Consider the following 69,201-nt stretch of genomic DNA (forward strand, 5'->3'; position numbering starts at 1 on the left):
GTCGCGGAATCCTGTGCATCACCGGAGGACGAAGCACATTGAACTGGAACATTTTGTCCGAGAGAAGGTGGCCATTGGCGAGGTCCGCGTCACGCACGTCCCCAGTGCGCGCCAGATCGCGGACGTGTTCACGAAGGGGCTACCGTCAGCGTTGTTCCTCGACTTTAGAGACAGCCTCTCCGTCACGACCGGCGACGTCGCGACTGCGGGGGGGTGTCAGCAGCACCACATCGCCAACGGCTAGAGCGTGACCGGTGACCCGGCACGCCCGCGTTCTGCGGATCTCCAACGGCCTGCGCACTACGCGCGCTCACGCCTGTCCTGCACGCGCTCACCGCGCACTCGCGTCCGCACCACACGCTCCGCCACTGCATGCGCACTGCGCATCACGGCTGAACGCCGCCTGTAAACCAGGCCCAAGGGCACCTCCTGTACACTATATATTGTACTCATTGCTAATCAATATATCTGGTTCGGTTGCCCTATACAACTCTACACGATCGAGCTGCAGCGCAGCCAGCACTTCTTCTCCACCGACTCCAGGTTCCAGCTTTCTGCCTGTGGACTGCCGGCGAAGAGGTCGATGCGCAGAGGTGGTTCCGAGTGAGACGGCGGCCGCCTGAAGCTCTGGCGCATCTTCCTTGGTCCGGGAAACCAGTCGTCGTCAGTGCCGTAGTAGCGCCCCGTCGACGCGACGACGCAAGCTCCTCATGTCAGTTAGTCAGTAACAGTACGTGCAAAGAGCGTGGGCTCGTGGCGTACGAGCACGTCATATCTACTCTAGCCTTGTAATCAAAGTTTTGAGTAACTTGTTCCTCTCGCGGATGATGGCCACTATTCCTCCACACAAAGACAGACCGAACGGATCAGAGCATGCATGCAGGCTGAGGTGGGGCGAGAGGGGCGACTGCCCCGGGCCCCCAAGGGCACTGTTCGCAGGTACGTATACAGTGGAGTAGTAAGTAGATGTATATACTGCAGGTATTATTAGGATTCGAGCAGTGAAACGTTGCAGCTTCTACGCAGCGTCCTTGAGTTTCCTATCTTCGTGATTCCATCCGCGTGTCCCCTCGATTATCCATTATTTTTCGGCGCGATTGGCGTGATGGACAGAGTGTCATGGTGGCGTGCTGGCAATGTGCTGATGTGCTGGCCTCGGTGGCGTGCTGGCAATGTGCCTCCATCGATCCGTCTCTATATATATATAGTCCGTATCTCAATCTCGCAGAGTCACCGTCGTCAATTCCAACAGATAAGCGTATGACTATAGGCAAAAGCAAGCAGATAAGGTAGAAAGTAGAGGAGCCAATGCAAATGCAAGATAGGCATTCTGTAATCCTCACCAGCTCAAATAATTAGATTAATTTGTATTTCATGTTTTACTTGTGAGTGACAATGAGATCAGTATATTATTGCTTGACCATTATCGAAATCGATCATTTGGATATTGGTGAGATATATATTGGGATTTGAGAGTCCTACACAGTGGTTAGTAATATTTTATGTAGTTGATTTGATACATTTGAAGTTTATCGCTAGCTAGTTACCTTTAAACTACCTATAACTTTTTAAAATTTTTAGAATAATCGTATCACCTAGAGGTTATGATAATGTTACGCTTATGCATCTAGAAGAAGTTATTGGATGAAATCGATATTATTGATATATATCATCAACAACAACTTCATACCTTCAAATATTAGATAAAACTTTTAAGATAATATATAGAAATTATTTGATATAAATATCTTTTATGTATAATATTTATTGTCATCGTCATTGTAGAGGCTCCGATTTTTGTCCGCCCCGGCTCCTGAAAACTCAGCACCGGGGCTGTATGCATCCGATCGAAAAGCACCCGCTTACATTTTTTTTGTTTGCTAATTTGGTCTTCTGTCGCGTTGGGGGTCGCTGCTAATCACACAGCGTCGCGGCCGTGAGGAATCGTCGTCCTCGTCACCATCATCATCAGAAAGGAAACTCGGCCACTTAGCCTACTAGCCAAGGTGATGATAAAAGGAAGCAGCAAATGTGTCGCCAAGCTATTGGGCTGGAATGCTTCGCGGCATTGCATTACAATTGGGCCGAGCCCAGTAACCACTACCGTCGTCAGTCCAGGACAACCAGCTCTGAAGCTTTTGATGATGGGCCAGCCCCGGTATCCGGAGCCCTGCCCACTTTCGACCTGCCCGTCCGACCTGCACATAAACGCCGTTTACGTTGTTGGGCTTTGTGCTAATAGAAAGCAGCAGCGTTGTGGATCCGCATGGGCTGCCCGCTGCCTTCCTAATTAAAGAAGCCTCGTAGCACGGCAGGCAGCAGCAGCGTTAGTTGTTGACACACCAAGCCACGTGGCCCTTGAAAGTCAAAGAGGAGGAACAGCCTTGGCGGCCTTGGGCGTGATCCTGATTCCTGAAGAAACCCATCCGGATCCTACAGCAGCAGCAGCATGGCACTCTAGTATTGCTTGATGCTTGTACATGCGTCTCGCGCCGCCCAGAATATTTGGGCCGCGTTGACCATGACGTGCCCAGAATATCTGGCTGCTGACTTGATGGAAACCAGCCTTGGGCTGGCATCTCGTCCCGGCCCATCCGGTGTGCTGCGTACGCGGGTCCTGGCCAGAAACTCCGGCGGCGCCAACGGTTCCGCAGCCGGCCGGCAGCCCCACCCAGGGCAATAACCGGATGGAGAGTAGAGGATCGCCGTCCTGGCCCCTGGTAGCAACCAAGCTTCCAACACTGATTAAGCATGCTCGTTGTTTTTGCTGCGTTTTCCTTTTCACTTCGTCTGTTTTGCTAACGGGGATTAAACTTCGCGAGTAATGACCAATTCTCAGCCGTCGTCCAACTGGGATACCAGTGTGCGGTTGACGTGGACACGATAAGTAAGTATTGGGATCACTGTCAAGAGAAAATTCCCTCCGGCAGCAAAGCAAAAGAACCATGCGTTTCCTAGAGTAACCACTAGGGTGCTCCAATAGCCAAAGGGAGTAGTATATTCCACATGCAGATACCTTGGACAGGAAGCACTCGAATAACACTATAAGTACAGGGTCGTCAGCAAATATTTTATCCTTGAGGCTCGGGGGACAATACGTCAGCACGCATGCAAATCCCTGCCTGTGCCCTCTAGCACAGGCCAAAGGTCAAGGCGACAGTGACCGAAACGAAATCCAAATAACGCGAAAGACGTTCGGTAAAGCCGCTAAAAAAAAGGATCTCGTAGGCAGGCGGCGTTCAGTGGACGCAGGTGAGCAGCGCCGGCTAGCGTAGCAGTGCGGCGGCGGCAGGCACTAGGCGTGTGGTGAAGTGGCGATTGGCGGCCACATCATCATCCCACCAATCTTTTCTCTGACGCTCGCATGCATGCAGCGAGAATTTCGGTCGCAGATCATCCCTCGATACACTGTCACTGCATGGTTAGCATTAGCAACGCCCTATTATAATGAAACAGCGACGACCAATGCAATCGACCAAGCTAGCATTCCGTTCTTCAGACATGGCTTTCAAAGTCCAACAATGCATACGAGAGGGAAGACGACCAAGGTGCAAACGGGACGCTTTATCCACACAGCCAAGGCTTCGGCCAACAGAGTAGAATTATCATGAGCACCAACCACTGACCAATAAGCATGCACACGGCACGGCGTGAAAAGGTCCCAATGACCCGGCCGGCTTATCAAAATAATACTAAACCCTCATTCTCCTAAAGTTGCCGTTCTCTGTCATGGACCAGCTACAACAACTGCGTCCGATCCATTTTTTCTTTTGTTTCTTAACGTAGAGAGAGAGAGAGAGAGAGAGAGAGAGGAGCAATGGAACGATTCAGGAACGGCCTTTTGCGTGAGCGAGAGGCCACTTATCGAAACGATGAGATGCAGATAGTGGGGTCCTCGGTCCCTTGCTGCCAGGAGACGGGGCCAGGTTGCCACTTCGCAATCACTTTCTCGAGGCCCCGGCCCCCATCTCGTCGTTCTTGTAATAAACATAACATCTGTCTTGTCGAAAAGAATAGCCTCGTTCCTGCGCGATCGAGTCAGTAGGGATCGTACGGTACCGTATTAACAAGTGGATTATCCTCCAGAAACTAACTAACTTCATTATTTGTTAAACGTTTTTATAGATAACATCCGATCCGCGGATATTGAACAAGACCAGAATCTCTTGCTGGCAGGGAAACAAGTTAAACAAGGACGTTTTCCATTAAGCCTACAGGACAAGTGCACAACTACGTCAAAGACTCCATGTTCATGCACCAACAGGCATCAGCGCCAAGGAAGGATCCTTTTTTTCTTCAAGAAAACTGAGCTCGACGATGCCGGCCGGGCCGGTTGTGCACGCCCCCATCCATCCATATTCCATGCCATGGTCCAATCAATCATAAAAACCGGCCGGGTGCAGGGAAAACAATGGAGCAACTTGGAGTCGCCGCACAGGGCATGGCTGCATGAGAACGATGGTGATAAGATAGGCGAAATGGGGGCCAGGGAGCCAGGGTGTCCACTTTGGCAGGGGGCGGCCGGGGTGAAGTATCCAAACATCTTGTCACTTTCAGGGGAGCGTTAGAAACCAATTGTGTCATCAGCATTCGCCGCGCTATCGCGACGACATTGCGCAAGTGCTGTGACAATCGACCGAACAACACCGGAGTAAACAAAGAAATCCATTGCATTATTTGGAGGGCCATTCTACGAAACAAAACATCATCCCATCAAAGCTAACCCTGTCGTGTCAACCAGCAAGATATAAGAGAGCAGTAGCGTTGCGTTGCTGATCCGAACTCTGAAGCGCATCACGGGAGCCCGCACGGCGACATGCACGCCGAGCCATGTTCAAGTTGCTCTCGAGGGTCAAATCAGGATAGGGGGTGTTTGGCAGTCCTCCTCATTATTTTTCACATCTCCGCATCCAAAAACATCTCCTCATCAAAAACGTTGGGTGCCAGAGCTGGATGTGGATAGAAACCCTGCCAAACAGGATCTACGAGAAGCTTCGGCTGCTTCCACCTGGCTCCTGCACCGGAGCCTACTACCAGCAGCGGGTGTACTAGAGCATTCCATTTTTATTTTTATTATTTTGCGCTCCAGCGCGCGTCTCGCCTCGCGGCTTGGATATTTGGGAGGCCGGGCTGACCCCGACGCGTCAAGAATATTGGTTGGTGATTACTGACTAGGTGGCTAGCTTGTCTCGATGTCGTTGCTTGGATGGAGGGGGGGCGTGGCGTCTCATCTCGGCCAACGGCTATGGTTATCCCTCATCCACTGGTGGTACTGCTGCACAAGCAAACCGGATTCCTTCACAACTCCGGCGCCGACGGGTTCAGACTTCAGACTTCAGAGCTCCACGCCGTCGTAGAAAAAGGCTGGAGAGGAGGAGACCGCCTCGGTCCTCCAGGATGGCGATCGAGATGGAAATAACTGACAGATACTAGCTCGTCCCTGTGTGATTCGATTCCATGAGGTAGAAGAAGAGACGCTAGCTGCTGCAAGTTCAGCTGTCGTCCAGGTGGACACTTGGAACGTAACGGAGGAAAAGTGCGGTCGACCTGGAAGCTACTAGGGCCGAGTATACTCGATGGACCGGAATCGTCAGCAAAATATTTTGTCTTGGGAGTTGAGAGGACAATAATGCCATCAGCAAGCAAGGCCAGGCCGTACGAGTGCAGCATAGGCCAAAGGCGCAGCCGACAGTGACCGCAGACTAAATTCTAACGCAAAAGATTTTAGGTAAAGCCACCAAACAATCTAGGAACGTTCAGTGGAAGCAGCATGTAGATGCAGCCGTGTGACCGGCTGGCTAGCGGTGAAGTGGTGCCTTGTGACCGCATCAAAGCAGCTAGCAATCTGTCTGTCTGTCTCTCTCTCTCTCTTTCACAAGGTAGCAGGGGGAGAAATTACCAGCACAGAATCGCTCTGACATGGCCTCTCTCTCTCGTGCCCAATCTCCTCGTCCTAGCCAGCAATCAATCGATCGACCAGAGCTCTCTTTTCCTCGCTCTGCAGCCATAGCTTTCAGAATCCAAGCACGAGGACGACTAAAGGCGCAGACCGGCCGGACGCTTATCCACGGCAAAGATCTCGGCCGGAAAGCGGCGACGTCCGCCGCCCAATAAGCACGGCAGCGGCACGACGTGGAAAAGTCCCCAGGGCCTGGCTTATCAAAACCCTAATGCTCCAAGTTGCCATTCTCTTTCACGGACCGCCAGCTTACCAACTCGATCTGCCCAATTCCTTTTTCTATTGCATGGAGCGTAGAGATGGATGGCCTTTGGGCGAAGGGAGAGGCCACTTATCGAAACGATGAGATGCAGATAGTGGGGTCCCTCTTGGCGCCTGCACGAGAGGAGACGGCCCCAAGATGCCACTTCGCAATCGCTGTCGAGGCCCGGCCGGGCCTCATCTCATGTGCGTGCGAGGGCGAGTGAACCAACAGGATTATTCCAGTCATTAGCAGTACGTTATCCCCCAGAAACCAAGCTACTGTGTATTACTACTCGTTAAGTGTTTCTAGCTGAATCCGCGGATATACTAAACAAAAAAAGAAATCAAAACCTCTCGGCAGGGAGACGAACAGCGATGTTCCCTTGTTTCTTCAGCAACGCTCGTGCGGAAGAAACCAGTGCATGCACCACCAGCTGCGAGGAAGCCAGACTTCTTCAGAGTTCAGAACTCAGTTTTTTTTCCCTTTTTTTGAAGATTCAGTAGGAGCACTGCTATATCATGTATGGAGAAGAAGCATGACAAGTCTTGCGTAGCTGTGATTACATAAATAACTGAATTGACTATTACTCCCAACATTAAACATGGAACTAATTAACTCACAAGTGCCGCAGGGCCATCTCGTCTTTGGTCAGACTTGTTCAGACCTCAGGGAGAAGACTTAACCGAGCACGACTGCACGAGAACGCCGGGCTGGTTGTGCCCGGCCGGCAGATCCGGAGATGGGCCAATCAATCTTGAAACCGACCGGGGCCCACGGAAAACAGCGTAGCGAATTGCGAATGAGAACGATGGGGTGCACTGCAGCCGACGGGATGAGGCAGGAGGAGAGGAGCCAGGTGTCGTGCCGATCCCAACCTGTCCGGTTAGGCCCTGCACCCGGGGTGAAATAATAATACGCAAACATCTTGTCACTTTCAGGGGATCATCATGTTACAAATCATTGTATCAGCATGAATGCTGGCGTTGCGTTTATTAGGGATTAGAGTGGGAACTCGATGGACAATTATGGGGTCAATGCATTAGTCTTTTTCCCCCTTATTTTTCTTGCTTTGAAACCTGAATTAGAAGTGGTTGGTACGAGTGATTCATTTTGGACCCACGTTTCAAGCTGCTCAAGCTTCCAGGTGTCCAGCAGAACTGTTGGCTGGCTGGCTGGCTCGTTGCTGCGCTGGTGAGTGGCTTCGAGGATGAAGAGGAGACGTACATGGGTGCTAATGCAAATCTAGCATCAATTATCATCTGCGTATGAGTGATCGAAAGGACTCGCTGCTAAGAAACCACGGGATCAAGTCCTCTGCCAGTGCAAAGCCCACAGCAAACACAGCTACTTGCATGCAGTGGTGCTTGACCCTGCCTGCTTGCCAAAAGACATGCCACGGCAGCCGTCGCCCCTGTGTGATTCCGTGAGCAGAAGAAATGTTCTCAGTTCAGTGCGGTTGACGTGGAATTGGTGCCGCGACGGCGCCATCGATCTGCAGAAAAAATTCCAGGCAAAAGACCCAATGTTCGTTTAGGGAGGAGAGACAGAGATCATTTCGTTCCAAGATTAACCACTACCCAAGGCAAGGAAAAGTATATACGATGCAGATACCTCGCAAAAGGAGCACTCGATATACATATCCTCCAGGACAGAGTATACCGGATAGAACGCGTCAGCAAGTATTTCAGGTCCCCCAAAATATTTTATTTTCGGAGTTCGGAGGACAATACATCAGCACGCGAACGCCTGCCCGTACGAGTACAGCATAGGCCAAAGGCTTGGACGAAAGTGGCCGCGGATTAAATTCTAATGCAAAAGATTTTAGGTAAAGCCACTAAATAACCTCGCATGGTTCAGTGGGATCAGCCGGTGCAGCCGCATGCAGAACGGCGAGCAGTGCACAGTGCAGGCTCCAGCTCTAGGCATGATGATGACCACTTTTTTTTTGAAAGACGGCAGGAGCACTGCTAAATTATTTGAGAAGGAATTTTAAAAAAATCATTTGAGAAGGAAGCAAGTACAAATTACAAGGTTCATGGTGGCCGCATGAAAACCAGAAATCTCCTGCACAAGCCGGCTGGCAGAGAGAAAAACATACACACCATGTTTTCAAATCATGTGCTATCACCCATATAGAGGCAGATATGTGATAATCTCAGAACTCATGCCTTACTATTCTTCTCCTCCCTCCGTTTTTATTTACGTATCGTTATCTTAAGTTAAAGTTAGCTAATTTTAACCAAATATATAGAAAAATATAGTAACAACTGTAATATCCAACATATGCAAGTATCAGTATATACTTCACGGTGGATTCAATAAAACAAATTTAGTATTGTAAATCTTATTATTTTTCCTATAAATTTGATTAAAATTGGCTAAGTCTTGACTTAGGACAACCTAATACAATACATAAATAAAAATAGAGAAAGTACTGAGCAGCGAGCATTCAACCAGGCGAAAAGAAAAATCTATTCTTCGGCGATGGCTTAAACGTCCAAACGAGGAAAGACCAAAGCAGACCAAACGGGATGCTTATCCACAGCATCGGTTGCAGCCAAAAAGCTAGTAGCCACAACAACCGCGCCAATAAGCGCTGCGCGACGTGAGAGCCCGACGCCCCGGCTTATCAAAATGCCAGGCCCCAGCTCCGTACCCTGGCGCGCCAAGTTGCCGTTCCTTTTCAGGGGACCATCTGCAGCTGCACCGGTTTCTTTTTTCGGCAGATCCCAGCTCCGAGAAGCGGCCCCTGGGCGCCGGAGAAGCCACTTCGCCGGCTTATCGAGAGGCGATGCCGGTGAGACCCAGATAAGCGGGCCACAGGCTACCCACCTTGCGGCGGGCGGCGTCAGGGTGCCACTTCCCCAATCGCTGTCGAATCCCCGTCTCCTGTGAGAGTCGACGAGGATCGGATTAGCGAATGATTATTGATTCATTATCACCAGAAAACTTGATACCATTAGTGTTTGTTAATCGTTTGTTAGTTGGACAGAACGAGAGAGGAACAAGAATTGCAAAGATGATACAAGTACCTGTTTCTTGGCGGGGAGAAGAACAGCGACGCCATTTCCTTGAGCCATACACCAGGTACGTACGCCCAAGTACATGCACCAGCAGCAGCTTGCAGGGAGAAAACGCCGGTCCGGTCGCGAACGTCTGCAAGGTGGACCGATCAATCATAAAAAATGGCAGAAGTGGGCAAGGAAAACAACACGCCAACTTGCCCGGAGCATGAAAACGATGTGGTGTGTCTGTCTGTGGCAGCGTGGCTGATAAGATGAGGCGCAAGAGCCAGGGTGTCCACCTGGCCAGTTAGGCCCTGCACCGGAGCTCGGGGAGGTGACGTATCCAACCATTTTTGTCACTTTCAGAGAAACGTTAGAAGCCATTGTGTCAGCATTCACTGTTATCTCAATGGCATTGCATCAAGCCGAGACTTAAACAAAGTGTTACGGTAAACATAGGACGCTGGACTAAGCAAACCCATTGGGCAGGCATGTACAGAAATATCCCAGCAAACGTAACCCATGTATAGACCAGCAAAATCTTCAGACTGAACCGAACACCTGTACTGGATGGGATTCTGAACTGGATCACAAGGATCATAAAATGCGTGGATGGTAATAGTATAGAACGCACCTACTATATTGACAATAGATGAGATACATTTTCCAGCAGATTACACTTGTCTTCCAGAAATCCCTGGAAAACGTTCACAAAATGCTACAATGCCACTAATTCCCATGGAAACATTGGCAAATCCTAAATTCACTGACATGTACTCCATTTCCTAGTTTCCATCATTTTGAGATGAATTTTCCAAGAATGCCCACAAAGCAAACCTGTCACAGTCTATGGAAAATGACTAAATGCCCTATACAGTTATCCAGGAGCCATTCTGTAGAACAAACAGATTGCTCATGTCGGTGATGCACACATTGAAGCACATCGAGCAGACAACCAATCTTTTGACACAACGAAAATTACAACTAAACAAAAAGATAATACACAAAACATATTGAAACCAAGAGCTAAGTAATGCAGACATGGTCCTTGTGACCTGTAGCATATTCCTAAAATTGTTCCAGATGCTGCAATTGCCAACTACCAGAATGCTTCAATCAATTAAGACTGTTTCCCATCAAAATTAGCAAAACTGTGCTGGACTTGTTGTACAGTAGCCTTATGGTAACAATAGGAAACCTCCGCACCAAATGTCTCCTTGCAAACTAGAGGGTTAGCAGACAACAAAACATCAGCCAAGAGCAGCTAAACAAGAATGGACTACTAGCTACTACAAGAACATCTATCACACACCTTGAACATGTATTCATTGGCACCATGACGAGGGCGGCCTCATGGACACATGCACTTCATGTTCTTCAGGGCCAACACGGAATTTAGGGACAATAATCTCTAGGCCTGTTCCTGTTTCATCACGGTATGCTTCCAAAGTAGCATCTTCAGGTATCCGGGTAGGCAGTGGAATTTCCCGGACAAACTCTCCTGGTGGGCAATGCTCAGGGGCAGGATCCGCCAACTTGAAGGTCCGATCATGCCTTTTCAGGAATGGCATCCGACCAACACTAGTGCATGATACCTTGACAATCCCATTTGTAAGAGTATTCTTCCATGAAACCTTCACCTTCTGAAAATCAGCGAAAGGCAGGCTAATGATGATCAAGTAGCCCTTGCTATCCTCATATATTGTTTTTGCAGCGGTAACTGGCCCAGAAGCATGGCGCATCACACCAGTGAAGTCATTCATCCATGATGGCTCAAAAGCATGGGTCACGTCCATGTCATGAGCCTTGTCTGAGTTTGAATTGCTGCAATCCTCTTCCATGGCAGCAGGAGAAGAATCCTTCCTGCGTTTGTTGCAGGTGGCTGTGATCTCCATACCATCCCCAGAACTGTGGTTGGATGGCTGAGTTGAGAGGTTAAGGCCAGAACCATTCAGCAACTTCTTGTGGTGCCCATGTGAGCTGCTCTTTGCAGGAGCAGCAGTTGCTGCCCTCTCGAGCTCAAAGTCTGTGCTCGGCAAATTCCTCCATGACTCAAAATCACTTGCCTCAGTTGGGATCGAGAAATTGCCATCCCTTCCAGTGAGCTCCATCCACCTCTTCATATCAGCCTCAGGTACACCTGACAGGTTTGGTGCCCTCACGATCTCAATCCCATGAAGGCACTGTGGATTTGAGAGCCCACGATAGTGCTTGCGCTGCATCCGGTGGGAGCGGACAAACCCTTTATCTGCACTGAACGGGAACTGTGGCTCCCCGAGGCGCGAGTGCCCATTCATGAAGCTCCTCAGCTGCATCTTCCCCAGGGCATTCTCCGGCCGCTCCTTGAACACCCACATGTACATGTTCTCCATGTCGTGCTGCACCAGGAAAGCATCCAGTGTGGCACTATTACCGTTCCCGCCGGCAGAGGCTGACTTCGCCTTGCCACCCTTGTCGGCGGACATGACGGGCTTGAAGTAGTGGGTGAAGAAGAACCACGCTCCCCAGATACTATCATTCCTCTTGACGCACTTGCGCGCGGCGCTGGAACCGGAGCCCTTGGTGTGCGACACGGCGACCGTGGTGGTGGCCGCGGCCGCTGGTGGGGCCGCGGCAGGCACGGTGGCAGCCGGCGAGTCCGAGTCGTACTGCTGTGGGCCGCCGAGGCCGACGTCTAGCATGTCGACGTTGGAGTCTTGCAGCGCCGGTGGGGGCGGCGAGGGGTCTGCGGCGAGGGGGAGGTTGATGTCAGGGGGGACGACCGCCGCGGCATGCAGGCAGCGGCGGAAGGGCCCCTGTGGCTGTAGGAAGAGGTCGAAGTCGTCGTGGGAGGCGGTGTCCATGGAGAGGATGGTGTTGGGCCCCTGGTGCGGGAGGTGGGCCGTGGCGGTGTCCATGGAGAGGGCGGTGAGCAGCGACTCGCCCATGGCGGCGGCGGCGACCGTCGACCTCCTGGCGGCGCGCTCCTGGTCCGCCTGCCGCTCCCCTTCCGTCGCTGCGGTGTCCGAATCGTCGGCGCTTCCGCCTCCACCGCCTCCGCACCGCGCGCTCCTCTCCTCCGAATCTCTCCACGAGCATCAGTTAGCGACCAGGCTTCACACCTCCCTCGCGTCCATCCGCCGGCCGAGAGGAAACGGGGTGGCGCTTGTACCTTCAAATCACGCGGAAACCCCGCATCAATCCCCCCAACCCAGGAGCCCCCAAATCCAAGATCCGGTCCAGGCGCCAAAGGATAAGCACGTACCTACGCAGGTCCAAGAAACCGCCGAGCCACCTCCAACGGCGACGGTCCAGAGAGATCCCTCCTATTCCCCCTCCCTTCCTGTTGCCCGTTGCAATCAAAACAAATCGGACGAAACGGAATCGGCGAGGGCTCGCCCCGGGCGATGGATGAGCGCAGGCGCGGCGGGGGTGGGGGAAGGGGGAAGGGGGAAGACGGTAACGGAGGCGGGGGCGAGTTAAAGGCAGGCGGCGGTGGGGCGCAGCCAGCTCGGTGAGCCTCGGCCTCCCCCAGAAGGAGCCTGGACGCGGGGGTGGGGTGGGGTGGGGGGCCGTTACTTGACGGTGACGGCTGGATCGACTTCGACTCACTGGCATCGGGGAGGAGCGGACGGGGACGGGGGGCACGCCGCCCTCCCGCTTCCCGCAGTCGCGCGCGCTGGCTGGTAACTCTTCCCCCGCGGCAAAGCGAGCGGCGCGGGTGGTGTGGCGTGGGAGGCCGCGTGGGGTGGGTGAGTGGGTGGATGGGCTCGCAGCCCGAGTCCCGCTCGCGCATCGCCCGCTTGATCTCCTTGTCGTCGCTTTGGTTTTTCCTCTTTTTTTTTTCTTCCCTCCCTGCGTGCCAGTGCCACCCGTCTCGCCACGCTTCCGTGTTTTCCCTGGGACTTGGGGGTGAATTCGAATAAAATAATGCAAATGCAGGGGCACGCTGCATGGGTGGCGCTGTGGTGAAGACTTTGTTTAATGGGCGGTATTACGCCGCCGTCCCCCAGGATTCTGCGTATTGCAGTTGGATTTTGCGGTATAAAAAAACTCCAGTTTCGGAAGTAGCGAGGCACTAGAATACTGTATTATTGTGGTCGGTACGCAAAAGAAATATATAAAGAAAAGCGGCCGTACTCCTATACTACTAGCACGTCCTTCCATGGGACGGGTTGACTGGATACTGCGGCCTTCCCCCGAATCGATAGCTGCAGCTCCAGGCCGCGTGCCATGGTAGATGGTCATGGCCTACGGATGGATGTCCGTCCAGCTACTGTGCGGACGGATTCTCCTACTTGACTTTTCGCTCGAGAGCCTTCCCTTTTCATGTTTGCTGGGTACGTGATGCGAAACCGGGGAAATCGCGTCGAGCGGTGGCGATCAGTTGCAGCTCCTGTGCACGCTGGTCTACCTTTGATCGGCGCTTTAATTGGCACGTGCGGCACTGTTTGTGTTGCCGCGAGGCAAAATAGATCTTTCGTCTCTCGACTTCGTTCCGAGACTAAGTTCGTCTCTCAACTTTTGATTTGGCCAATATAATCTTTTTCAATTTTCATTTTAAGATTAAATTTATCCTTATATTGATTATACTACATAATAATATAAGATAAATGAAAAAATCATTTTTACCTTTGATTTCTTTTTCCCTTACTCAATTCTCCACCGTTTGTATCAGTATTTGTTCAAATTTCCATAATATTTTATATGTTGGTACGTAGTTATGCAATAAGTAACTTTAATTTTATGCTCCGTGCGTCCGTAATACAATACGGTGCATGGGTAAATAAAATTCTATATTCAAATTAAACACTTGCGATGTTCAGTTTCTAAATAAATTTAGAAGGGGAAGGAGCTAAGAGCAAAGAGAACTTTTTGCATAAATATTATAATAATATGAAGTATAATATTAGTATAAGGATGAGTTTGACCGAAAGATAAAAATTAAAGAACTATATTTGCTTTTTTAAAAATTAAGAAATGAACTTAACTCTCGAATTAAAGTTGAGAAAGTAGATTGTGTATTTTGCTTGCCGCAGCCATTGACCCTCCTGTCGTTAGTTGGCCACCACGGGTGCGTCAGCTTCATCGTACGACGCTCATCACCCTGTATCCCTACATGTTTCGAGGTCTTGCTATGTTCACCCGACGACAGCTAGTGAGCTGTTGACACCAGCCCTTGCACGTTTGTCCATCTTACCACCTGCAATCCATTGGAGTTCCATATAGTCATGTAGAGAGCTTTCCACGACGCATGTTTGGACTTTTTCCTTCGTAGCATCTTTGCGAATCACGCTAGAACATCCATTTGGCAATCGCCATGTCTGAATTGGTCTTTAATCAGATTCAGGAGCATTTAAATTTGTATGTTGCAACCACCATTTCCTTTTTCAAAAAATCCTTTTTTAAAAAAAAAGTAAACCATTTTCTCTAGATGCTTCATAAACCGCGCTACATTCTATTTCTCCTTACACGCTGATAAAGGAAACCTAGAATTCTATTTGCATAAGGTACGTTACACCATACAATCTAAATATAAAAAAGGGTATGGGGCAATTAATAACTTTGAAAACGCAAAATAGCTGACGAGAGTAGTTGTTGTTGAGAAAATAGAAAAATGGAATGAAATCTAGTCTTAGTTAAATATTTCATATCTCTTGTTGTCCAAACAGAAGGAAAAGAAGATAAGTTGAGCTGAGCGGAAAACCCGTACTCTTTCCTGTGAGGCATACCCACCTATATATCAAGTTGCTGCCTGCAAATGAAATTAGATAGATGTACAAAGTACTACCTACCACCTGCGCATTTAGCTCTTTCCCCAAACAAAACATACATCTATCCTCAATTAAACATGCCCTTAATGAGTGCCGCCAGTGCATATATCCCTACCAAAATTGCTGTTTGGCATCAATACGGTCCGTGGGTTTACATATTGCCACCGTCCCCGCGGATCATTTTTCCGTCGAAAGTACAACACCGCCCACTGTTTGGCTCTAACGTGCTGATGCGACGTGTCGGCAATTCACGACGCGTACGTCCTTGCTGGGCCGCACGCTGATCCTTTTTGCTCGCGTGCAGAACCACCATCGAGTATCATGTGTAGGATCAGGTGGACCGTCAATTCACCGCGTGAGCTCGTGCGCCCCCAGCCCGCTCGTCGCGTGCACAACGAGGCTCCTAGTCGTAGCCGGTTTTCCTCTCATACGAGCACGCATGCGGGCGATAACTTTTCCTCTCTTCCCCGCCGTGTCCATGTGGTTCGGTTCGGCCGAGGCCGGGGCCTGGCTGTTGGCGGCTGGCGGTGGCGTGAACACCGGCGAAGCGAGGCCCGCGCAGGCTGGTCACGAGGGATTTCTTTATACCGTACTTACGTGATGATCTCGGAGGGGATTTCTTTTAAAAAAAGGGTTTTAAAAAAAATAAAATTCGAAAAAGGAGTACCGATTGGCAAAAATTCGGAAAATGGACCTCCCGTCCGATCAATGGGCGGCAGGCGTGGGGCCGGGGACCTCCCGCCCATCCAGCGGGCGGGAGGTTCCAAAACGAGGGCCTCTTCGCGAATTCCCGAGGTGCCCTATTTTTTTGTTATTTTTATTGGAATTTATATTTTACAAACTATTTAAAATTCATACTTTTTTAAATACAAGATTTATTCGTCATACTCTTTTGTATACATAAAAAACTTTAGTTCAATTTTACGAAGAAGATTACGATATCTAAAGCTCGTACGAAGATGGTTAATCGATAAAGTTTTGCAACGTAGAATCCAAATATTACGATAGTACGATACATCAAGCCATCAAAAATAAAATAGTACGATAACAAACAAGTTTAAATATACAAATGTCAGGTCACAGTTATAATTACAAACACATAATGATCTGTTAAAAGTCAATGCAGCAAATATTACAAATACACATAATGGTCTATTAAAATTACAAATACGCATCCAGATCTGATACAAACTCAACGCGGCAAATATTACACATGACCAAACAACGTTCAAATAAAATTACAACTAAACGATGCATGATGTTGTAGTAGCACTCGATCGGCGACGTCTCCCACTCCTTGATACAACCGGAGGTCTTCCATCTGTAGCATCACGTGTAGGGTCAGCTTCAGCAGAACTAGGCCCAGCATCATTGTTTGGACAACGTTTATACGTCTATCCACTCTGATTACATGCACTGCAGCACTGTATCCTCGGACGGAGCTCTGACTCATCCGTATCATTACGAATACGCCGTGTCTGACGGCGCTCTCTCTTAACCCGAGCTGTTTTCGGGTCTGGAATATATATCACAGGATTCACTGTCTCAGTGAACGATCCAACCATACGGAATCCATAGATCCCATACTGCCAGGTGCTGGCAATTGTCTACTTTCTGAAGTAATGGAAAACATATATATCGACAAGATGTCCAATATGCGCACAAGCAGCCATTACATGAGAACAAGGTATCTGCAGCAACTTTGACCTCATGCATGAGCAACAACAAATTCCATCAAACTTGAGGATGCACTCCTTTACACGAGTTTGACGTCTCATGCCACGTCATGCTCTGTCTTTGGGAGCTACCTCAAACTTGAGCTCCTGTGTACCACATTGCCGTACGTGGTGTAGCTGGGCGCTAGCTGCCTTTTTGTCATATAATATGTCATCATTCTCCCAAACTATCTGTTAGGATCTTGCATGTATGACTGATTTTTAGTGAACCGATTCCTAAAGTAATCGGTACACCCGCGGACGATGAATTCCACAATTGCAACCAATGGAAGCCCACGAACACCTCGCATCACCCAATTGTAAACCTCGGCGAAGTTGGTGGTCATTATACCGTACCTTACACCATCGGTATCGTAAAGCAACGCCCACTTCTCCTTCGGTTCATTCTCAATCCATTTAGAAAAGTTTTTCACCGCTAACCCAGACTTTCTGCGAGTACGTGCAGTATCTGTTGGCAAAGGACACAAAGCCTCTGCCTCGTCCTGTGCAGTTCTGGTTTTTGCTGCGTCCTCGCTTCTTTTCTTCCCGGTCAGTTCATCAAGTTTCTGCCACTGCTTGTTAAATTGTTATTGATTTGTTTCCTTGCATAGCCTCTTGAACATATCCATAAGGTGTTTGTTCTTAAATTGTCTGAAAAAGTTTGCACCGATGTGTCTCATGAACAACCTACTGCGAACATCACGCCACTTGGGCGGCTCTCCGGTCTCCACACACCCCTCGTGCAAATTTAGTATTGCCCTTAGTATGCCGGCGTGACGATCATGAATCAGGTAGATATCTTCCCTATCCCGAACGACTGCAAGCTTAATCCGTTCCAGGAACCAGTACCAACTGTCTGTGTTCTCACTCTCAACAAAAGCAAAAGCAACAGAAAGCAATTGATTGTTTCCATCCACTCTAATAGTTGTCAGCATTTGCAATCTATACTTTTCTGTGAGAAAGGTCCTATCGATGCACAGGATGGACCGGCAGTGTTGGAATGCGTTAATGCATGGACCCAAGCTGAAAAAGGCCCGCTGCAATATGAAGGGCGGACCTTCTCCTCTGTTTAGACTTTTCAGGTCATAATAGCTTCCAGGATTTCTCTGACAGAGGACGGTCAGCAATCGAGAAATATTATCATATGCAGCCTCGGACGTCCCAAACCTCATCTCCAACAACTTCTGTTTTGCACTCCACGCCTTGCTGTACGAGATGGTATACTTCTATTTTTTCTGAATATGCCTGATAATAGACTTTGGTTCAAATGTCAGATTGTCTACTATCATCCCGTACATCTCATTTGCGATGTAAGGTTGCGATGGGACTTCTGCACGCTCGGGAAATGACAAGTGTACTGAGTGTCAATTGAGCATTTCCAATAATCTTTCCATTTGCCCTTATAGGCATGCACCCACCACGGACAGCCCTCCTTCACACATACCACATGGTACTTACGAGATTTGCACTCGACTGTTTTGAACTCTCGCATAAGAGAGAGACCAACACTTAACAACTTCCTTCACCTCATCAATTGAGTGGTACCTCGCACCCTGGACAACTTCGTTCTCCTTACAATCCCAAGACAAGCTGGATCCCTCATCTACGACAAGATGCCTGAAGTCGCTACTTATCCATTCTTCAGGCACATCCTCATCATCATCAGACTAATCGGTATTCATTGCTTCATCCAATTCACGTTCTTCGTCTTGCAGCTGTTCAACAATAAAAGGTATGTTCTCCCCCTCATCAGCCACGTATTGAGGTGCTGCGGTGCCACATGCCTCAATGTTTGGCTTCTCAACTTCTTCATCAACATTTTCATCCCCGGAGCAGCTTCAATATTTATTAAAGGGTTCTGATGCACGCTGACAAGGAGTACCATACCAGTGGTCATTGCCAATGACTTGCATTTTGCAAATAAGTTAACCAGTCTCGTTGCTTGCAAGTGGCATCAGCTCCCAGATCAAAGCGTGAGTGGTACGATTTATGACACACGGAACACTCACAGTGTGTGTCTCCTAATTAATCCTTAATCCCCTCATTAACCAGTTGCATAGGGATTCAAATGTCCTCTCATGCGGTCTGGTAATTCCTCTGACCGCACAGTTGAATTCACTTAAATCTACCCCATTCGGCCCATAAATCACATTTTCTTCTCCGTAATATATACTGAAAATACCCTTCTCGAAAGACATATCTGTCAATCATTAATAAACTAGTTATACTATATATTAATACACAACGACTCTAAGTTTCAGCGATTTCCGGATTATATTTTCCAGATTCTAAACTATTCAGAATATAAATTATACTAAAAACAATTGAAAATATTAAAAACTATTTAAAATATAACTAACCTAAGAAATATTTTCTAAATTATAGTTATTTTCAAGTAATTATACGACTAGAATGAGAATATACCTCCAAACCGACGTGTGAACAGGGCTTCGCCGCTTCCTCTTCTCTCTTCCTCTCCTCCCTTTCTTTTTTTCTATTTTTTGCTGAATAAAATGGGAATTTAGGGGCAGGTGGGGGGCTTATATAGCCGGGGGGGACCACCCGCCTTCTGGGCGGGCGGGATGCCCCTCGGCACCACATTCCGCCCGTTGGGCAGGCGGGATGCCCCCGCAACGGCCCTCGAGAGGGGCTTGAAAATAGTTTTGCAACCTCACGCCCACTGGACGGGCGGGAGGTCCCCGACCCCATGCCTCCCGCCCGTTGATCGGGTGGGAGGTACCCATTTTTTGAATTTTTGCCAATCGACGTCCTTTTTTTCGAATTTTATTTTTTTAAACCCTTTAAAAAAAGTCATCTCGGAGGACCCCTGATCCGGGCTCCAAAGTCCACGGCGCCGCCGGCCGGAGCGCGAGGACGGAGGGCTTATCTGCTAGCTGGGCCGTGACCGGAGAAGGCGGCCCGGGATGGCTGGCTGCTTTAACGCCGCCTTATGGACGTTGTTTAGCATGGCGTCGGCGAGCTCGCTTTGCTTCGTCAGCCAGGCATGGCCTGGTGCTGCACGCAAGGGGCTTAAAGGCAAAGTGGTGGTGGTTTTGATCACGTCGCTGGGGAAAGCCACCGCGTGCGATTTGCGCGAGTGGAAAGAACGTGAGCCATGGGTCGTGACCCGACCGTGCGTGAAGTTTGCCAACAGAGACTGTCAGAGCACAGAGGGCTCCCAAGTCCTAACAGGGTCAAGCCAAGCGAGCATCATCTCGGCCTCTTGCTCAGCGTTGCCTGTGTGATCGATCGATCGATCGGAGAGCGGGCAGAGTCTGAGGATCGGACATTCGGACGTGGAGTTGAAAGCGGCGTCCTATCAAAATTCACCGTGCGGCGTGTCGCGCCACGCTAGTCACCACCGGATAGAGCTTCTCGAAGTCCAGAACGCTCGATGCGGGGTGACCAATGATGCCCGTCTGGTGACAATCCAGCGTCAGCTTTTTCCGAGTGGCGCGCCGTTTTCTACCGAACGATTTGTACCTCACCAAATGAGCAGGTTTGACCCAAAGCTAAGGAGCTAATGAGCAGAATGGATCATCATCGCGAGACAATTAGACACAGGCTGTGAAAAAAGCGAGTTGAAAAGGCGGATAATGGCCACTCATTCATCACGTTTTTTAAGTACTCCCTACGTTTTTTAAGTATTCCTTCCGTTTTAAAATATAGCTCGTTTCAGCTTTTCGAGTTTCATAGTTTTTTAATATGCATATAAACATATATTATATTTAGATGTATAGCAAATACTATAAATCTAGAAAAAATCAAAACAAACTATATTTTAAAACGGAGGCATCTATCAATTAAAGCCTCGAAGATGTGGAATATCAACAAGTTTTTCCAACATTTTTTTTCTCATAAGAAGACGGTGTAGTCTTTCGTAAAAAAGAAGACAGTGTAGACTTTTCTCCCGGGATAATTTAAAGTGTAACGTACTTCTCTCTAAAATACAAACCATGGACAATTCTCATTTCAAAGAAACATTCTCCATTATTAAATATATGGAGTTTAGTACAAGCTAGTTAGCTTAAAATTAAACTAATTGTCTTGTACTAAATATAATATATTCAAGGATGGAAGTGGTACTTAGATTGATGAACATATCTCAATTGATTAGTTTATTGTGGTGGAACCTGTCTATGATCTATCGAGGGTTCGATTGCTGAGTCTCTAATATACGGGTACGGTATTTTCTCAATGATAGACGACGTGCACATGGTAATTTTGTCACAGGGTATGCATGTGCATGCGTTTTTTCCCCCTCCTTTCAGAGAAGAGAAACGAGCTGGGCCTTAGAAATTCGTCTTCTCTTTTCTTCGAAAATGTCTCAGCGTACGGTGTACCCCCTCGAGCTGGGCCTTAGAGGCGCATACTCCGGGGCTCTCAGCAGGCTTCGGCCCATACACAGCCCACGCGAGGGCGGAGATTAGAACTTGTCTTTCCTTGCAACAAAAGCTACATCAGCCAACTTGGATTTTGCCACCATTTTTTTCCTATTGTGCAGACTACTTGAATAGAGTATGTTACAAATTACAAATTTTTCAGCAAATATGCTTTGAATGATGGCACGGTTGACTCTGTTCTGTTGGACTTGCCTTCGCCCTTCACCCGGATGAGGTGACGTCTATATGAGCCTGCAATGGACACTAGCTAGATTTGAGAATCCGACACTCGCGAGAATTGCAGGAGTTGTTCCGTGTATCTGAATGCTACGAGTTGTGCTGCAGTGCTAAGCAAGGAATAGCTGGGGACTCTATTTTGAGGGGTTCCGTGATATCTTCTTGGTCCATTTCTTCTCTTCTTTCATGTACGAATGTGTTGCATGAAGCCCATGCCTTCTTGATTTTGGAGTTTTGTTTTGCCCGGACAGATGAAGATCGGTGCCATGGATTCGTATGCGCTGATCGGCGCAAAAACATCCACATATGGTGACAAGATACCCTGCATTGTTGTTCGTATGTGCAGAACAAACGCTCTGGCCGGCCGGGGAAGATACTCTATTCTCGTGCCCCCCCCCTCTCTACCCACTGCACCGATGGCAAGAGGACAGAATAAACTCCACGAAGTTGCTGACCCTTCACGCTTCCTGCTTCGCGTGAGCCGAACAAAAATTTAATTGGTACAGCGATCCTACACGACACGGGAAAAAGGCTAGCAAGAGAGGAGGAAGAGGAACGAAACTTTGCATTCAGGCTGGATAGGCTAGCATTACAAGGACTTCTCATGTCACGCGCAGCTGACAGTTCATCAGATAACGAAAACTATTAGCTACGACGCAGGCTACACAAAAATAATGGCGTGGGCTCCAGTTTGATCAAAAGGCTAATAAACCTTTATCTTGGTAGAGCCAGCCAGTGCAGGACTACTTTGATGCACCATCATGATGGCTGGAATCATTGTCATCTCCTTGCAGCACCTTGGAGCGGCGCCACATGCCCGCCGGATCTTTTTGTTGGAACCACTCTGTTACGGCCCACAAAAAGGAGTCGCCAAAAACTGCACATCTGAATGTTGTTTTCCTTCCCCCGATTTTCTTTTGAGACGACGTCCGAGTGAGTGAATAGGTTTGGTGAAAAGCGTTGTGCGGCCTCGTAGTAGGAAGGCAGTTTATCATCAGGTCGCCGCTTTTTTGAGGACGAATTCCGGGCACGCCCAGCAAGGAGAGCTTGTTGCAGTACGGAGTACCGGCAGCGGAACTGTTGCGTTTGATCTGGCGAGCTTTTCGCTTGCAGTTGCAGTTGACGCATCCTGTCACGCCCCCCACTTGCTCCGTAGAAAAATTACAGCGCTGCCGGCCGTACCCGTACGCCTAAACAATCCGGTCCACGCGCCGTAGAGCGCGGGAACGATCTGTGTCGCTGCGTGCGCAGAGCTCGCGCTCCCGGTTTGCGTCGTACGCGGCGGATCACGGGGCAACGCGGTGTTGCTACTGCTGGCACAGTGCCAGGTACGTCGATCAACCGATCAAGGATAGGCGCCTGTTCGCCACTCATCGCGAAAGCTTTGTTCTAACAAGGAATTCCACGTCCGCGTCAACTCCGTCGCCATCAGGCCTGGCTGGTCCGTAGTCTCCACTCCATACCACACGCGTGCTGCGCTAGCTTCTACTCGTAACCATCAGCATCAAGCATGGTTGTCTCCGCGGTTCTACGAGCGTTTTCCCCGTGACCACGCCGACCCAGATTAACCCTACGAACAGAGCAATTCCCCTTGCTAATTGCACCTCGAGCCCCGGGTCATGGGAGTTTGGACTCGGGAGGACTTCCCTCCAGTGCGGCAGCGGCCGGCAGGCAATAATTAGGACACGGCACACGCTGCGCCCGTACAGCCGGCGCACCGGCACCGCACTGCCCGCCCGGTTTCCTTGCAAGAAACGCCGCTGCGCTGCGGCCTCACCCCACCTACATCTCTCGCCTTCCGTCTCCACCAGCCAGCCACCGAGCCAAGCAACCGCCCGGCCCCGGCCCCCGCGCCTCTACCACCGTGCCCGTACGCCTCGCGCCCGCGAGCGAATGCCGCGGGAGCTCTAGCCCTCGGCCCCCCTCGCCCGGGGGCGGCGCTCCCGACGCGAACCAACCCATGAGGAAGCTGCCGCCGGCGCACCGGCTCCGGTGGATGCGCGCGCTGCTCCTCGCGCTCCCGCTCCTCTCGCTCCCCATCCTCTACGCGGCGCTCGGCGCGGCGCGCTCCTCCACGCCGGGGCGGCCGCAGCAGCAGCAGCGGAGGCCGCCGCCGAGGCTGGCGTACCTCATCACGGGCGCCGGCCCCGGGGACGGCCCGCGGATCCGGAGGCTGCTGCGGGCGCTCTACCACCCGTGGAACTGCTACCTTGTCGGGGTGGCCGGGGAGGACGACCGCGCGGATCTCGAGGCCTTCGTGCGCGGCCAGGAGGCGCCGCGCCGGTACGGCAACGTGCGGGTGGCGGACGCGGGGGAGTGGGGTGCCGTCTCGCGGAGGGGGCCCACCGAGCTGGCCGCCACGCTCCACGCCGCCGCCGTGCTGCTCAGGGAGTTCGAAGGGTGGAGCTGGTTCATCAACCTCAGCGCCTCCGATTACCCGCTCATGCCCCAGGATGGTAAAATTCAGCTCACTAGATTGCTTTGCCAATTGTGACCGTGAATGCGTTTATGTTTCAGCATACAACATCGTTGCATCATGCTAAACTGGCCTTGTCACCCGTTTTGAGATGACATAGAACATACAGGTTGTGTTTCTAAAAAATGGCCCCTTTTAGTTACCTTAATTTTGTAATGTGAAGTTCTTCTCATATCCTGTGATGGTAATTTCATATCTTTGAGAACCAGAAAATTTGTTATCTGTTCTGTCCCAAAAAGGAAAATCGTTACATGATGTTGAATTCGTGCCACAGTGCTTGCTATATAGTAAGTTCTAGTCAGAGGAGATTAGTGTTTTCAGGTAGATTGGCTGTACTTCCTTTCAATTTAGGAACTTTTGAGTGATGCAGTTTCTTTGTGAACTGCAATGCACACTTTAATTTATTGTTGCTGTTTGAATTTCCTATCTGTTTCACCAGCTGGGGTCTGTCAGCTGTTTGTATAACTTCCTCTGGTCAGTTTATTGTGGGGGTACTGAATAGTGCTTATTATTCCTCATTTAATGAGGCCCATATTATTGAGAATCAAGTTCAGACTAGAGAGATAGGATAAATAGGGACAGTGCTGGGCTTGCCAGCTTTGCTAATTCCCACAGACAGATAAAACTGAACATAAGCTGCTCCTGAATTCTAGAAATATCTAACAAACAGATTTAATAGTATCAGATTCAGTTTTTTATGGTTAATTTAAAGCACTTCTGTGAGCCTCAATGGTCGCTCAATATCGTCCCTTATAACCCAGCAACAGGGCTTAGGACCGTGTCAAGCAAATCAACTGACACGTCATAACAGAGAGCAGTAGTTTGGTTCTAAGACGTGCTCCTACTATTCTTGGCAAAAACCAGAGAGTCAAGCTCAAGCACACCACAGCTGGGCCATGCTTAAAATCCATCTTAACCCTTCGTGCATGGAACTTATTTTAAGTTAAATCCATTCCATTCATTGAATCAAGAACATTAAATGCTGGACTCCATATATTAATAATAATTATTTGACAATGAAGGACTGTTGCTAAAAGGAAACTTGTTCAAGCTTCTGACTTACTTAAATTCCTTAAGGTCTTCAATCTCTGTTGATAATTGTTCCAAAATCACTAAATGTGCCTAACATTTTGATTTGTAGTACAATACTTTTGAAGTGCTCCACAGAATTAACTGCTGCTGTCTAATGAAATTACTAATATTCATGTCATTGCCTTCATATTTCCCAGACATCCTTCATATCTTCTCATATATTCCAAGAGATCTGAACTTTATTGATCACACAAGCAATATTGGTTGGAAAGAGTAAGCATATTATTTCTCTTTTCATTTATAGTTCCAAATTCTTAACCACTTTTTTGTTCTTTATTGTGATTCTTGGGTTGCACGTGCAGGTATCAAAGGGCAAGACCAATTATTGTAGATCCAGCATTGCAGGTCCCAAATAAAACTGAGGTTATAACAACAAAGGAGAAAAGGAGTCTGCCATCTGCTTTCAAAATATTTGTAGGTACTGTCTGCTGTCTTCACTGAATCTGTTTGCCTGATCAAATGGCCTGTTCCATTGCTCTGTGGAAGAGAAAGTTTTCATTGTTGCAGTGTTTCTTAGTTGTCTTTTGTGCCCTCAAGTAGACTCTCATTAAGCAAACTAGTGGTAGATTGTGTTCCATCTATTAGACAATATGTATGCGATGGCATCTCATTTTTGAGAAACTATCAGTTCTAGATTTGCTTAATTTCTACACTGAAGCTATTATGTGGTTGTGGAGTACTTCAATAATAGAAACACCCATTATGTCTGACATATAAAATGATACCTCTGAAGTCTAAAGACTTCTAAAAGGAAATAACAGCATGGAGTCAGGCTAGTAGAAAAATCCTCCTCCAAATCACCTTTCGGGGATAAGATGCTCAGTGCCTATCAAGTAAAAACATCCTTTGGGTATATGATATTTGGTGCCACATTTATATATTGGTTAAGACTGTTGGAATGCTGCCTGATGATAGTTATGATGTTGATTGCCTGCCCAATCACTGTTTCACCTGCAGGTTTTGGCACCTGGCATAATCAGTGCTCTGCCTTGTACTAGTTTGTAGTTGAGGGGAAAAAGGGATATTGATGATGTGGATTGACGAAAGTTTAGTTGTGTCAAATCCTTTCTATTCTGATCACCCAATGCTCTTCTTTCAAAACCACTTCTAAGGAAGACTTCATGCTCTTGATGCAGGTTCATCTTGGGTTGTACTTAGCCGATCATTCTTGGAGTTTTGCTTATTGGGATGGGACAACCTTCCTCGCACATTACTGATGTATTTCACCAACTTCCTCTCATCCTCAGAAGGCTACTTCCACACAGTGATCTGCAACTCAGAGTACTACCAGAATACCACCATCAACAGTGATCTGCGTTTCATGACGTGGGATAACCCCCCTCGGACACACCCTGTTAACCTCACAACAGAGCATTTCGACTCAATGGCAAACAGTGGGGCGCCTTTTGCGCACTCCTTCACAAATGATAGTCCTGTCCTGGATATGATTGACACCAAGCTGTTGGGCCGAGCACCTGACCGCTTCACCCCGGGTGGATGGTGCTTGGGTGGCTCGATAGGCGGGAAAGATCCATGTACCTTCTTCGGAAGGTCCTTTGTTCTCAGGCCGACCAAAGGCTCGGCCAAGTTAGAGAAGTTGTTGTTGAAACTTTTGGAACCTGATAACTTCAGGCCTAAACAGTGTAAATAACATTCATTTTACATGTTAGCCAGTTTTTATAGTTTTCCTTTTGGTAGTGTTCAGAGGCCAGAAGTGTTGATGGCATCGTTCTGACTGTCGCGGCAGTAGGCATACAGGTGCGTCGTGTGTTGTTGTATACCTGCAACTGGAAAGCTCAACGCAAAAGTGATTGAGATCATACATGTACTCTTGCTGTTTCATCTCTTCCATTGATGTGCATCAACCGATGATAATCGTAGAATTCACAGTTCAGTAGTTCGATTTGTGTAGAATATCTGTGCGCTGTAACGGTTTTGCAACAGAAATGTGTGCTAAGATCCTGTTTGGATCCTCCCCAACTAATGATTAGCTAGCTAATTGATAACAGTATCTTTTAGCAAGCTAAAGATTAGCTAACTAGTCATTAGTTAAGTGTGTTTGGATCCGCCAACTAATTGCTAATTGCTAATATCAATAGACCATGCTACCCCTACTTCTTTGCACCAGAAAAATAAATTGAAGGGGTAGGGGTAAATGATCTTTTGACGGTTTTAGCTTGGATTAGCTGGGTTTAATCAGCTAATGAGATTCTATTATTTCAATTAGCTAAATAATCATTAGCTACTCCATTAGATATTCTGTTTGGATTCGTAACAGCTAAATTTAGCTAGCTAATTCATTAGCTAGAGGATCCAAGGTCTAAATGGAGCTTTTCCCTTCTGAGTACACGTTAACGATCTCGAATATGGGCCTTTCTGTACAAGCGATGGCTTTAATGGGCCTCAACATAGCCGGGTTCTTCTCCTGAAATAAGCCCACTTACGTCACGCCGCTAAGAAAAGCCCAACTCAACGGTACACCCTGCTGCTTTCCAGAAACTGCTCGTGCGATCTCAAGAGCGCCGCCTCCCCCGCCCCCGTCACCGCGCCGGCCGCGCCCCCATCGTCCGTCGGCGGCTCCTACTCGAGGTACGCGTCTCCGTCCCTTCATCTCCACTCTCTTTCTCCGTCACGCCTTACCCCTCCGGACCGGTGCTGCCCCGCCGTGGACCCGTGGTAAGAACCCCCGCCCACGGGCGGCAGCCACTCGGTGGATCTGACCCGCCTGTCAGCATTAACCTGCCGTGAGCTAGGAGTCACCTCTGCGTCGGGGCGTTCTTCCTCGCCGCGGAGATAGTTGACTGCTTCCGCCGCGTTGAGGTGTTTCCGCCTGTTGGGATGGACCAGCTTTGCCGGCGCCTGCAAGCTGTTCGGCCAAATGTTTCTGCAAGTGACCTTAGTCTGACCTAACCGTATCGAGGCTTGTGTGCTATTGTTCAGTTTCATGTTCGTGTTCGTCTTCAATTGTTCTATCGATTGAAAGTTGCTACCTCTTAGACATGGACACATTGTCGCTGTAGTGAGAATCACATTTCCATGGTGCTTTGATTGTTTTCTGATGTTCAAATCAGTATGCTTACACTGGATAATGCGCCATGTTGGTATAGTGCGTAGCTAATAACCACGTATTTGATGCAAATCTAGTAACTAGTAAGCACGTATTTGATCCAAATGTTTTTGAGCACCATTTGTTCTACTTTTACCCTAGGGCTTGGTTCAAACAGTACATTTCATCTCCCACATTGATTTGTTGCCCCTAGAATTATTGCTCTTCTATGTGTATTGTAGTGGTGGGGTGGGATTTAGGGCTATTCAAATTACTTGCTGTTGAACTAATCACATGAACTGATCACATATCTGAAGGTGAAGGTGAAGGTGAAGGTGAAGGTGAAGGTGAAGGTGAAGCAGCAGAATGGGTCGGAAGGCTGGTGCTTTGTACATAAACCCAAAGAAGTTTGGTGCTGTTGCGAAGCCTTGCATGGTAGAAATGGTGGCCTTCCTCAACTGCCTGGCCTTAAACAAACAGGAAGATGACAAGTGCGTGAGGCAGAAGGATCTCTTGGTTATGTGCACTCAGACTCAGGTCATGATCCGCTTTCACTGTTAAATGTTTTGCATGCTGAGGCATTGTTTATTCAAAGCATTAAGCTAGCAATCATTCAGTTCCTAATGCCTGCTTGTGACATAATTGCAGAAAGGGAAGCCAAAGAACGCAGCGAAGACCATCAATTACCATCTCCAGCGACTTGGGCGAGACAAGTTCCTCTAGGTTCAATGGTTTTGAGATCGTTTCCTCATCAAGCTTGCCCCCTTGAATTAAGTGAGGGTCCGAAGACGAATTTTCTCTTGAAAGTAGCTTTACTGAAATGGGGCAGTAATGTGTTTGTTTAGATTGGACAACTGGTCAGCCAATAATTATATGACAAACAGTAATGCATCAGCAGTATATCTATAAGGTTTTCTTCTCTTACCGTAAAGGCACTTTACTGCTATGTGTTCGTGGGTACTGTAATTGGAAGTGTTTTTGACTGCTGTGTAAGTGGCACTGTTGCTTGCCAGCTTGTGAATTGTGGTCTGACCTTTTGAGTCCAGTTCCAGGTCTGGTTGCCTGATGGGGTTGTGCAATTTAGGGGGTATTTGGTTGTCGTGGGCTAAACTTTAGCCCTGATATATCTATCATTTAGGAGTATTAAATAAAATCTAATTACAAAACTAATTGCAGAACTCTTAGGCTAATCCGCTAAACGAATCTAATGATATATATTAATCCATGATTAGCAGATGGTTACCGTAGCATCACTATTGCAAATCATGTTCTTTCCTTTTTCCTTCTAATGGTGCATCGACACTTTATTGCAAATCATGTTCTTTCCTTTTTCCTTCTAATGGTGCATCGACACTTTATCTGAGCCATTGTGACATTAGGCAGATTCTGTGTACATGGGACACTGGATGAACCTACTGGCAACACAAAATTACCGATGCAAAAGGCGCAACAGTTATGCCAATGACCATTTGTTCTGCAGACGCAGGCGGCTCAACAGATATAAAAGATTACCCCAGTATCAACGATTAAACCATATGTTTCCATAAACTAATAACTGTTGGAATACGGTCATATATGAGTCACGCCATACATAGAACTCATAACGAAACCAAGCATTAAGCTAAGCATCCACTGCAATAACGACGACAGTTCACTTCGACACAGAACTAGTATGCAATGCTCCAACGCAGTACGATCCCGCCGATACTCTCCGGCGATGAGCTCATGATAGTAGGCTCCACCTCCACCTCCACCTCCACCATCACTTTCCCACGCTTAGGCCTCCAGGGCCAGCAACGCCTGCCTCTCCACCAATTTGGTCATCCCCTTCCCCTTGCGCTTCTCGGCCTCCCGCACCATGCGCTCGATTTCCTCCTTGCGCAGTCGGCCGGTGCGGCTAGCGATGACGATGTTGTTCCTCCGCCCGGTGCTCCTCTCCTCCGCCGACACGTTCATGACGCCATTGACGTCGATGTCGAAGGTGACGAGGATAACCGGCACGCCCCGGGGCGCCGGGGGGATGCCAGAGAGCAGGAACACGCCGAGCAGGTTGTTGCCCTTGGTGCTCGCGCACTCGCCCTCGTACACCTTGATGGTGCAGGTGACCTGGTTGTCGAAGAGGGTGGTGAAGCGCTTCGTCTGCTTGGTGGGAATGGCCGTGTTCCGCGGGATCACCACACTCATCGTGTAATTCAAATTGACCTCGATCCCGAGCGAGAGTGGGGTGACATCGAGCAGAACCATATCTCCCACCGCCCCGCTGACGGCTCCGCCGCTGAGGATGCAGGCCTGGATGGCGGCGCCGTACGCGACGGCCTCGTCGGGGTTGATGCTCCGGAACAGCTCCTTCCCGTCGAAGAACTCGCGGATCATGCTCTGCACCCTGGGGATGCGGGTGGAGCCGCCGACAAGGACGACGTCGTGGACGCTGCTCTTGTCCATCTTGGCATCAAGGAAGCACTTCTCAAGAGCCACGATAAACTTGCTGACGAGGTGCTTGCTGAGCTCCTCGAACCTGGACCGGGTGATGGTGATGCAGAAATCGATGCCGTCATGTAGGGAGTCCACCTCGATGGTGGTCTGCGCCGTGGAAGACAGCATCCTCTTCGTCCTCTCGCAGGCAGTCCGCAGCCGCCGGAGCGCCTTCTGGTTGCTCCTGATGTCCATCTTCCCGTGCTTCTTTATGAACTCCCGCAGAGTGTTTCACCATCTCGTTGTCGAAGTCCACCCCGCCAAGGTGAGTGTCGCCTGCGATTGCCTTCACCTCGAAGAGAGCCATGTCAACGTCCACTCCCGGATCAATTTTGAGCAGGGAGACGTCCATGGTACCCCCGCCGAGATCAAAGACCAGCACTGTCCTCCCTTCACTGCCGATGGCCATCCTGTCAAGACCATAGGCGACGGCTGCCGGGGTGGGTTCGTTGATGATACGCATGACGTTTAGGCCGGCAATGGCGCCAGCGTCTATGGTAGCCTGGCGCTGAGAGTTGTTGAAGTAGAGAGGGACGGTCACGACTGCGTTCTTGACTGTGGTGCCGAGATAGACCTCAGCTGACTACTCCATCTTGGCCAGCACCATTGAGGAGATCTCCTCGGCCGTGAACTGTTGCTTCTTACCTTTGTACTGCACCTCGATCACTGGCCGGCCCTCATCACCTGCTACAACTTTGAATGGCCACAGTTTGATGTCTTCTTGTACAGACTCGTCACTGAATCGTCGGCCGATCAATCGCTTCACCTCTGTACCAAAGATAGTCATTTAGCCAATCAGAGTGGGAGAAACATAGATGGGTTGCTAGAATGACATCTTAAGATATTGTGACATTTACAATCAGTAAACAGATTTAGGAAAAATATAGTGTTATGCATCCAGATGATTATACTAGAATATTTGTCAGCAGCACGTGATGCTTTCCTTGGGTAGTTGCCAGCAGTAGTGCAGTACTATGAATTATCAGCATCCTTGAAAGTTCAGTTTTGATGTTGTTTCATATGCATCCATGATTCAATGAGATGAGTTGAACAAAGAATTCACATGGCAGGACCGCAGGAGTATTTAGTATGGGTGCCAGCAGTCGTGAAGACGACGGAAAAGTAAGGGATCGCCTGAAAATTGTGGGCAACAAAACAATAGAAGATCGGCGGAACCAAGCACTAGGCAAAAGTGGCTTTTGGCCTACAATGGCGGTACGAATCGATCTCCCGGAGTTGTTGGGGATGCGTCTTTCAGCGAGAGATCCGATCGATCTACCTAGTGCCTGAACGCGGCGGTGGGCTGTGATCCGCCGGCGACCTAATTTTGTGCTTGCTACTACTGAATCAACATCGATCTGCCGCACCCATGAAAAACCCCATTTTTATGCTTCACATCCGTATGAAAACCCCCGTGACAGAAAGGGAAGTAAGCGATGAACAGCTACAGAATGCTACACAGGGGAGAAATTCCGGTGGATTGCTCACCGAAGATGGTGTTGGTGGGGTTCAGGGCGGCCTGGTTCACAGCCGCGTCGCCGACGAACCTCTCGGCGCTGGTGAACGCGACGCAGGACGGCGTGAGGCGGTTGCCCTGGTCGTTGGCGATGACCTCGCCGCGGTTGCCCTGCCACACGGCCACGCACGAGTAGGTCGTGCCGAGGTCGATGCCGACCGCCGGCCCGGCGCCCTTCAGCTTCAAGCTGTCCGCCATCTCAGCTTCTCAGAGCAGCTAGAGCTGTGTGCGTGTGCGCGCGCGTCCGTGATAAGTGGCTCCGGCGCGTATAAGAGGAGTGTGGTTTATCTCCCACGCAACGCCAACCTAAAGAAAGAAAAAGGCAATTCCGATTTTGAAATGCTCGTCCAAATATTTTTATAGTTTTCTAAAACTTATGCATTTTTATATTTATTTTTTTGAGGGAGATATTTTTTTATCAATTTGAGCTGCAAAGTCACATCCATTATGGCTTCTTCTTCTGCCTGGTTTGACGGATTGGGGATGTGGAATTAATGGTTTTTAATGTTTGTCACATATTCTCCGATAATACACTTCTGATATAGCCGAGGCAACAAATGCATTGCACCCATAAATCCAAATGAATAATCTTAAAATGTAATCTCAATGTGCCATGTTCTCATTTTGCCCTCCGCATTGCCTTTTCATGTGCTATCACCGGCTAGCTCCGAAACCATATGTGTTGGTACTGTGAAAGCAGTGAAGAGAGGTTGTTACAAAATGCTTATACCAAACAAGGTCATCACAAGCTTTGATTTTTTTTTCCAAGTGGAAATCTTTGACCTTAGGAATATGGGTCTTCTCCCTAATCCTAGGAGTACAGATCGGTTCTCACAAATCAATCTTGGTTTTTTTCTATTACTCTGTTTTTAATCATAACGTATTTTTTTTAAAAAAATCTCAAGGTAACGGGTATCCCATCTGTTGCCAAGGCGCTTTTTTTTAGGAAAACAACAAACAAACCCAAATATCGATTGAAGCTGCAAATTGCAACAAACCTGAGGTGTGATTTAATCAGATTTTTTTTAAAAACACCCTCTTTAATAATCAGAACAATTCATGTGTTGGGCAGTTAGGATAATTTATTGGTGGATAAATAATTGTGAATACTAGTCTGGCAGTAGTGTTTTCACCCCTGCATCTGCAGTATGGTAGATTATTTTAGAGCAGAACTAGCGATCAAAATCTCCTCATTTGTGACTTCCTCGATCTTGGGTTCTTTTCACCACAGTGCCTGCTTTTGACCAGAGTCTTCGCTTTCCTAGCAAACCGATTTGGGTTTCTTGAGCTGGCCCTGTCAGGTGTGGCAAGGCTAGCCAGCACCCAGCAGCTGGCCGCGTGGGAAAAGCAGAGGCGCCGCGTGACCGACCTCTTGGCCGTTTTCTCTCTTGGGGATGAATCCAATACTTTCTTCTTTTCCATATAGAGAGTTGAGACTGCAATGGGTAAGTCTTCCCATCGAAGCAAGGTACTAAGGATTAAGAATTTAAGAGCAAACGGACCAAATATGCTAGTGCGACGTCTATCTCTCTAGCTCAGCTTCAGCCAGTCAGATAGTCCGGTACAAGCGGGTAGCAGGCTGCAGCCATGCCACTAGCGCTGGGGGTTCTTTTGCGCCCGTTGGGGGGACGTGGCGAGTGACGATGCATCCGCCAGACCGCCACGATCCCGCGTCGCCGTGCCGCGAGACAGTGACCCGGGTCTTCTTCCTTGGCTGCACCGCCGCGGCGACCGCGACTGACCGATGCACCACCCCGCCGGGCTTGCGGGATCAGGCCGAACACGGACCGGGAGACATTTCGTCATGCCGTTCAAATGCGCGCCGAGCTGTGAGCTCAACGAGTTCCTCTCTGTCAGTCACAAGTGCCGGGAGCTTCTCGCAGCGTCATCCGCTTCTGTTCGTGCTCTAACTTTACTTGCCCTTGGCAGAACATCACCGACGCCGCTCAGAAGCCCGTCACAGAACCACTGATGATAATGTTGGTTCCAGCCCAATCACAAATTCCTTTTTTTGTGCGAGTACAAACCCCCAATTCTGGTTGCATGATGGATTCTGCTAGCTTGCCGCTGTACCTTATAGGCGTATATATTTCACTGAAAACCCTACACTCAGGTCTCACTCAGCCATGTAAATAACCATTCTTCAGAGTTCAGACTACACAGACAACTCCGTGTAGGCGCCTAGGCGGAGCACTGAACTTACTCCCAACTTAAACAGATGCCGTCGGAGGAAACTGACGCAATGTCTTCTGATCTTGAGCGTTAGACCTTAATAGAAGGCTACCGCCTTCTCGAGGCTTGGTTGCTGACTACTACTGACGAAACTGAATCTTATTTGCCTTGGTAACTATGGCTTCAGAAACAAAGAAAAGCATCAGCTAGTGCTCAGGCCATACGCCCATATGTATAGAACGATGACAAGATACGTGTGGCAGAAGGATCTCGTGCTTGCTTGTAAGCCTCTTGCATCCTTCAGCACTGTTTATTCAAACTCGAAGCGTTAAACTGCCGGCAATTTTTCTGCTCCTGAAGCCTGCTTGTGACGTGGTTGCAGAAAGGGAGGCCAAGGAATGCAGCAAAGATCATCTCGATTACCATCTCTAGCGACTTGGGCAGACAAATTCCACTACACATTTACAGTTATACCGATACCATTTCCTCATCTGCAGGCTTTGCTTTCTAACGAGGTATAGAGGAGAACAGCTTTCCTCCCAACTGGTTTGGCTAAGCGGAGCGGTGTTCTGTTTGTTCAGCTTAGGCACTGGTAAAATACTAAAAGAATTATATGCCGAACAGTATGTTATCAGCAGAACATGCACATGCATGGTTGTCTCCTCATCATAATATAAAAGGCACGTTGATGCAACGTGTTTACGCCTTGGCGGTACATACTGCCAGTTTGGTGAGCTGCTTATGAACTGTTGTAGTCCAGTTCCAGTTCTCGTTGTTTGATGATTTTTTGGCTATGCAATGAGCATTGCCTTCTCTGGATCGGATTGTGTAACCGTAACAACTAGCAATCCTTCAGTGATGCCATTTTGACATCAGACAAACTGCTGCCTACGGAACAGTGAAACTATAGCCCAACTCAAAATTAATCTGGCAGATGAAAGACACGTAGCAGCGACAAATGTAGTTGGAAGGTTACTAGTAGTATAGCATCGTCAATTAAAACTTGGTTCCAGGATAAAGAGAGATGGAGCACAAGCTAGGCTACATAGGCCAAGCCAACAAGTTGCATACGATACTAGCATTAACCATAATCCAACGCGAGTACGGACGATCGGCCAGTAAGGACAAACTGGTGTGCAAAATAAATTTTCTAATAGAACCCCCTGTGATGATCGGCCATGGTTGTAGAGTCACTTTGCACGCTTATTTCGTTGGCTTCCTTTAGTTTCCCCTGTACCTCTCGGCCTTCTGAATCATGCGCTCGATTTCCTCCTTACCCAGCCGGCCGTTGCGGTAAGTGATGGTGATGCTGTTCCTCTGCCCAGACATCTCCTCTGCCATCACGTTCAAGACGCCGTTCGCATCGATATCAAAGGTGACATCAATAGGTACGCCCTTGGGTGCCGGAGGGATGTCGGTGAGCTTGAATTCGCCAAGCAGATTGTTGTCTTTGGTGCTCGGGCTCTCGCCCTCGTACACCTTGATGCAAACAACTGTCTGGTTATCGTTCGCGGTTTTAAAACCCTTCTTCTTCTTTGTGGGAATAGCTGTATTTCGAGGGATCATAATGCTCATAACATCATGAATCGTGGTCTCCATCTCATCCAACATGATCTCTATCCCAAGCGAGAGCGGCGTGATGTCGCGCAGGAGCATATCCACCAACCTCCCATTGTCGGTTTGACCACTGAGAACGGAGGCATGGATGGCAGCGCCATACGCGACGGCTTCATCAGGGTTGATGCTCCGGCAGAGCTCCTTCCCACCAAAAAAGTCCCGGAGCATGCTCTGCACCTTGGGAATGCGGGTGGAGCCGCCCACGAGGACGACGTCGTGGACGCTGCTCCTGTCCATCTTTGCATCCTGGAGGCACTTCTCCAGAGCCTTCATGCACTTGCTGAAGAGGTCCTTGTTGAGTTCCTCAAATCTGGAGCGGGTGATGGTGATGCTGAAGTCAATGCCGTCATGGAGCGAGTCGACCTCGATGGTGGTCTGTGCCGTGGCAGATAGCATCCTCTTCGCTCTCTCACAGGCAGTCCTCAGCCGCCGCAGCGCCTTCTGGTTGGTGTTAATGTCCATCGTGTTCTTATGTTTCCTTGTGAACTCCTTGAGAGAGTATTTCACCATCTCATTGTCAAAATCTGCTCCTCCAAGGTGAGTGTCGCCGGCGATGGCCATCACCTCGAACAGACCCTTATCCATGTTGACGCCTGGATCAATGTTGAGGAGGGAGACGTCAAAGGTGCCACCACCAAGATCAAACACAAGCACTGTCCTCCCATTGTTGCTGACCGGCATCTTCTCAAGACCATAGGCAATGGCGGCTGCAGTGGGCTCGTTGATGATGTGCATGACATTCAGGCCAGCGATGGTGCCAGCGTCAATGGTTGCCTGGCGCTGAGAGTTGTTGAAGTAGACAGGGACGGTGACGACAGCATTCTTAACTGTGGTGCCAAGGTAAACCTCAGCTGTCTCCCTCATCTTGGCCAGCACCATTGAGGATATCTCCTCGGCTGAGAACTGCTTCTCCTCGCCTTTGTACTGCACCACGATCATCGGTCTATCCTCATGTCCTGCAACGACTTTGAAGGGCCATAACTTGATATCTTCTTGTACAGATTTGTCACTGAATCGGCGTCCAATCAGTCTCTTCACCTCTGTAAAGAATTAGTCATGCGGTCAATAAGAGTGAACCAATAGATAGCTTAGCTTCAGTTTAATTAGCATCCACTGTCATTTCTGTCAGAAAAAAAAGGTATGATTTCATACTGCCATAATTTGGAGATTCCAAGGGAGTGGCATCTTCAGGTACGTGAATTTGGGGGCCACTAAATAGAACATCAATGGGATAGTTTCAATTGTGGATCTACATGGACAACTGCAAGCATTGCTGTGAAATTATCAGCATCCTTGCAATTACTAGTTCAAATCAACTTCATCCCCTCTTATTTTAGTTTTGGTAGTTGATTCGAGATGAATTGAACAAACACATATGGCTGGGGAATTCACTAGGCGTGCCTGGGGGAAAACTAAACAGTTGTAAATAAGAAGAAAAAGTACTCCCGTGTAGGTTACAAGCATAATGGCAGAAATTAGAATATCGGCTGAACTAAAGAACTAGGCATCTAGAGGAGAAGGTTACGACAATGCATTCATCGAGCAAGAGCGGGCGATTCGATCGACTTAGCTAGTGCCTGCGGTGAGCTGTGAGCCGGCGACGACCAAGCTATGTGCTTCCTAGTTCCTACTACTGAATGAACATCGATCTGGGGCACACATGAAAAACCCCATCTTTGTGCTTCGCAGACGTCTGGAAACACCACTACCGAAAAAAAAAAGAAGGATGAACAGCTACTGGAAGGCTACAGAGCCAGAGGGGAGAACGGCGAGTATTACTCACCGAAAATTGAGTTGGTGGGGTTCAGGGCGGCCTGGTTCACGGCAGCGTCGCCGACGAGCCTTTCGGTGCCGGTGAAGGCGACGCAGGACGGCGTGAGGCGGTTGCCCTGGTCGTTGGCGATGACCTCGCCACGGTCGTGCCGCCACACGGCAACGCACGAGTAGGTCGTACCGAGGTCGATGCCGACCGCCGGACCGTCGCTCTTCGAGGCGGCCGCCATCTCCCTTCGAGAGGTGTGTGCGGCGTGCGCAAATGTGTGGGAGTGGTTTGTGAAGACGTGAATACATTGATCATAAGAGTTTACAGATATATAGGCAAGGTGCATGCGAAACTGAAAAAGAAACTGAAGCTAATTAAGGCTAAACACAACAGTCACCAACACCCCTGCAGTAGGAGCGGCGGTAGGCCGAACGTTCACGCTGGAACGAAAGTCTTGGAACACCACGGTTGGCAGGCCCTTCGTGAAGAGGTCGGCGAACTGCGAGGTGGTTGGCACATGTAGGACGCGAACAGCTCCAGTGGCGACCCGTTCCCGGACGAAGTGAAGGTCAATCTCGACTTGTTTTGTGCGTTGGTGCTGCACCGGATTCGTCGAGAGGCAGACGGCACTCACGTTGTCGCAGTAGACGAGTGTGGCACGCTGGAGCGGCTGGTGAAGCTCTTGGAGAAGTTGACGCAGCCAAGAGGCTTCGGTGATGCCGTTGGCGACGGCGCGGTACTCAGCCTCGGCACTGGAGCGGGAGACCGTATGTTGACGCTTGCTGGACCAGGAGATGAGGTTGTCTCCAAGGAAGACGGCGTGGCCCGAGGTGGACTTGCGCGTGTCGGGACAACCAGCCCAGTCAGCGTCAATGTAGACCGTGAGGGAGGATGAAGACGAGCGGCCGATGAAGAGCCCAAGATCAGTCGTGCCACGCAAATAGTAGAGAATGCACTTGACGGCCGTCAGATGAGGCTCCTGAGGATCCTGCATGTGTAGACAAACCTGCTGGACGGCATAGGTAACATCAGGGCAGATGAAAGTGACGTACTGCAATGCCCCGACGAGGCTGCGGTAGACAAGGCTGCGGTAGACACAGTAGCGTCAGCCACAGGGTCGCCGGAAGCCGATAGCTTGGCCTGTGCGTCAACAGGAGTGCTGCACGGCTTGCAGCCGGTCATCCCGGCACGGGTCCAGAATATCCAATATGTACTGCTGCTGGGATAGAACCATCCCAGTAGAAGAACGAGTGACGGTGATGCCCAGAAAGTGCTGAAGAGGGCCCAGGTCTTTCATAGGAAAAGCACTCTTCAGAGAGGCAGTAACTTGCTGGAGAATGGACACTGTTGAGGCAGTGAGAATAACGTAGTCCACATATAGGAGACGAAAAGCAATCTCTGTACCCTGATGGTAAATGAAAAGCGACGTGTCGGATTTGGCTTCAACAAATCCCAGGGACCGCAGGTGGGCGGCGAAGCAACTATACCATACCCGTGGGGCCTGTTTAAGTCCGTAGAGGGACTTGTTGAGGCGGCAGACATAATCCGGATGCGAGGCATCGACGAAGCCAGCGGGCTGAGAACATTAGACCGTCTCAGTGAGAGTCCCGTGAAGAAAAGCATTGTTGACGTCGAGCTGATGCACGGGCCAATCACCCGAGAGAGCAATACTGAGGACTATGTGAATAGTGGCAGGCTTGATGACAGGGCTGAAAGTCTCATCATAGTCGATACCAGGACGTTGGGTGAAGCCGCGAAGAACCCAGCGTGCCTTGTATCGATTAAGAGACCCATCAGAGTGAAGCTTGTGTTTGAATATCCATTTGTCGGTGACGATATTGGCAAGAGGCGGCCGGCGGACGAGGGTCCAGGTGTTGTTAGCGACCAAAGCCTGGAACTCATCCTCCATAGCATGCCGCCAGTTGGGATCGTCGAGAGCGTGGCGATAAGAGGAAGGGACCGGCAATAGGGCGACGGCCTGAAGGTTCAGGCGAGGCTGTCGGAACCCACCCTTGGCACGGGTGCGCATGCCATGACTGTTGACGACGGGAGGCACCGGGATACCGCCAGCCGGTATCAATGGTGGGGCACTCGGCACCCATGGGAGGCGAGCGGAGCGGACACGGTTGACATCGGGTGGAACAGCCCAGTGCCATGGGCCGTTGGAGGATGACACCTGCTGCAGTCCAGGCGCCAAAGGCTGTTGTAGTCCTGGCTCCGCGGCAAGTGAGTCACCATGCGCCAACCCGGGAGAGGCACCAGTCGGCCCAGATGAGGCAGGGAGCCCAAGCGAGGCTGCACTGGTTGGTCCAGGCCGCGGCAACCCAGGTGGAGGTGGCGGCCTAGGTGGAGGCGGCGGGAGCAGGCCGCCAGGCGTGAGAGGCCCAGCGCCCGCTGTTGGACCAGCTGGTCCAGGCCCAGCACCTGCGCCTGGTGCTGAAGTCGATGCGGCACCAGCTCGAGGCGGAAAGCCAGGTGGTGGGCCGCCTGGAGGACGTCGTGGCGTAGCACCATGGCTAGCAGGCGGCACCCAGACTGTATCCTGTGAAGGAAACTCATCCAAAAACTCAAGATTAGTTGGAGCCGAGGGGGTGGGGGCCTCAGCGAAGGGGAAAGATGACTCGTCGAAAACAACATGGCGGGAGATGAGGATGCGATTTGTGGTGACATCAATGCATCGATAACCTTTTGTGGTCGGGTGAATAGCCAAGGAAGACACACAAAGTAGACCGAGGGGCCAGTCTGTGCGGAGCAGTGGCAGTGGTGTTAGGGTAGCACCTACAGCCGAAGACACGAAGGTGAGTGTAAGTGGGTGGGCGGCCTTAGAGTGCCAGATGAGGCGTGGAAAAATCAAGAGTTTTGGTAAGGTGGCGATTAAAAAGATAGGTGGCCGCATAAAGAGCCTCAACCCAAAAAGGAGGAGGAAGATGACTCTGAAACAAGAGGGAGTGGATGATATTGTTGAGAGTGCGAAGAGCGCGTTCAGCCTTACCATTTTGCTGGGAAGTGTAGGGGCAGGACATGCGAAGCATAACCCCGCGAGAGCGAAAAAAGAGCGGGAGGATGAATTGTCAAACTCACGACCGTTGTCGCATTGAACACTTTTAATGGAAGTGGAAAATTGAGTGGCAACAAATGAGAAAAAAATGAGAAATAGTGGAGAATGTGTCGGACTTCTGACGAAGAGGAAACATCCACATGTGGTGGGAGCAATCGTCAAGAATAACGAGGTAGTATTTGAAACCACTGACACTAGGTATGGGTGAAGTCCACAGATCACAGTGCACAAGGTCAAAGGCATGAGAGGCACGAGACTGCGAGTTATGAAACGGAAGGCGAACATGACGACCACGACCAAGTTGGCACGCATGACAGATGTCACCAAGAGCCACGCCATTAGAATAAGAAATAAAAGAGTGACTAGCTAGGCGAGAGAGAGCCTCATGGCTGATGCGACCAAGATGGCGATGCCACAGCTGAGAGGAAACTCCAGTAACAAGAGCATGTGGTGGTGTAGTAGGGGGCGCCGGGTGGTGGACTGGGTAGAGAGGGCCGACGCTATTGCACCTGGTAATCAAGCGCCGGGTCCTGAGGTCCTTCACAGAAAAACCAAAGGGGTCAAAGTCAACAGAACAAGCATTATCAGTGGTGAACTGACGAACAGAGACAAGGTTTTTGATTATGTGGGGGGAAACAAGAACATTGTCTAGGCGGAGAGGACCGACATGGTTAGAACCAGTGGCCGTGATAGGAAGCATAGTCCCATCACCGACAATGATGGAGGAAGGGGTGGAGGAAGTGGGTGAGTGGGAGTGGGACAATATACCAGACTGAGACGCCATGTGATCAGTCGCACCAGAGTCCATGTACCAGTCACCCGAGGGAGCCGGAGGAGCGAGCGTCGTCATAGTGCTAAAAGCACCGGCGAGTGCCCGTTGATCCCATGGCCCAAAGCCGCTGAAAGCCTGTTGCTAGACGGGCTGCTGGATGGTGTGCTGTGATGGAGGTGGCCCAAGGAGGCTAGGTGCACCAACCACCCCAGGCGCGCCAGGGGGCGGGAAGGAAGGCCCAACGACCAGGCCGTGCGGGGGCGGTGGGCGCGTTGGCCCACCAGGCGACATGGTGCCCCCCTGGATCGGGCCGGGCCACATCTGGATTGTCCCAGTCCAGGGATTGTAGATCGTGGGCCAGTGGCCCGGGGGCGGGCGCGGGACGCCACCTAGGTGTTGCGCGCCTCCGGAAGCAGGGGCGCCGTCGGACTGGCCACCCAGGTGCCGCGGGGCGCCGCCGGACTCGCCACCGGATCCGCTGCCACGGGAGCCAGTCCCACGCCAGCGTCGTCAATCGCCCCCTCCCATTGCTCCACCCGATGGTCCGCCCGAGGCAGGTGCGCTCGAGGCAGGTGCGGAGGCCGCAGACTTGGGGGCGACGACGAGAGCGCTGGGCGGCGAGGAAGACAAGGACGCCATGGTAAGTTCTTCGAGTAGTAATTCGGAGCGAATCTCGACGAAGGATGGGACGAAGGATGGGAGCAGGCGTTGCTGGAGAAAGAGCCGCAGGTTGTGGAAGCGCTCGGAGAGGCCGTGCAGAACGTTCGAGGCGAGGGCGCGGTCGGGGACGGGTTCGCCAAGCTCGACGAGAGAGTCGGCGAGGGTCTTCATGCGCCGGCAGTACTCGGTGACGGAGAGAACACCCTGGCACAGTGTGCGGAACTCGGTGTTGATGAGTTGGATGCGAGTCTCGCAGTTGCCGATGAACTGCTGCTCGAGGGCGACCCACGCGGCACAAGCGGACGGCGAAGGAGAGGAGACGACGATCTCGAACAGCTCCGACGTGATGGAGCCGTAGAGCCATGTGAGAACATGGAGGTCCATGTGAACCCAATGAGGAACGTTGGGGAAGACGGCGTCACTCAGCACGTGGTCGGCGAGGGCGTACTTGCCAAGGATGAGGAGGAAGAGGCGCCGCCACTTGGAGAACGACGGGGTGTTCAGGTCGAGGACGACCGGAACAAGTGCACGGATGTTGAGAACGCCCAAAGCTTGGGTGTGGAGGGCGGAGACAGCATCGGCATCAGGTGTGTCGTCGCTGGAGTCGTCGGACGGTTCGTGGTCGTGGACGGAGCCGTCGGCAGCGGCGGTGGCGCGCATCAGCCAAGGCGAGCTCGTGACGAGCCACCTCGTCTTGAAGTTGACGCTGTGCGGCAGCAGCCTCCTTGGCCTGGGCGCGACGTGCGGCGGCAGCCTGATCAGCGAGACGCGCTTCTTCAGCGCGTGCGGCGGCCGCCGCCGCGGCAGCCAGGTCGTCGTCGGCCATGGGCAGGGAGAAGCGGAAGCGGTAAAGTTTCAGAAAAGAAACGCAAATGATACCATGAACACGTGAATACATTGATCATAAGAGTTTACAGATAATATAGGCAAGGTGCATGCGAAACTGAAAAAGAAACTGAAGCTAATTAAGGCTAAACACAACAGTCGCTAACAGTTTGGATGGAAGAGGAGCGGTTTTGCCCAAACCCAGTCAAAAAAGAAGAAAAGGTGCGAACGTGCTGCAGTTCTGTTTCGTGCAGATGTCAGCCTGGTTTTCTTGTGCACTAACTAAAATTTCTTTTTGAATGCGTTACTCTGTTTTTCAAATGTCGTTCTTTGAGACATGAATGAGATTAATCCATATGTTGATCGTTGTACGATGTGTTTGATTTAAATTTTAAAAGATAATAACCAAACTTTTCAGCTTTTGGCAAAAGTCAATTTAGGCCACAAAGATTTTACAAATCCAAGTTCTAGGAAACGAAAGGGGACAAGGCTGCGTTTGAAATTTGCATCCCTTTTGCCCAGCCAGGGTACGGGGTTTCGCTGATCTCACCATCCTGCTTTTTTGCTGAAACGTGGCTTGATTTCAAGGATCAAACAACAATCTGGCTTGATTTCGTACTCTGCTACTCTCACCCATGGACCATGGTGGTATAATCCAGCGAGCATATCTTTTGAAGCAAGGAGTTCTGACTTCTGAACGAGAAGCTAGCAAATATTGCTAGCGACAGCGAGATTACCAAGGGGAGAAAACCAGCAAAGTAACGTTGGAGTTTCCTCCCCGTAAACGCAAAAAAACCGTAAACGCAAAATTTTTAAAGGAATCTTACTAATTTGAACTACTAAATGAAGTCTATTTACAAAACTTTTTACATGGATGGGCTGTAAATCGCGATACGAATCTAATGAGCCTACTTAATCCACGATTTGCAACAGTGATGCTACAGTAACCATCCGCTAATTATTGCTTAATTATGGATTAATTAGTATCATTAGATTCGTCTCGCGATTTACAACCCAACCATGCAAAAAGTTTTATAAATAGATTTTATTTAGTACTTCAAATTGGTAAAATTTCTTTCAAAATTTTTTTTACCTTTACGCCTGCCGAACTAAACACAGCCCCTTGTCTTCCACGCCGGTTCCAGTTTGTCCATGGGAGCAAGGGCAAGGCCTCGTGGTCGTGGGGAGCTGCACAGGTATCCAGGTGTGCAGGTATCCAGGTGAAGTCGCCGTACGCCTGTCACGTGTGCAAGGGCAGAAACAAAGGCAGCGCCGAAAGTTTGTCAGGAGGCGTGGGAAGAGGGGCGAGATGGTGACAGGTGACATGAACAGACATGGCACCCACCTTTTACCACGTCTCCGTGATAAAATAATCGGGGGTTCAGGGCCGTGCTAGCCGATGGGAAAGGTCAGTCACTGTTCGCGGCGGCGTCGGTGAAGAGGGAAGACGGCCGGCGGCGCAGGATGGTGTGAGCGGCGCTGAGGAGGTTGCCGATGGCCATGGTGGCTTGGTGCGCAGAGGGCCTCCGCCGGCCACGCAGGGGTGCGTCGACGACCCGGACCGCAGGCGCCTCGTGCCATTCAACGGCGCAGCTCCACGTCATCTGATCACGGAATTTTGAACTGGCTGGAAGTATCCGAGCACATGGACCGAGTCGCACGCCCACTGTTCGGCCGGCTGAACGTCTGAACCCACCAACAGTTAATTGGGCCTAGATAACCAGAGCGTCTCAGCAGCCCCCCGGCCTGCGCACAAATCTTTTTCATCAGTAATATTTTCAGGTTAACCTCCACAAGCACTCGAGCAGCTTGCTTCACTAATCGCTATGGGTTCAACGTGATTCTGCACAGCATATTGATAGTTCAACGATGAGTCGATGACCTTGCCCTCAGCCATGAAAACGAGCATTTTCCCTTTTTTTCTTGTGTACGATGTAGCAATCACCTGACCACAGAAAAGACAGCACTGTATCTACAGAACACATGAACTATTCCCAACTTGAAAATAGTTTTGCAAACGAGTGGTAATCCAAGTGATATATAAAAGGATAATAATTCCTGCATAAAATTAAACCATGATCCCTGAAACAAAAAGATACCACGACATAGGCTATGGCCATGCACATACGCAAATCCAAGCATCCACTGCATAACAAAACCATCCACTGAAGTTTCGATGATAGGGTTGCTATTGCTTGCACAAACACATTGACATTGTGCGCCTAGTTCTCAAGGCCGGCCGTTCGTCTGCCCAGCTTCCTTCATTTTCTCCTTGTCCTCCGCCTTGAACTCCTCCGCCTCCTGCACTATGCGCTCGATCTCCTCCTTGCTCAGCAGCCCCCTGTCGCTGGAAATGGTGATCTCCTTCTTCTGCCCGGTCGTTTTATCCTCCGCGGACACGTTCAGCACGCCATTCTCGTCGACCTCAAAGCTCACGACGATCCGGGGCGCCGCCCTGGGCGCCCGGGCGATGCCGGAGAGCTCGAACCTGCCGAGCAGGTAGTTGTCCCTGGTGCTCGCCCGCTCGCCCTCGTACACCCTAATGAGCACGCTGTCCTGGTTGTCGGTGCAGGTGGAGAAGAGCCACTCCTTCTTGGCCGGGACGGTGGTGTTCCTCGGGATCAGCACCGTCATGGCGCCTCCGGTCGTTTCCACCCCGCCGAGAGCGGCGTGACCTCGACCAGTATCAGCTCCCGCATCTTCTGGCGCCCGGCGTCGCTGCGGATGACAGCAGCCTTGATCGCGGCCCCGTGCGCCACGGCCTCGTCGGGGTTGATGCCCAAACAGAGCTCCTTGCCGCCGAAAAAGTCCCGGAGCATGCTCTGCACCTTGGGGATGCGGGTGGAGCCGCCCACGAGGACCACGTCGTCGATGCTGCTCCTGTCCACCGCGGCGTCGCGGAGGCACTTCTCCACGGCCTCCACGCACTTGCCGAAGAGGTCTCTGTTGAGCTCCTCGAAACGGCAGCGCGTCATGGTCGCGTAGAAGTCGATGCCGTCGTGGAACGAGTCGATGTCGATGCTGGTCTGGCTCGTGGAAGACAGCAGCCGCTTCGCCCGCTCACAGGCCGCCCTGAGCCGCCGGAGCGCCCTTGGGTTACTCCGGACGTCCATCTTCTTGTGCTTCCTTATGAACTCCCGCAGGAAGTGCTTGACCATCTCGTTGTCGAAATCCGCGCCGCCAAGGTGGGTGTCGCCGGCGATGGCCTTCACGTCGAACAGCGCCATGTCTATATCCACACCGGGATCGATGTTCAGGAGGGAGACGTCCATGGTGCCACCGCCGAGATCGAAGATGAGCACCGTCCTCCTTCCGTCGCTGCTTGGCATCTTCTCAAGGCCGTACGCGATGGCAGCGGCGATGGGCTCGTTGATGCACATGACGTCCAGGCCGGCGATGGTGCCGGCGTCAATGGTGGCCTGGCGTTGCGAGTTGTTGAAGTAGACCGGGACGGTGATGACGGCGTGCTTGACCGTCGTCTCGAGGTAGACCTCCGCTGTCTCCTTCATCTTTGCCAGCACCATGGAGGAGATCTCCTTGGCAGAGAACTGCTTCTCCTCGCCTTTGTACTGGACCAGGATCATTGGCCGGTCCTGGCGACCCGCGACGACTTTGAAAGGCCACAGCTTGATATCTTCCTGGACAATCTCGTCGCTAAATCTTCGGCCAATCAGTCGCTTCACATCTGCGAGAGAAGAGATTACTCATCAATCAAGTGCATATAACTTACAGTAGCACACGAATTAAAAAAACAAGTTCTTGCCATTTTAATTGCCTGAATATCTTTTGTTTTCGTGTTTTGAAAATGCTAGTTTTGGCCTTGGAATTGATCCGTTCGCATGCAAAAATTAAATGAAAATTTTGAACGTGCTTTGGGAAACTAAACGGTCACGCAGAAGACGAAAACCTGCTCCACTAAACCAGTGGTTCATTAATTTGTTGGAAAAAAATAATGACAGAAATATGAACAGGCAGCAGTTCGTAGCAGGCAAACGGGACGAACGGTCTCATCAGGTGACCTGACTCAGATCGGCCATCTGTGTTGGGCAGCCGCGTCGTGGTGCTGAATCTTCTTCCTGTACTACTATCTGATGAGTATCATTCACGAACACCTCGGCGGCATGCAGCAACTTACAGAAACAAAAGCAATAAAAGCACAGATAGAGTTTCTCACCGTGGATGGTGTTGGCGGGGTTCAGGGCGGCCTGGTTCACGGCCGCGTCGCCGACGAGCCTCGCGGCGCCGGCGAACGCGACGCACGACGGCGTGAGGAGGTTGCCCTGGTCGTTGGGGATGACCTCGCCGCGGTCGTTCCGCCACACGGACACGCACGAGTACGTCGTCCCCAGGTCGATGCCGACCGCCGGGCCGTCGTCGCCGTTCAACGCCGCCATCTCCGTGTTCTCGGATGCTACTGCGCGAGGCGAGGAACAGGCGGCGCTACAACTTCCGCCGTAGAGATGATGTGGGCGCGAGCGTTGTGTTTGGTAATTGGCCTGGGACGTTTATATACTGCGATGATCATGATTAGCCATTGAAGTTTGCATCTGATTCGTGCACAGTTTATGAGTTTACATCCTTGTTTCGGGGGGGAAAGACACCGAGCTGCAAGTATGAACCGGGCAGGAAATTGGGCCTAGGCCTCCAAGTAGCGGCGAAGCGGCTTAGCGGCCCACCGGCCCGCGTACCAGCATCTTCCTCGTCCAGCCAGACTGTTCCACTTCGCAGCCGCCCTCACCCCCGACTCCCTGACGGCGCTGGCGCGTCCAACTCCAACCGACACAGACATCCATCGACGGCGGCGAGACTGGCCCGCCGGCTGCTAGAGCGTTTCACTTCACAACCGAATCAGAGACCGGGCCAGTCGGAGACGGCTCCGCCTCTTCCAATCGCCGCGGCCCTCTGCCCGTTGCCCTACCGAGCCCCCGCCTCGGAGACATTTCGTCGAGCACTTGGCGCGCGCGCCTGGAGTGGAGGCCATGGCTGCGGCGAAGATCAAATCCACCGCGCTATCCATCACCCACAAGTGCCGGGTACTGCTCCAGTACTGCTCGCCAGCAACATCAGCGCCCGCTCCTCCCTTATCACCTACTGCTGTTCTTGCTCTGACTTGCCTCGGCCCCCTGCTTTTGCAGAACATCTTGGCCGCCGGTTGGGAAGCCCACCTCAACACAATCAAGGCCGACGCCAAGGGAAGGTGCGTACACCCGGTTGCTACTCTCTCGATTCATACGCTTGTGTCGTATCATCCCCGTATTTGTGCCTTTTGCGAATAAGGCTGGGAACGGCAACGGTTCTAAGTTCTTTGTTTTGATTGGTCTTGGTTGGGGGTGCTCTTGGGCAGCAAGGAGGAGATTTACACGTCGAGGGTGCACTACATGATCCAGAAGGGCACGCCCTACTTGATCGTCCCTGAGAATGACATGCACAACATTGTAAAGACCTTAGTACTATTCTTCATTTACTTATGATGTTCGATCAGTTGCTGTGGTGATTAAATTGTTTTACTTGTGTGGAATCTTGTGTTGGATATAGAACATTGTAATCGACGAGCGGGGTTCTCTTGCTGTGTCCAGTCCGATACGGGGTCGGGTTGTGAGCTTGCTGAAGTCACTGCATAAGGTCCTTCTCTTTGAATTTCAACTTAGTGCGCACCAATGTTGTTGCTTGTCTGCAATTCTCCTATTTATTATAAATATGTATACATTTTGTTACCTTGATCTTTTTGTCGTATGCAGATGCCTCCTCGTGTTGCTATGACCGGTGATGTTCTGCGCCTGAAAGACTCAAAGGTAAACTTTTTTTTGAAGTCTCTAGTAGGGATGAACATGCTTTCTTGCTTATTATAGGTAGTAAGGCGATGCCAATTAATCTCTATGTTTTGTGCTTAAGGTTCCAATTATCGCCGATAGCCTAAAGAAAGCTATTATGAAGGAACATGAAGCTTCTAGTGCAGCTAGTCATGGAGTGACAGCAATATTGTCTTCTGCGGGTGCTACCTGCAGATCACGGAGTGAGGGCCTCCTTAGTCTACTCAATGAGGACAGCTCCTACAGCATCTTCAAATTTGACATTGGGTTTGTAATATGTCCCTGTTGATTTTCTGATGTTTGGAATCTTTTCTTATTACTCATGCAAGCAGTTTCAGCAAGCAATCTATCTCCCTTGCAGTTCATGTGTCTACATAGATTCCTCTGGAAGCAGCCATAATATTGAGTTAGACAGCTTCGAACCACCAAAACCAGATCTGTTAAGTAAGCTGTTTTCTTGATTGTTAAGCTCTTTCACCTCTGCATCTTTGTTTAATGGATGCTACATGGAGATCACATGTTAAGCTAGATATTTAACACTAGGGTGCTACTTATTGGTTGCTCTCAACAATCATCGTTTCTGCACCTTTTCATTTTGCACCACTATGTTCATTTCCTAATTATATATTCTCCTTCCTAGTGCCCTTCTCTGCGAAGCTTATTGATGGTATCAACCGAAGTGACTCGAGAAGGAGAGCACTAATACTTTTCTGTTTTGAGTATTTTAATGTGTTGGCAAGAGTAAGTGATTCTCTTATATCTGCACAAACTGCAATGTTGCATAGTATACTCTTGTAGTTTCTTACTTGTGAGGCTTCCTTCTTGTCGTCCAAATTATGACGTTTCCACTGGTTCAGTACAATTGACCATTATCCTCTGTCTTTGCTTTTAGAACGCGGTCATGCTTTCCATTGACCACCATGGTTTTGATGTGCTCGCCAAAGTCCCTGAAAGAGCCAGCCTGGGTAATGTCCCTCATCAATACCACTGGAAGGAGTTCAGGTTCACATTCAAGGAACCAGCCAAAGATGCTGAGGAGTTCTGCCGCACACTGGTTAAGTTAGAGGAAGAAGTTCTGGCGAGCGTGAAGAGCTATAGCGGTTTAGGGTGACAGCCCACTAGCCATAATCTGAATCAGTGAGGAACAAATATTTCATATTCCTGTACTCTTCTTTTATGTATTATAGTGGTAGATGGTGACAGCCCACTTGCCACGTTCCGAATCAGTGAGGAACAAGATCAAATACTCAGATTCCTGTACTCATCTTTTATGTATGGAGGTTTTGTTTGAGTTGGTATATTTTTTAACTGTGATGTTGAAACATGGATCAGAGAACTTCCAGTATCAGATTGAATGAACATACAAATTGTCACAGTAACAGTGAAAACCCTTCTATTTAGATATTTTTTTCAGCCTGAATTATTCAAAAGGTCCTCCATATTGCAGGACAACGTTTTATGAACTATCAGTATTTTCTACCTGTCGTACGTTGCAAAAGGTTTTAGCATTCAACCAGACAATGCAGAACATCCGATAGATGCATGGAATTAAGAAGCATAATCTACTAATCACTATTTATAATCATGGTTCCAAATCAACTTAAACATAAACTAGGGCCCTATGTATGGCGAAAAGCCGAAAACCAAAAACTGCAGGAAGAGTACAAGATCCACTGTGTAAATCAGCGGCAGATTATTTTAGAGCAGGACTAGCGATCAAAATATCCTCATTTAGTCGACTTCCTCGATCTTGGGTCCAGCACCACTGCTGCCGCCGGCCGCCGGAGCATCCTCAGCCATGCCACCGGCCATGTCAGGACCAGCGGCGCCCTGGTACATCTTGGCGATGATGGGGTTGCAGATGCCCTCCAGTTCCTTCATCTTGTCCTCAAACTCGTCAACCTCGGCGAGCTGGTTGTTGTCCAGCCAGGTGATGGCCCCCTCGATGGCATCGTCGATCTTCTTCTTCTCGGCCTCCGGGAGCTTGGACGCGATCTTGTCGTCCCTGATGGTGTTGCGCATGTTGTAGGCGTAGTTCTCCAGCGAGTTCTTGGCGTCCACCTTCTTCTTGTGCTCCTCGTCCTCGGCCTTGTACTTCTCGGCCTCCTGCACCATCTTCTCGATCTCCTCCTTGCTCAGCCGGCCCTTGTCGTTGGTGATCGTGATCTTGTTCTTCTGGCCGGTGGTCTTGTCCTCCGCCGACACGTTCAGGATGCCATTGGCGTCCATGTCGAAGCACACGGTGATCTGGGGGACGCCCCTGGGCGCCGGAGGGATGCCGGAGAGCTCGAATTTGCCGAGCAGGTTGTTGTCCTTGGTCCGGGCCCTCTCACCCTCGTACACCTGGATGAGCACGCCGGGCTGGTTGTCGGAGTAGGTGGAGAAGACCTGCTCCTTCTTGGTCGGGATGGTGGTGTTCCTCGGGATCAGCACGGTCATGACGCCTCCGGCCGTCTCCAGGCCGAGCGAGAGCGGCGAGACGTCGAGCAGGAGCAGGTCCTGCACCTTCTCGTTGCCCTCGCCGGTGAGGATGGCTGCCTGGACGGCGGCGCCGTACGCGACGGCCTCGTCGGGGTTGATGCTCTTGCAGAGCTCCTTGCCGTTGAAGAAGTCCTGGAGCAGCTGCTGCACGCGGGGGATGCGGGTGGAGCCGCCGACGAGCACGACGTCGTGCACGCTGCTCTTGTCCATCTTGGCGTCGCGGAGGCACTTCTCCACGGGCTCCATGCACTTGCGGAAGAGGTCCATGTTAAGCTCCTCGAACCGGGCGCGAGTGATGGTCGTGTAGAAGTCGATGCCCTCGTAGAGGGAGTCGATCTCGATGGTGGTCTGGGCGGTAGATGAGAGCGTCCTCTTGGCCCTCTCGCAGGCCGTCCTCAGACGCCGGAGCGCCCTGGGGTTGCCGGTGATGTCCTTCTTGTTCTTCCTCTTGAACTCCTGCACGAAGTGGTTGACGAGGCGGTTATCGAAGTCCTCGCCCCCCAGGTGGGTGTCGCCGGCCGTGGCCTTGACCTCGAAGATGCCCTCCTCGATGGTGAGGAGCGAGACGTCGAAGGTGCCGCCGCCGAGGTCGAAGATGAGCACGTTCTTCTCGCCGTCGCTGCTCGACTTCTTGTCGAGGCCGTAGGCGATGGCCGCGGCGGTGGGCTCGTTGATGATGCGCATGACGTTGAGGCCGGAGATGACGCCGGCGTCCTTGGTGGCCTGGCGCTGGGAGTCGTTGAAGTAGGCCGGGACGGTGACGACGGCGTTCTTGATGGTGCTGCCGAGGTAGGCCTCGGCCGTCTCCTTCATCTTGTTTAGGATCATGGAGGAGATCTCCTCCGCCGAGAACTGCTTCTCCTCGCCCCTAAACTTCACCCCGATCATGGGCTTGTCGGCGGAGCCCGGGGCCACCTTGAAAGGCCACAGCTTGATGTCGCTCTGCACTGACGCGTCCGAGAAGCGCCGGCCGATGAGCCGCTTGGCATCTGCATGCAACAAAAATCGAACCACGCGTCGTCTCAGATTCCACAACCCACGTTTTGAACGGATCCATCGAGCAACAACAAACACACAACAAATATCATACGCCTAACAAGATAGATCGATGGCGCTGCACTTACCGAAGACGGTGTTGATGGGGTTCATGGCGACCTGGTTCTTGGCGGCGTCGCCGATGAGCCTCTCGGAGTCGGTGAACGCGACGTACGACGGCGTGGTGCGGTTGCCCTGGTCGTTGGCGATGATCTCGACGCGGTCATGTTGCCAGACCCCGACGCACGAGTAGGTCGTGCCGAGGTCGATCCCGATCGCCGGCCCGTCTCCCTTCCCGGCCATGGCGACCTTCTCGTCGAGAGTATCTCTGGGGAGGAAAAGAAAAGAAGAAAACTCTGCTCCTGCAAGCGGAGCTGCGAGAAGAGGGGAACAGAGGAGAACCGGTGGACGAGAGGGAGGAGGGCTACCGGGGCCTGGATTTAAAGGTTTGTGTGGCCGGGAGAGGGGTTCTGGAACGTTCCGGCGCGTGGTGCCCGTCGGATGCGATCCGGACGGCGGCCGCGTCGTAGGGAGCTTGGACCCTTTCGTGGATGCTAATTCCGGCAGCTCCGTTGCGATGAGGGTGTGGGGTTCTAGAGAGCGCCGGAAGGTTCTGGATGCCGGAGACCTCCCCTTTTCTCGTCGCCGGATGGCGCGTTGCTCCGGCGGTGTTGTGGTCGATCCCGGTTCACACGCCGCCGAGTTTGACCGAGGAAAGGGTGAAGGTTCTTGCCTTAGTATCCTTTTCGATTTCGATTTCGACGAAGAGAAGTTTCCTTCCAAAGTTCCTCCGATGCGACTGCAAGAGCTGGGCCAGTTTGGAGCCCAGTATCATCACCCAGAACTGCTGGGCCAAGTAAACGCTCGCCGTGGCATCATATGTCCGATCCAGGCCCTGGTTAGGTGGTCTGTGGTCAGATACAGTTGGGCTCTGAACTGCGTTGGGCCTCACTTTTCGAGTTACGCACAGCACCCTCCCTATTGGGCTCTGAGCTAGCTTAATCCACATTGGGCCCATTGTCACATGGTAAAGACGCGTCGCGTCCCACTCCACTACCGCGCAACCCCGCCCCACAGGCCCACACCACTTGCATCGGTGCGGTTTCGGTTACGACGCGGCGCGGTCGGTGCTGCGGCGATACGCGAAAGGGACGCCGTTGCTATCTCTCGCCGTCCTCGCTTTCCCGGCGATCCGGCGGATAGAACCTCGCCGACGTGGACGCTCCGGGCCCTTCAGATTTGTACCTCGTAACCTATTATTCCGTCGCTGCGCTGCGGCTTGCGGTCGAATGTCCTCGCCACCAACCTGTGCACCCGACCAAGGGAGCACAAGTTAGCGTAGAATCTTTGCTAGTAAGATCGAGTGCCAAGAGATGTGATCCGACCCTAAAGCAGGTCCCGAACTGGCTACCCGTCTGCTAGCTGAGCTGAATTCGATCCTCGATCCTCCACAAGTGTCCGTGAAACGGAGGAAGAAGAATGGCACACCACAGCTTCAGCTGCTGCTCTGACAGACTGACGACTATGCATCTGGAGTCGACGCTGAAGCGCGAGGCAAACGCCTTTTTTCAGTGCAGTATCTGCAGCAGGTTAACCCAAAGACAGTCGACGATCACCCCCACCAACCAAAGGCTCGGCTCCTGCTCCGGCACGATCTGCCCCACGCATCCTGATCGCACAAACAAAACTGTTGTTTTCTCGGCCTGTGCGTCGACAGTAAAACTAGCCAGCCCTTCCCCGGTCCATCCCCGTGGATGGATATTCCCTGGCGGCTTTAAGCTGCATCGATCGCCTTTAAGCTTTGCCTGCGGATATGTAGGGTCCAGGAAAGCTCAAGGGAAGGAGATCGGAGGATCTCGTGGAGATTAGCGAATAATGGAGGGGGTCGGGACCTACGCCTAGCTGGATCATACGCCCACCATGCGTCCCTGTCTCCTGTGCTTCCGGTAGCAGCAGTGGTTACGTTGTAGACATGCACTGCACGGCCGTTTTTGTTTACCGAATCGTCGTTTCCCCGGTACGACGCCGAGCTGGAAGACGATGGGCCTGAGCCATGGAGGTGTGCCTGCCCAAGCCCCCGGCCGGCCAGGCCAGGGCTAGCTACTTCGTTCGCCGTCGCCGCGATTCCCGGGCTCCCGGCACAAGAGCACCTGCAGGCCTCCCCTCACCTACGGCGTGTCCGCCATCTGCTGTCACGCGCGCACGCACGACGACGGAGAGTCCACTCCAATCCATGGATTGGACGGAGCTCATGAAAGGGCTTCCCGTCGCCTCTGACGCCAAGACAACATTGTACCGAGCATGCATGCTGGTACGTGAAAGGCTACATGTGCAGCCAGTGCCGGCGGCCGGAATCCCGGCAGGGGGCGCGCGCGCGCGGGCGCGGCCACGGTGTCGGACCGGCCGGCCTGGCAGCTAGCACCGCTGCTAGGCGCCACGGCAACGTCGCCTCATATGCACGTTGGGTTCGGTCACGCGCGCGTATGGCCGGCCGGTCATGTTTCGCCGAGCTTTTCCATCGCGAGCTAGCTCCGTCGTGGCCGTCGCGTCGAGGTGTGCGCAGGTGGCCTATCACTGGTCGCATGCTGCCTGGTGCGCGGCGAAGAGCTGAGGAGCTGAGCTCAATAGCTCATAGGCTGGCCGCCTGGGCTTGTGATCCATCTATATCCATTGCGGGCAGCAGGCGTATGGTGGAGGAGCTAGTCAGCTTAGCATTTTGGATAATGCGTTAGATGATTGGTTGGATATGATTATAGTAAGGTTATGAACTAACTAAAAAGGCTAAGGGGGCAAAAGCCGTTTACCCTGTACCACATGAAACTCTGCTTGCTCCTGATTGGAAAAACACAGGCGAGTGGTGTAGATGCTACTCTTTGATTGGCAAGTGAACTTTTAGATGGGAATGCACTTTACATAACAGCGGTTTCATTGATGCACAAAAAACATTGCTAGGTCTTGTAATTTTATCCCTGGAAGTGCTAGTAGCCTAGTACTGTACCGACTCGGACTGAAATGGAAAAATCAGTGCTTTTATTAAAAAGAAAGAAATGAATTGCCGTCACACACCCTGAGAGAAATTATCTTTACGAGTACATGTAATAAAATCCAATTAGCTTCACGTTTCACCATCACTAGCTCTGTCATAGAAAGTTGAATATGGTCGATGGATCAGTTAACTGTTAAAGTTTTGTAAGCCTGAAATCTAAATTTAGACATCGTTGGTGCTTGTGAATAGAACTTACCTTCCTTTTCTTTTGCAATTTCTCGTGGAAGCAGTGATCTACTCCTTCCCCGTCCACAGATGTAAGTATTTCTACCGTTCAAATTTAACCATAAATGTAAGCATTTCTTCCACAATCCGCCTCTACCAAGGCCCTGCCTCATCACTAATTTAATATTGGTGACTACACCTCTGTAATCTTGACGTTTGATTGAAGGGCACGATGGTCATTTTCCTTCCTTATTAATCTGTCCTACGATTTACATTTGTGGACAGAGCGAGCAGAGTACATGGAGTTTGTAATTTCCATATCTCTCTTTTTTCTCCCTTTTTTCCCATTTACCAGGATATGCATATGTAAAATCTGTGTAATTAACATTTATTTAAAACACAACCTTTTGGAATATTGGCCATATGCTACATGGCTAGTGTTAGCATCTCCAACGGATTACTCATCTCTCATATCCTATATATTTTCTTTCTCCATTGTCAATATCACTTTTTGTATTTTTAATAGTGAGTACCATAGCAGATTACTTAATAGATAGGGTGCATGAAGGAATCTTCCTACATTTGAGCAAGAGGGAGGTGTATTTTAGCGACCACCAAATTTTTTTTATTGGCGATGGAATTAGTATCTGGAGCACCTCCCATTATAAAAAAATAGTTTTTTTAGTATTAGGGAGAGAAATGAGTAATTTGCTGAAGATGCTCGGTGTACAACCCACCATAATTTAAGTTCTTAACTTAGCGCGATGTCTGCCAATTTCTAGAAGTACGTACACACGCATATACATATATAGGTAGCATGGTTTGTCAGAGTGCGCGTGAACGTTTGTCTTCCATGAACTCGCAAAGAGAAAAAAGAGTCTAATAAGAGAGAGAGAGAAACAACAAACTTTGACAAAATATTTATTTGTAGCTTTGACAGAAACATTTATAAAATTGTAACCGTGGAGGGAACCCATAGCAAAACACTTTTGTTCAAAATTCCTGACGGCTGGTCTGACTCCTGCCATGGGAAGAAGCAGTCTGTGTTATCAATATAACGACATCGATCCTTGCATTAATCAGCATGCATGCGTGCATACATGAATGTAATACATAGGAGTATCTTTACAAGTTAGATGAAAATATTTCCAATACTTAAGCAAGTAGCTAGCTAGAGCTACTTATGTGTAGTGTGTTAGGGTTTCAGAATAAACTAGGAATTCTCCCATATCTCATTAGTACGTGAGCACTCAGTGGTTGCCAAGTTGCTAACACCACAAGTCCAGACACTTCATGCCTTAGCTCCCTCTCTGTACGTACCTCCACCAACTAGTTTAGATCAGCTTATTGCTCGATTCCAATTCTTCTGCTTAGCATACTGCTGAATCAGGTCAGTCTTAACCGTGAAGGAACGAAACTTTAATCTCTCTTTCATTCTGATCAAGTAGGCTCCACACGAGAAAGCAAAGACTAGAAATATAAAAGACGCCATACTCATAAAAGGAGAAGATAAATTCATGCTTTTGCCCTTCCTTTCTCTTTCCCTGCTTTCTCTTTCTCTTTCTCTCCTCCCCATCCTCTCTCCTGGCCTCTCTCTCATCTCATTGCTGTCTTCTCTCCTTCAACTGCCGGATGTGATTCTCCACCACCTCCGACTCCGAGCTTGCCAGAGGAGAGGACTCATCCACCTCTTTCTTCCTCGCCTGCTTCCTTTTCTTTCCAAACACAAATCCGCAGCAAAGAAAGTGCAAATTATAAAGAAAACATCAGAATTCAAAGCAGCCGGAAAGCAAGCTGCTAGAAGAGCGAAAAGAGAGAGAAATATATCTCAGCAGCACTAACTGGTGGCCTCCATGGTGTTCCCTTCAGTACCGGCCTACCTAGATCCACCAAATTGGAATAACCAGGTACTGCATGAGCTTCTCTCTCTCCCATCTCCCTCTGTGTCTATGGTCATCTAACTATCCTTGAATCTTGATCCGTCCACACATGCACTTATTTCTTCTTCATGGCAAACGAATTTGGCTCAAAGATATTCATATTCTCATCTCGATGGATATTCATAAGACAATTCTGTCTTGCTTTTTTCCTTCTCTTTTGATCTGTGGCATGCTTGTGTATGTGTGTAGCAGCAAGGCCAGCAGCCGAGAGCGAGCGGGGGAGGCGATGCACCGCTGCTGCCCGTGGTTCCGGCTGCTGCCACGGCGGCGGCTCCCGATGTCAGCGGCTTGCCGAGCAGCTCATCCGGGGCCAGTGCCGCCATGGCCGCGCACGCGCGGCCCAACTCGATGGCGGAGCGCGCAAGGCTGGCGCGGATGCCGCAGCCGGAGCCGGCGCTCAAGTGCCCGCGCTGCGACTCCACCAACACCAAGTTCTGCTACTACAACAACTACTCGCTCTCCCAGCCCCGCCACTTCTGCAAGGCGTGCCGTCGCTACTGGACGCGCGGCGGCACCCTCCGCAACGTCCCCGTTGGCGGAGGCTGCCGCCGCAACAAGCGCTCGTCCAAGTCCTCCGCCACCGGCGGCGGGTCTTCCTCCTCGTCGAAGCCGTCCTCATCGGCCAGGCAGCTCGCTGGTCCGTCATCCACGCCGTCCAACGCGACTGGCGCCACCGGCGCGATCATCCCACCGGGTCTCGGCTCCTTCTCGCACCACCTGCCGTTCCTGGGATCGATGCACCAGCCAGGGCCCAACCTAGGGCTAGCCTTCTCCTCCGGCCTGCCGCCGCTCGGCATGCAGCACATGGACACGGTGGATCAGTTCCCGGTGGCAAGCGGCGGTGGTGCCACCATAGGTGCATCGCTGGAGCAGTGGAGAGTGCAGCAGCAGCCACAGCAGCAGTTCCCGTTCTTGACAGGAGGAATACTGGACCTTCCGCCGGCGTCGATGTACCAGCTGGGTTTGGATGCTAACCGAGGAGGCGGCGGCTCAGCTGCAGCGGCGGCGTTTACGTTAGGGCAGACCAGTGCTGCAACGGCTAGACAGGAAGGATCAATGAAGGTGGAGAACAGTAAAGGACAAGACATGAGCTTACAGAGGCAGTACATGGCGGCTCTACGTCACGGATCACAGGGTGTCTGGGATGGAAATGCTGGTAGCAGTGGTGGCGACGGTGGCGGCAATGGCGGTTCTAGTTGGCCGATGAACATTCCTGGATTCAATTCTTCATCGACCGGTGACGGCAATGGCAGTGGAATGTTGTAGTTCTCCTTCTCGGCCGATGTCCTAATCATGATGACATTGTCCAGACGCATGCTTAAGATGGTCAACCCACCGGTCTGTTCATCAGCTGCTATTCTTCATCAACGACTGTAGGCGCACAGCTAGCTCATGATGGTCACAGGTAGGAGTCTAAGTTAAAGTTGCTCTTTGTTTAACCCCTTTTCCGCCATTTGGTTTTGAACTCAAAGGTGTGTGCCTGCATTGTGTCCATAGCGCTACTTTTCTACTTTTCACACTATTGCTCACAGGGATTAATTAATCAAACTTATTGCATGGGGGATACTATTTGATAAGGTATATTTGACATGGAGACACGGATCAAATTGTTTCATTATTACTTGTGTGATGAATTTTGCATGAAAATAATTATGGTTTGTTGCCAATTTACTTCTTGCAGCATATATATTATGTGTGTTTGCTTCTATTCGTTGCTGTATTATCTGTGTATGATAAACAACATTGCACAATTACAGTTCAAGCACGTATATATGCAATTAATATAGGAGCTGTAAGATCTTAATCACATGCCTGCGGTATTAATTAGAAGAGCACAGCAGCTCATCAGTAAATTAGATTAGTCTTGCACTACTCTACTTTCTAAAACAAATCTTTGTATGAATATATGACATCATAACATCATAGTCAAGTAATTATATTGTTCTTTTCTTTTCGATTGATAAATAGGGGAGTATGTCAACGGCTCAATGCATATTTTTCAAACTGTACAAGTAAATTTTTACTACCTCATGTACATGACTTTGTCAGTGTGTATATATATGGCTGTGATGCCGTCGTGATATTGAAATGAATACAAGTTTCATGATCTTTCTTGACAGCAGTGCCAAAAGCCAGGACAACATAGTTTTAAGCTAACCGAACGTGTATCCAAACAAAAAGGGTCGGTTTCAACTTAGATTAGTGCTGTATACACAGCCTTTCACTTGATTTTATTTCCAATACGAGTGAAAAATGTGTCTTGTGGATAATGAAACAATTTAAGAGTATGTCTTTATATGCTAGCTAGCTAGATCTTCTTATTTTTCTGTGAATTGAATACTTGTCTAGAAAGCACCAATGCTAGTATGATCTAGATAATTAACTAGGTGCTACGTACAGCACTAGCTATCTGAATCATTGGTGCAAAGGCGATTTTATGTTAGTAGATTTTTCAGCACAAAGGCATGCATTCTTCACACCAAGGCACCTGCAGCTAGCTACTTCCTCAAGTTAAAAAAAAGGGTGCACCTGCAGTAAACAAATCTTTCACAAATAAACATTTCCAATATGCCAATAAAAAATCTTGCCGCCAGTAAAGGTGGCATATAATATAATTGAGACTTTAAAGAACCAAAATTGTGAGAATTTTTTCCCACTAGAGGAAGTGAAAAAATATATGTGGGAAGAATTAATTATCATTCTTTTCTCGATCAAGCTCTTGTCTGAGAAATTTCCTTTGCTATGCCTTTATTTGATCATTCTCTTGGGCTTGGTCCCCTGAATATTTCTGAAAGCCCCCCCATCCTTTTATATGCCGCCCTTTATATGCTTTACTCGGATCCTGTCTATTTGGTTGATCGAGAGTTACATGTGCAGAAATTGTATTTGAGGGAATATAGGTGGACTAATTATTAACCATTCAGATGAACAATGTTTCCATATTGGTATTTTTATCAAGACCTGGAATTTAGTTAATCCTAAAATTTCGCAAAGAAATAAATCATCCTATATATATCTTCAAAACATGGTAATTGTATTAAAGTCTCTCGCTTAATTTGAGATGATAAAATAATTTGGCGACGCATCATCTTGAAATGTAATGTCTAGCTAGACTTTCATTAGCTGCACCCTAAGAAAATTACTCAGAACACGATTACATTCTAAGTACCAGCTGCACGTATACATGCATACTAATCTACTAGTAATCTAGACGTACGCCGGGGTCATGGCCTCATGAGGTAGATAAATTGAAGGTATTGTACAGATATCCCGCTATCAAATCAGGTACGTAAAGCTAGCCGGTGCATGTGTGCATGCAAGCTTTTTATCAGGTTAGCAGTATTGTCAGTGACTCATCAGTGTACAACTTGATGTAACCCCTCTTGTCAGGTCACTGGTGCGCGTAACATGATTGCATTATGATTGGAAACGATTGGTTTTCCTTATTGGATCGGAGCTCGATGCTGATCAATTGATGATGGATCTATGCACATAGCGGCGCATACTTAAGTAAACCAAGTGCGTGCTAATTAAGTGTTCTACGACATGTAGTGTGCTTAGCTTATTTTTCTTCATTCTATGCGTCGATGTCATCGATCGTAGTAGTGCCTATATGCATGTACTCTGCTAAAGCGTGCCTGTATGCATGTACTCTGCTAAAGCACTTTTGCAAGTTTCCAAGCAAGCAATAATCGAAATGGCAACGCTAGCTGTGGGGGGTTAATCGATCACTTGTCACACATCATTTAGCTTTAGAACCCGGTCTATCTACTTCAGGACGAGCACGAGCAGCAGACGCCCCGTTTTTTGGATGCGCAGCTTCTGAATTCTTACCGTCTTCGTCTTCTCCGCCCAACTGCAATGTTGCAAAAGATAATAAACGTACGGTCCATGGATAGGGTCGGGTGCTCACCTGAATCCTGTCTGCTCTTTAGAGCACAGGGTACTATCCCGGCGAAAGCTCAGTGGCGTGTGTGTGTGTGTGGCTAGATTGCCCGGCCGGCCCCTAGAGAATTGTATAGCAGACTAGTAGCGTAGCAAGTGATGTGGCTGGTCTCTGAATCTTTCAGTAGGCTAGGCCGGCAGCCGGCTAGCTTTGAGAAAGAAGAACAGACTCCTTTTGACCAACCTGCGCACCGTGTTTCGTCGATCCCGTTCATTCATGTCTGCAAGCCGCCGATCGATCGATGGATCGGCCTGCGCGCGCAAACAACTAATACCACTGGCGCATGTGTCCTTGTCTCCTTTAATCGCGTCAGGCCCCCGCCTGCAGTACTCCACTGCATGCATGCTGCTCATATTTCCATCGGCCTTTCGCCACCCACATGTTGTGCTGTGCATCTAGCTAGCAGGCTTTGGCTAAGCTGCTACGGGGCTTCAATTCCTTGCGCTTTACTTCTTCTCTACCTCATGTTGTAGAGTACAGCTAGCAGTACGTGGTGTTGTCTGTTGCGTTCTGCCTGATCAGTGATCAAGAGCTCAAAAACTTCTGCTGCCGATCAAAGACGTGTAAAGTTTATTTTCGTCCGAAATTTTTAATTTTACATGGCTGGCTTAGCTTCTTGTTGAAAAGAAAAAAAACTATTTTCGGTTTTGGATACATGGTTGTTGCAGAAGATGTGTGCTGTCGTATATATACCTGACGGTACATGGAGGCTACATAGAAATTAACGTGAGGCGTCTCTGTTTCGAAAATAAATAATAACATGATGCCAATATTTACCCCTCTATCGCTCTTGCTTTTTCTCCATGCAAATGCATGGCGCGCGAGGTAGCAAGAAGATTTTTTTTTTGAGACGGTACATACATATAGCTAGAAGATTTCTATTCACGGCCACATACGCACTGTTGGCCTGATGCTCTCACGAAGGGAACACGCGTGCGGTAACTGGCGAAGATACTTCGCTTTCACAGCTTCGGTGAAGCAAAAAGAGCCTGCGGGCACGCGCGCGCACGCCACGCGTACGCAGGGCTCGGCATGCAGCGACCCATGGACCAGATCGATGCATGCATGCATGCAGATGTGTGCGATCGATCCATCTCCGTCAAGCTTTGGTGAATTGGTTAGTGCTCTTAGCTCGTGGTTCGGTGGAACATGTTCGCTCAAATTCCATTTCAAAATTTAGCACTGTTATATATACCATGTCAACATGGTAGTAACTAATAACGGATTTATATTTAGGATCATCAGGAGTCTGTAAAAAGGGAACGAATCAATGTAGATTTTAGGCAAAGCTCACAGGCAGTTTAATTATGATTTGTACGTGAGTCCTGCATGCATGCAGATCTCCTTCCCCCCAATTCTTTCTACCCTTTAATTTATGCCTCTGGACACCGGCCGGGCCCCCACGCAGTTTTGTTTAGTGTTATGATGACCTGCGCCCATGCATGATACGGTGTCAGAAAAGTTCAATATAATAACCCAGTACTATGTGATTAAAGATCATATGTAAATGCTGCATCAGCTAGTAACATTGCTGTCAGCAGGATCCATAGCTGAAGAGTGCACCACCGTACCAAAGTTGATCAAGAGCCATCATGAGTATATTCTTAATTACTGTTTTCTACATACACACCAGCAAGGTATGTATGGAGGAAAAGGTTTAGTAGATGACGTACTGTACTGCTTGCAAAGTATTTTGCACATTGTACCTAATTAACTTACTATTGGCTAGAAAAATCGCCCGCTCAATAGCATGGATCGATTTCAGTAGACAGTTGTATTCGTTATACAACCCTTTAAACTGCAGTTGCATCGGATATGCAACTATATATTATAGCTACAAGCCTACAATATAATAGTGTTCTCTCTTCTCCTGAACAATTAGAGAATTTCACTCTAATTATTTTTCTATTTTAGAAATATCTCGCAGATATAAGGATTTTCGGGTCTGTATATGATCTTTGTTGTATCTCATTACACGTGTAGATTGCTAATAAAATTAGAGGTGAGCAAATTTATCATAAAATAGATTGAAGGAAGAACTAATAACTTGTGCTCTAAAAAAGTTACATAAAATAAATAGCATCCAGTAGCGTTAACACAATTCCACCACGCTAATCTGTTGGCTCAATTTAAATTATAATCAGCTTGCTATTCTTTTAATTCTTTTGAGTTTTTTTACCTTAACAAAAGAGATGTATTTGTATTTAGTTTACCTCTCGTTCGCTCTCATTAAATACCATCCGCAGTTTTCTATATATAGAAGTTCATATCAATCATTAGTTTTTAAGTTACTTTGTTCTATAGCACGTTTGCATATTTAATATTTGAACTTGCAAAATATAAATTTGTGGATTGAACTTAATATTGGATCACCTTGAATAGATGTTGGACGTTGATTCGTGCCTTGTAATATTTTGATTATTATTTAGTGAAAGGATCTCTAGTCTAGTTGTTAGAAATACCTAAGCACCATGCAGCGGACCTGGATCTGACTCATTGTGGGAGCAAATTGAAAACAATTATGGATTAAATAAAATAATTAAAAATAGGGTGGGGCCTCCTTGCTAACTTTGGTCAAAAATATTATATTTATTTATTTTTCACTTGTCCATATAAACTTTATATATATGCTATATTAATTTATATACATATGTTTAAAAAAATTCAGCCGAACTCATTGGTATTTTCCCACTTTGGTTACTATAAATTTTTATTTATTTTTAGCCTATCTAACTAAATACGTAAATTGGTTCACTTCAAAATTTTGTCAACTCGGCGACATATAGTTCCAGGCATGTATTTGTTGTTGTTTCTAACTTTTATTTTTACTTCCATTTTCTCGAGCTATTTCGGCCGATTTTTCCATCTTCCATTTTTTCCTCCACACATTTGATATCAATTAGTGTGTTTCACATCCGATGGACCTAATGGAGAAGTTATGTCGACTCAGTTGTTTAGTTTAGATTGTGCCTCAGAGCTTGTTGTTTGTTCTAAGCGAAGAGGAGCAACAGCAACGACTGTTTGATCATTTGTTGTGTATTGTAGGCTATTGATTTAGGGTTAGTGTCTCAAGGCTTCATCTATGACTGAAACGGTTCTGACCGTAGCTCCTCTGATGGAGCAGCTTATCTAACGGAGACGGAGCCGTTTTAAAAAAACAGTTGTTAGAACGACTTCTCCTATTTTTTCATGAATACATGAAAGATGTCAAATGTCCAATACACCCCTAGCTATATGACTCATTGTACAGATGAATTTTATTATTTTCCTACAATTTACAATATGATTTTATAATAATATAATTTCTCTTTTGTCATTTTGTCACTTTTGTCATTTTTTCCTACCTTTATTTTCTCTTCTCTCTTTTTCTATCTTATCCGTTTAACTTTGCTCCTCCTTTTATCATTTCCCCACGCAAGTTATGTATAGGTTATGGAATATTTAATACATAGTGTAAGCCAAGACACATATGGAAACGTGAATTCTTATATCATGGGGACTCTGTATTTGCTACAGACTCTATTATAACTTTAGCTTTAATTGGATACGGATTCTGGGTAGTTTAGAATATTGCATCTTCATCATTAAATTCAACATGGACTCTTCTAGTTAGATTAGACCGTTAGATCTTCATAAAATCCAACTATGAAAATTCTTTTCTTTTTCAGATTAACGTGGAAATTTTTAAGTGATCTTGACGAACGTTGTGGCTTCTTTTAACACATTCGTGACATGAAAGAGACCTTGTTTTTTTTTCTAAATATGATCTATTCTTGGAGCAAGATAGATGAATACTAAAAGCTTCGGCCATGCAATACAGTCAGCAAATATGGAACCACACTACAAGACACGCACCATCAAGATGATCTATATTCCACAGCCAGCAGGGGAGACGGCGACAAATGATAGAAAAGGTATCCCATATGGTCCAGGTACGTGGCTCTGGTTGCTTTCGCTCCCTACCTGGTCCTTTACAACTGTGTGATGGGAGAACAAGGTTAACAAAGGACATCGATCATGAACACATATGCATGCACTACCAGCAATCAAAAGGCGAGCAGGAAAAAGACAAGCAGCCCAAAGCTACTAGCCGAGAGTGTGTTGTGTGCAAGCTAGCTAGGGCTGATCCTCTCATCAGTAAATGGAGGAGCCGAAAGCAAGACTTGAAGAGGACCATAGCTGCTGGCTGGCCATTGGCTTGGGGCTGGATGGGCTGCTTCAATTCACCAGGGAATCAGTGGAGGGTGCTAGTGAGTAGTGTTAGCTGCCTCTATCGATCCCCAAGCAGCCAGCGTACGTGCAGCCGCAGCAGAGATGAACCTTTCACTGGTACCAAGGCACACGCTGTGTTCCGGGTCCCCACTCTAGCTCACATCCATGCCCATGCCCATGTGGTTACTGTGCAGCAAAAGAACGAAGGGCTTGCAGCAGTGCAGCACAGAGCACAATAGAGGTGCCAAACTAGCTCTGCGACTGCTACCATATGCGTGCCTTGTCAGCTTCACGCCTTCACCTTCATTCACCGGACTAGCTAGGTCATGAAATCGAAGACCATCGGCATACTTCTACAGCTTAATTTGAGGCTTTGATGAGCTCTGATTAAGCACATAGTATGTGACATTTGTGCACTCACAATATTCATCAAATTACAAGTTCTCTAAACCACGTAGTATGACCGGAATTCTCCACGTAGCATGTGTACACGTCAAGTACCGAGGCCCCATATCAAGCGTCTTTCGTGCATGCTAAGCTAGCGTACGCAAGACAGCTCGATGGCGCGTGTCATCATCAACCTTCCTATGTTCGCTGACCGCAGCGGCGTCAGATCAGAGCTGCTGAGGTTATTGACGCCGCCACTCGCGCCACCTGAAAATTCCCCGGCGGGCGGTGGCGGCGCGCGTTCCTATGTTTTCTTCGATCCCGTGGACACCACCGCTGCGTTTGCGTTGTCCACCGTCAACCGCGAGATCTCTGATCATCAGTTGATCGGCGTACGGCTTCTGTACGTATCTCGCCATGAGAGACCTGCTTGTCAGTTGCCGCCATGATCGTCCATGAGACCTTTGTCAGTTGTACATGGATCGAAAAAACCCGCTAGTTGCCGTCCATGGTTCCATCCAGTAGCACACAAGCAACAACAATATTTACCTGGGGTGAATCTCAAGAGCAAGAACCCACACAAGCTGATAGCAGCACAGGCACGCCAGACAGCAAGCAGCCAACAGTCAAACGCAGCGGACGCTCGGCGACGGAGAGATAGTGCACAGCAGCCTCATGCTGCGCCCCGTACATGAACAGCGCTAGTAATCCTTAAAAACAGCAGCCGGCGCTGAATCTTAGAAAGATGCGCGCGCGCCTAGGTTCTCGGCCCCTCGCTGCTATGCTAGCTAGGTTCGACACGACATCTCGAGTCCAGCCGGGCCGGCCGGCCGCGTCCGTCCTCTATCTTGCGTTGGGTCCTTGTGTCTCTGACCGGCAGCCAATCCCCCGTGCGCCGTGTAAAGCGCGCGGCGCGCCCCCGCATGCATCATGCCAGCATGCTGCCCGCTGCGCGAAGGCGATGACGGCCCGGCCAGGATCCCGACCCCCGCCTGCCGTGTCGTCCGGCACACTGCTGGGAGGAGCCGCCGCGCCGATTCCCGGACGCGACGCGCCCGGCCGGGTCCTGGTGGCACTCAGGAGGACCGCGACCGAGCGCTGGGCCGGTCGGGCGTTGCGGCTGCAACCCAGCAATCTGTACGTACGTGCGCTCGGGAATCAACAAGAAGTCGCCATCCGCATGATGCGCCCGGCGGCCGGCGGTTGGGCGCCTCCCGGGTCTCGGCCATCAGCAGATCAGCTCCTTGCCTCCTTCCGTCGTTCTCGCCGCTCCGCCGCCGTACCGTGAACCTCTGCTGCTAGTACTGTCCCGTGTCCTCACCCCCACAGCTCTCTGATGATCTCGCTCCTTCTCGGCTTCTCCCTTGCTGCTTGCTTGGTGGCATGCAGATGCTTGCCACGGCGGGGCCCCGGTCACTCGCACGCACGCACGCCCGCAGGCTGCTTTTTTACCTTTATGCGCATCACGGCAAGTCGGCGACAGGCGCGCGGCTTGTTTTAACCCCCACCCCCCCCCCCCCCCCCCCCCCCCCCGAAAAAAAATTTCCTGCATACCGACTGCAAATCGGTGGTGCTGTCTGCGACGGCTTCGTAAAGATCGATGGATTGGCTCGACCTGGCTCCGGCGGCTTGGTACAGGTCGATCGGCTCATCCCATGCACCGGCTTGGTACAGATCGATGCTTGCTACAGAGGTTCATCCTGATTCTTTTTTAGCAACCACGAGACAAAAGGCAAAAGAAGGGCACAAACTATCACCGCCGCTGCCGCCGCGATACCGCTGCCGCCGCCGCCGTGTTGATGGGATCATCCTTTGTTTCGGTAATACTTCATTAGCATCCTCCCTACCACCTATTTCTCTTCTCTGTTGCACTAAAAATTAGCTAGGGAACAAAGAATATCAAAACAATCACATGTAGTAGCCTAGAAAACTCAAATTACCTAGGGAACAAAGAACATCAAAACAATCACATGTAGCAGCCTAGAAAACTCATCTCACGTGTATTCTAGGGCAGTCCTCTCTTGCACCACTACTCCCGTGATACGAAGAGGGTACACAAGAACGTGTGACTGGACATGAGGACATCGCGAAACAGTTTGTGTCACCTTTTGCAGATGAAAACTCTCCAGTTGTTGGAGATCCTGGAGTCCACGAACAGCTGGCCATGCAGGTAGAAGCACCTATTTATTTAATTTTATAATTTGTTCACCTGTAGTTTAATCATACATGATGTGCTCAAATATTTAACACTTAATGTCCGTGAGTAGCAGGCATTGCACATCTCTTCAAGGCTATATTTAGTCAACAAGTCATCCCACTTCATTTTGAAATATTCTTCTGATCTATCTTCATAGACACAACTTTTAAAAGCCTTTAGAAACTTTTTAGGGTGCTCATGAATCACATGACTGAGATGTTTTGCAGTATTAAGATAAATGTGCCACAAGCAAAGGCGGTGACTTGTATTTGGGAATACAAAAGCAATTGCTGCTGCCATAGCTGCATCTTGATCAGTGAAAATTGTGCTTGGATGCTTGCCTGACATTGCCGTCAAAAAGGTTTGAAAGAGCCAGATAAATAAGGAAATTGTTTCATTTAATAACAATGCACACCCAAAAATTATTGTCTGCCTGTGGTGGTTGGTTCCTAGCAATGGAGCAAAAGGCATTTCAAACTTATTTGTCGGAAATGTGGTGTCAAATGACACAGCATCACCAAAGCATTTGTAATCCATAATAGATTGCCCATCAGCCCAAAAGAAATTAGTTATCCGACCATTTTCTTTATCTATTTCAACAGCATAAAAAAATGCAGGACTTTTTTCCGAGTCAAAACACAGTATTCCAATAGTATTTGCGTGTCATTGTGTTCCAAGTATTTCTTCCGCTTGCGATCAATCTCATTGTCACAGTCCATCTTTAAGAATGGAACACTGGTAGGACCATAAAATTACTTCATAAATTGATAAACTTGTGCTGGCTTCATCGCGGCTTCCCGTATTTGACTGATGAGCTGCCTATCTGCTTCTATAACACGTCGTTGGGACCTTAGCATCCGCGTCTTGTTTGGACTAGCTAAAATATGATTGTGTTCAAAGTCAACCTTTTGAATTGTCCATAATTCCTCTCTACTCACACTAAACTGAACACAACGTGCAACCCGTTCTTGTTTCTTCGTGCCCTTGTTTACTGTAAACTATCTGTTTAGAATATACAGTTTTATCTGCTCGACGCTTTGTATCGTTTTTTCTTATACTGAACCCAACCTTGCCAGCATAGCTATTATACATCTCATACGCACTTTTTTCCGAGTCAAAACACATCCCAACTTCAGGAACAATTACAGCTGGCCTAGCACTATCTCCCCCCCCCCCCCTATTTAAAATGTATTCAGAATAAATGTCACAAGAACACAAT

At 49.4% G+C, this 69,201-nt stretch overlaps 6 protein-coding genes and 3 pseudogenes across 9 annotated transcripts; 4 read left to right on the forward strand and 5 right to left on the reverse strand.

Annotated features, from left to right (window-relative positions):
- Positions 1 to 9,821: 9,821 nt before the first annotated feature.
- LOC112874531 lies at positions 9,822 to 12,663 on the reverse strand. Its single transcript, XM_025937902.1, has 3 exons — positions 12,453 to 12,663; positions 10,521 to 12,359; positions 9,822 to 10,432 (listed from the first exon to the last, which is right to left on the reverse strand). Exon 2 carries the CDS (start codon positions 12,133 to 12,135, stop codon positions 10,534 to 10,536), a length of 1,602 nt encoding a protein of 533 aa, XP_025793687.1. The 5' UTR covers positions 12,136 to 12,359; positions 12,453 to 12,663; the 3' UTR covers positions 9,822 to 10,432; positions 10,521 to 10,533.
- A 10,210-nt stretch (positions 12,664 to 22,873) lies between these two features.
- On the forward strand, positions 22,874 to 26,712 carry LOC112878165 (beta-glucuronosyltransferase GlcAT14A-like). Its single transcript, XM_025942590.1, has 4 exons — positions 22,874 to 23,751; positions 25,001 to 25,076; positions 25,166 to 25,281; positions 26,000 to 26,712. The coding sequence occupies exons 1-4, from the start codon at positions 23,256 to 23,258 to the stop codon at positions 26,512 to 26,514; spliced, it is 1,203 nt and encodes a 400-aa protein (XP_025798375.1). The 5' UTR covers positions 22,874 to 23,255; the 3' UTR covers positions 26,515 to 26,712.
- Positions 26,713 to 27,316: 604 nt separating this feature from the next.
- Positions 27,317 to 28,954, forward strand: LOC112877066. 3 transcript variants are annotated; one of them, XM_025941270.1, is made up of 3 exons: positions 27,317 to 27,452; positions 28,257 to 28,446; positions 28,558 to 28,954. In XM_025941270.1, the coding sequence occupies exons 2-3, from the start codon at positions 28,276 to 28,278 to the stop codon at positions 28,630 to 28,632; spliced, it is 246 nt and encodes an 81-aa protein (XP_025797055.1). In that variant the 5' UTR covers positions 27,317 to 27,452; positions 28,257 to 28,275; the 3' UTR covers positions 28,633 to 28,954. The 3 variants fall into 3 exon arrangements, with proteins under 3 accessions (XP_025797055.1, XP_025797054.1, XP_025797053.1); XM_025941269.1 differs by having other exon boundaries at positions 27,321 to 27,452; positions 28,227 to 28,446; XM_025941268.1 differs by having other exon boundaries at positions 27,325 to 27,452; positions 28,251 to 28,446.
- A 731-nt stretch (positions 28,955 to 29,685) lies between these two features.
- LOC112873347 lies at positions 29,686 to 32,095 on the reverse strand (annotated as a pseudogene).
- A 3,164-nt stretch (positions 32,096 to 35,259) lies between these two features.
- LOC112873348 lies at positions 35,260 to 37,689 on the reverse strand (annotated as a pseudogene).
- A 6,483-nt stretch (positions 37,690 to 44,172) lies between these two features.
- LOC112873349 lies at positions 44,173 to 47,157 on the reverse strand (annotated as a pseudogene).
- A 286-nt stretch (positions 47,158 to 47,443) lies between these two features.
- On the forward strand, positions 47,444 to 49,881 carry LOC112873786. Its single transcript, XM_025936839.1, has 9 exons — positions 47,444 to 47,796; positions 47,899 to 47,960; positions 48,108 to 48,198; positions 48,299 to 48,385; positions 48,502 to 48,555; positions 48,656 to 48,840; positions 48,935 to 49,017; positions 49,214 to 49,314; positions 49,466 to 49,881. Exons 1-9 carry the CDS (start codon positions 47,743 to 47,745, stop codon positions 49,682 to 49,684), a joined length of 936 nt encoding a protein of 311 aa, XP_025792624.1. The 5' UTR covers positions 47,444 to 47,742; the 3' UTR covers positions 49,685 to 49,881.
- A 245-nt stretch (positions 49,882 to 50,126) lies between these two features.
- LOC112873785 (probable mediator of RNA polymerase II transcription subunit 37c) lies at positions 50,127 to 52,509 on the reverse strand. Its single transcript, XM_025936838.1, has 2 exons — positions 52,179 to 52,509; positions 50,127 to 52,043 (listed from the first exon to the last, which is right to left on the reverse strand). Exons 1-2 carry the CDS (start codon positions 52,390 to 52,392, stop codon positions 50,305 to 50,307), a joined length of 1,953 nt encoding a protein of 650 aa, XP_025792623.1. The 5' UTR covers positions 52,393 to 52,509; the 3' UTR covers positions 50,127 to 50,304.
- Positions 52,510 to 56,842: 4,333 nt separating this feature from the next.
- LOC112872607 (dof zinc finger protein DOF5.1-like) lies at positions 56,843 to 59,347 on the forward strand. Of its 2 annotated transcripts, none has more exons than XM_025935665.1 (2): positions 56,843 to 57,207; positions 57,430 to 59,347. In XM_025935665.1, the coding sequence occupies exons 1-2, from the start codon at positions 57,154 to 57,156 to the stop codon at positions 58,504 to 58,506; spliced, it is 1,131 nt and encodes a 376-aa protein (XP_025791450.1). In that variant the 5' UTR covers positions 56,843 to 57,153; the 3' UTR covers positions 58,507 to 59,347. The 2 variants fall into 2 exon arrangements, with proteins under 2 accessions (XP_025791450.1, XP_025791451.1); XM_025935666.1 differs by having other exon boundaries at positions 57,433 to 59,347.
- Positions 59,348 to 69,201: the final 9,854 nt, after the last annotated feature.

Source organism: Panicum hallii, chromosome 9 (assembly GCF_002211085.1).
Source record: "Panicum hallii strain FIL2 chromosome 9, PHallii_v3.1, whole genome shotgun sequence".
Lineage (NCBI taxonomy): Eukaryota > Viridiplantae > Streptophyta > Magnoliopsida > Poales > Poaceae > Panicum > Panicum hallii.

Excerpts from the sequence above, each read along its gene's own strand:
- LOC112874531 (XM_025937902.1), bottom strand. The coding sequence starts at position 12,135 with ATGGGCGAGTCGCTGCTCACCGCCCTCTCCATGGACACCGCCACGGCC.
- LOC112878165 (XM_025942590.1), top strand. The coding sequence starts at position 23,256 with ATGAGGAAGCTGCCGCCGGCGCACCGGCTCCGGTGGATGCGCGCGCTG. Across the intron at positions 23,752-25,000 it reads CCCGCTCATGCCCCAGGATG|ACATCCTTCATATCTTCTCA; the intron begins GTAAAATTCAGC and ends CATATTTCCCAG. Across the intron at positions 25,077-25,165 it reads AGCAATATTGGTTGGAAAGA|GTATCAAAGGGCAAGACCAA; the intron begins GTAAGCATATTA and ends TTGCACGTGCAG.
- LOC112877066 (XM_025941270.1), top strand. The coding sequence starts at position 28,276 with ATGGGTCGGAAGGCTGGTGCTTTGTACATAAACCCAAAGAAGTTTGGT. Across the intron at positions 28,447-28,557 it reads TTATGTGCACTCAGACTCAG|AAAGGGAAGCCAAAGAACGC; the intron begins GTCATGATCCGC and ends ACATAATTGCAG.
- LOC112873786 (XM_025936839.1), top strand. The coding sequence starts at position 47,743 with ATGGCTGCGGCGAAGATCAAATCCACCGCGCTATCCATCACCCACAAG. Across the intron at positions 47,797-47,898 it reads CCATCACCCACAAGTGCCGG|AACATCTTGGCCGCCGGTTG; the intron begins GTACTGCTCCAG and ends CTGCTTTTGCAG. Across the intron at positions 47,961-48,107 it reads AAGGCCGACGCCAAGGGAAG|CAAGGAGGAGATTTACACGT; the intron begins GTGCGTACACCC and ends GCTCTTGGGCAG.
- LOC112873785 (XM_025936838.1), bottom strand. The coding sequence starts at position 52,392 with ATGGCCGGGAAGGGAGACGGGCCGGCGATCGGGATCGACCTCGGCACG. Across the intron at positions 52,044-52,178 it reads CCCCATCAACACCGTCTTCG|ATGCCAAGCGGCTCATCGGC; the intron begins GTAAGTGCAGCG and ends TGTTGCATGCAG.
- LOC112872607 (XM_025935665.1), top strand. The coding sequence starts at position 57,154 with ATGGTGTTCCCTTCAGTACCGGCCTACCTAGATCCACCAAATTGGAAT. Across the intron at positions 57,208-57,429 it reads CACCAAATTGGAATAACCAG|CAGCAAGGCCAGCAGCCGAG; the intron begins GTACTGCATGAG and ends GTATGTGTGTAG.